Genomic DNA, 52,044 nt, shown 5'->3' on the forward strand with positions numbered 1-52,044 from the left:
AGTTACGGTATTCTGCCTTTGTTTTACTGTCCGTTAAAATGTGTTTAATTACAGTGTAGCCTGTGTCATAAATCTGTCACTTGAAGCACTTCTGACACACACACGATACCTGAATAAAAGTGTGTAGGTATAACAAAATAGTGGTTGTTTTTACTAATAGCGTTTAAGGATGGTTGAGATGGCTTTGAAACGCAGACATCAAGGTCAAGGTAAGAAATTGTGTAACACAAAAGATGCATTAGAGTCTAACAAATTAGATAGATCGCAGTCTGCTTCGTATAGCAAGTCAGCTGTCAAATGAATAGGCTACCAAACTGCTCTATATAAAAAGGCAATTGTAAATCATCCAAAATAAATGCAATGGTCACTAGATTTTATACAGGTGTTATTATAATGATTTTGTAAATGGCGATCAGCAACCAATACTGTTAATGTGGAAGTTACCGCCATTTGCCTTGTTGCGACTTCTCACTTTTTGCCGACAATTCAAAGGCAGAGTAACTTCAAAATAGGGGTCAAAAGTCAAGTTTGAGCTCAATGTAGATCATTTTCATTACTAACACATCTAATTGCCAGATTTCCAGTGTCCATAATTCATTTGGCTGGACAACTAAAAATCTTTAAAGTCATTTGTATCAGATCCACGAGTTAAGGACTTTTGCCTTTGTAGGGCAGAATTGTTCATTGTTAAATACATTTTTGTTCATAATACAGTAGTGGCCTAATATAGTAGTAGATTAAAGCAAAATATGATTATAATAAGAAGGAAGAACAATACACTAAGCTTGGCTAAGGTATTTATCTGACACAATTATTTGGCAAAACTACTGGTTTTATTTTACTATGCAAATAAAAATGCATAGAAACAGGAAAAAGCATACGTTGACTACCACATAACCAGTTATTAATGTTTTGTTGGTACTCTCTCAGTTTTGCATGTGTTCATAATTTCTTTGTATGACAGCCTGGCCCAAAGAAAAATTTGCACAATTTGGCATGTCTTATCACAAATAAAACAACTGAATTAAAGCACGATTATGCATATGCTTAAAAAATCTCTAACACATTTTTAATAATATTTGAATAAAGGGTGAATTTTCCTAGGCTGGTCATCCCTTTTGGCCACTACTGTAGATGCACTAATATTAAAAAATGATTAGTGTGTATAAATTAACGTTGTAATTTACACGCTACAACAGTTTTGTTTATTATTTTGTATATGATAGCTTTAGCAATTCCATCACCTAATGTTAACGTATAGAACTTATTGTAAAGTGTTAAAAAATATTGTGCATATGATATTGCATTCCAATCATGCATGTATTTTCAATAAATTTTTCAGTCGCTTATGATTACTAGATAAGGATTTAATCATATTATTCATTTTATCCAGATTGCAATAACACAAAACAATTCCTAGCTGATGAAATATTTCAGAGCCAAGCAGAAAACAGCTGAACTAGAAAAATGTCTTTGCACTACACCAATGTCCATGCCAATGGAAGATTGTATTAATGATTTTTGGCATGGAGGCATGGCAATCAAATTTCTGGATATTTCCATGGAAACCCTGATGATAAGATGCATTTTGCACTTAAAGTAAGATTTAAGAGAGAGGCTTGGTTTCAGACAGGGCTTAGACTAAACCAGGATTAGGCCTTAGTTTATTTAAGACATTTAATTAGCTTTTGTAAATGTGTGTTAGAAAAAAAAACATTACTGGTGTTTATTTTGAGATAAAACAGTGGCACTGACATATTTAAGCTGTTTCTTTTAGTTAAAACAGCTCAAACATGCATTTTAATCTGGGACTAGCTTAAGCCTTGTCTGTGAAACTGGCGGAAAGTTTGGCAACACTTTATTTTACAGTGCACTAAATACATACGTTGCATGTACTTACTGTAGTCATAACAGTAAATTATACATAATTACATGCAACTGACCCTAAACCAAACAATTACAGCTTATTCCTGCAAAAAGTTATTTGGTATTTGGCGCCCCCAAGTGGAATGCGAAAAATCTGTCTAGAACAAAAATCCAGTTTGGCCTGATTATGGAGATTAATGTGTCAATTTGTATGCATCGTTAACACAGAAACAGTTTTTCAAATATTGTACATTTTTTATTACTTCATAACACAGTTTTAAAACTATTGCACTTTGAATTTGTAATGTGTGCGAGCACTATTGCAGATAGAAAGCATAAAAATGTCTTCTGTGAGACAGAATCGTGTATAAGCCTGTTAAGCATTTGACAGAGACTTCCTAAGTCAGGACCCATCCCGTTATATACAGTAATGAGACCTTCCTACAAAGTTTGGTACTTCAGTTTAATATTAACCCTGAAGTAGCCAATCAAAATCTTCCAATTCTATTCAAGCAGAGTTGGAAGTAAACCGCAGGAAGGCAGCACCTCCTGTTGACTACTGAGGCCCCTCCCCTTCTGTATCAGACTCCTCCTCTTCCTCCTGCTGACCCCTCTTCTGTAATGACAGAGGAAGGAAAGAAATACAAGTGTTAAACCAGACATTGGCATTGAGTTCTGAATTTACGCAATTTTCCTAATTTGGTAAACCTACAATAGGTTTTCATGCATTCAAGGTTAAAAAACACTTACATTTTCTCATAATATACACGGCATCACCCTCTTTTCTCACGGTGACTGAAATGGTTTGATAAAGGATGCTTGAGCTTGTTATAGCAGGATGGATTCTGATTGGCTGTTTTTATCATTCATCAGCTGGAAAAAATCGTTCTGAAAGTGATTCCAACAATATCGTTTCTCTGTGCCTTTATCGTTATCGCTGTGGTGTGAACTCTGCTTTTATTTAATATTGAGAACGATTTTTAGAACTATATCTGTATCGCTATCTTTATAATTATCTTTCTTGCCGTCTACGGGCCTTTATTCATAACAGAAGTATGTGTGAATATATCTATACTTAGTGACACGACTGATGACCGCATTCTGCGGCATAAATTAAGCCAGTGTGATATTTCCCTCTCTTTTTCTACAGAGGTCCTTGTTTTTTCCTTATCTCACTCACCAGCTTAAGAAAGTCAATGAGCTTATAGGCATCTTCGCCTGTGGTCAGGTCCATGAAGTCTCGTGGGATTCTGTAGGACAGACATGGGCTGGGCTGCACCGTGACCTCACTGGTGGTGTATCGAAATGCAGGTCCGTCCTAATAAAATACGGTACGCATGCCATTAATGCAGCACATTTGCCTTTTAAAATATTGGCAGTGAAATACATTTCAACAGGGTTTTGATGTACAATGTGTACCATTTTCAAGTATAAACTACCTGCTGCGTTGTGTCCTCTTGAGTCTGATTGGCTGAGAGATTTTGGCCAGATGTTAGCTCCTCCCATGTGAAAAGCAAAGAGTCTGTGACATCACCAAATGGGTTGAAGTCAATCAGCCACACACGTCCCTTTAGAAAAACAAACTTTTTTTTATACACTGGAGTTGAATCATTAAAAAGTCCATATTATGCCCTTTTACAAACTCTTGATTTAGTTTGAGGTCTACTAGAATATGTTTTCATGCTTGAATGTTCAAAAAACATTGTTTCACACACACTATATTGCCAAAAGTATTGGGACACCCCTGCAAATCATTGAATTCAGGTGTTCTGATCACTTCCATGGCCACAGGTGTGTAAAATCAAGCACCTAGGCATGCAGACGCTTCTACAAACATTTGTGAAAGAATGGGTCGCTCTCAGGAGCTCAGTGAATTCAAGCGTGGTACCGTGAAAGGTTGCCACCTGTGCAATAAGTCAATTTGTGAAATTTCTTCACTACTAAATATTCCACGGTCAACTGTTAGTGGTATTATAATGTTAGTGGAAACAATTGGGAACAACAGAAACTCAGCCACAAAGTGATAGGCCACGTAAAGTCACAGAGCGGAGTCAGCACATGCTGAGGTGCACAGTGCACAGAAGTCACCAACTTTCTGCCGAGTCAATAGCTACAGATCTCCAAACTTCGTGTAGCCTTCAGATTAGCTCAAGAACAGTGCGTAGAGAGCTTCATGGAATGGGTTTCCATGGCCGAGCAGCTCATCCAAGCCTTACATCACCAAGTGCAATGCAAAGCGTCAAGTCTGTCTGGCAATCCGATGGACAAGACAGTGCCAATATCAGTGCCTGACCTCACAAATCCACAACTAGAAGAATGGTCAAAAATTCCCATAAACACACTCCTAGACCTTGTGGAAAGCCTTCCCAGAAGAGATGAAGTTGTTATAGCTGCAAAGGGTGGGCCAACTCCATATTAAACCCAACAGATTAAGAATGGGATGTCATTACATTTCATGTGCATGTAAAGGCAGATGTCCCAAAACTTTTGGCAATATAGTGTATTTGATATTGTTGCAGCACCTCTCTTCCCAGTCTGTCAGTAAAGTTCTTAGTTACTGTCTCTATGAAGCTCCTCCTTCCAAAAAGTGTTCTGATTGGTCAGCTGTGTGTTGTGATTGGGAAAGAGCGTGTTCGTGAAATGTCACATCTATGACCATAACCGAGAGTTTCAACACATTAGCATTGCAACTCAACCAGGCCCTGCCCCCTTTATTTTATGTATGCCATGTGCAGGAATTATTTAAATTAGGAATATTGTGACATGTTTGTTCCCAGAAGAAAACTCAAGACTACAATGAAGGCCTTTCAGGGGGTTCAGAAAGAGCGTGAACTGATATATAGAATAACTCCCTTAGGAGTGACTTTCTTCTTTGTAAATTTGCAGATGTTTTTCATGCTCAAACAGCAACATTACACACTAAGGAAAAATGTAAATTACACATTTAAATGTAACATTTGCATTCATAAAAACCTTACTGAGCTGTCTCTGTAAACATCCAGGACAACTGGAGAAAAAAAAAGAGAGTATTGTTAATGAATATATGTAACTTTTAAAAAACAAAAGGACAAATATTTTCTCCTCTACATTGATACACTTACAGTCCTCATCTGGGAACTGGTATTGGATGTGGTCTCTGAAGAATCCCAGTATAGATGAGGAGATGCTGGCCTCTTGTTTGGCGATGTGGTGGTAATGTTGTGTGTAATCTCTCTGACAGATCGCTAAAAAACAAACCGGATTTCAATGAAGATTATCACATGCTACATTATACAATACATTCAATTTAAAACATTACATTTAAAGCAGAATATTCACATATTAGCCTAAAAAAAATGTAGAATGTTTATACCAATTAGTTTATTCTCTTTCACAAAGCAACGGAATTCTCCTCCTGGAATGAGCTCGCTCCATTTTCTCAACACCAACTGCACAAAATGAGACACACAGAGAAAATATGTATTATTTAATGATATTTATTTATTTAAGAGATATTTAAGGGTTATTCATCGGGTTTCATTACTATAATATAATATAATTTTCCAAAGTTTGGGGTTGGTAAGATTTATACGTTGTTGATGAAGTCGCTTATGTATTTATTTGGGAAAATAAAGTAAAAACAGTAATATTGTGAAATATTATTAAACATTTAATATTATACATTTAATATTTTAATATAAATGTATTTCTGTGATTTATAACTGAATTTTCAGCATAAATTCTCCAGTCTTCAGTGTCACCTGATCCTTCAGAAATCTTTCTAATATGCTGATTTGCTGCTCAAGAAAGATTTCTTACTTTCAACAATGTTGAAAATAGTTGTGCTGCTTAATATTTTTGTGGAAACCATGATAATTTTTTTTCAGGATTCTTTCATTAATAGAAATTTTAAAAGAACAATATTTGTTTGAAATAGAAATATTCAGTAATATTATAAATGTCTTTACTATCACCTTTGATCAATTTAACTTTTCCTTGCTGAGGCATTTATTTCTATAAAAAATATATAAAAAATAATTAAAAAAAAACTTACTGGCCCCAAACTTTAAAATTATAATATAATTAGTGCTGTCAAACGATTAATCGCATCCAAAATAAAAGTTTGTTTACACATAATATAGGTGTGTGTACTGTGTATAATTATTATGTATATTTGAATACACAGACATTCATGTATATATTTAAGAAATATTTGCATGTATACACTGTGTGTATATTTATATAATTTATATTATATATAAATATAAATATTTTATATATAAATAAGACATTTTTCACAAACCTTTATTTTGGATGTGATTAATCGTTTGACAGCACTAAATATAATATATAATATAATAATTATATTATATATATAAACATAATATAATATAATATATAATGGTGTGCTATGGGAAAAAATATCTGAATGGTGAAAAAAGTTGCTTTGTGTTTTCTGTACCTCATAATTTATGGTTGGGTCTGGAGAATCATCACTACAATGGAGGAATCTACCAAAATAGGTACACAATTATTACTTCAGCCAACCAGCTTTCTTGAATCTCTTGAGAGGAAAAATCAAATCACATGGAGCTTTATGGGAACCGGGAATATCAGCCTTTCTGAACCTGTGCGAGACACTTACGGCTGTGTGAGGTCATGTGTGATGAAATCTGAACTTTTGAAGAGAAGGAAGATGTCGCTTAGACTCTGACACTGCAAGGAACTGTTCAGGGCAATCCAGTTAGCGTCCTGAGAGGAAGACAAAAAGATGACAGTTATAGCAAGTATTATACATTCATGTGTATGGAATGTAATTGGGAGTAAAATCCTCTCACCCGAGGGGCGCTCCAATTCAGTTTAGGGAAGACGCATCCACCCAGAACATTTATTGCCTCCTGCACCTTTACATTGAACTCTGGGAATTCTGGGGCCTGTGCAAGATACACACAATTTAGTACCTGCACAAATATATCAGATCAGCTCAGCTTTGATTGACTGAGAAGAATGAGACGCACTGTAACTGTTGTTGTAGTTTCATCGTCAGTCCACTGGAAAACAAAAGCATGAGATCAGGATAACAGTTGTATACAGTTGTATAAGAGATATCTAACATGTACTTGTATTTCACACAGCCACACACATACCTGAATATCCTCCTCATCTGAATCACTGTTGTTGGCCTGTGCTTGCAAATTGTTGTTCTCACTAAAAAGAGAGACAATGAGACATCCTATAACCAGACAAGAACAGAAACTGGTGCAATTGTTTGTTAAATACCAAGCCATTGCCGAAATCTCACCTGCCAGAAACCACAAGTGTCCCATCATCTAATAAGTAATCGATTACATTTTGAGGTATAGGTAGTACCAAGCTGGAAAATAGAAAATAACCAGCACTAAATACTTGATTTACAACAGCACATTAACAAAAACATTAGTATACAAACTCAGATACATCATTATTTTAAGCTTTGTTATAGTAAATAATTTACACAAAGAAAGAAAGAAAGAAAGAAAGACTACAGCATAGTACAGTAATGGAATCTACTATATTTTGATAATGATATATATTCATATTCAAATACAATGGTACGTGTAAAAAAACATACTAATATGCATATCTAAAAATATATTTCAAAAACATGGTAGCACCATGGTAACGTAAATGTCCATGGCTGCATCATTACCATAATTTGCTTTGATACATTTTACTACAACGCACGATTTTTTTACTCTTTCTGAATTTCCCCTTGAGCGCCGACCATTATGTATCATTACCTCACTGTGCAAATAACTCTCTTACCTCTTAATAGTTTGTTTCTTGAATAAAGGATACCAAACAGAAAACTGACAGTTTACAATCTGCTCCTTCTTCATGCTGCCTGAAACTACACTGGTAATCTGCGCAACCGCAAAAACATTCCGGTATAACGATAGTACTAGTAACTACAGTTCCGAATTATAACTCTGCTTTGTTTTGTAATGTTTCTGTGTTTTTAAGACTTTAAGGGATGTATGTTCAATTATAAATAGTCTTACTGAATATTAGTGGCCAGGTTGACAATTTATGTATACAACGAGAACATGATGCAATGTACAGGAGGAGGGGAACTGTTTTAGCTGCACACAAGTAGGCAGACGTTCATTGAACACGTGACCACCTGAAAGCAAACTAACTAAACAACATCATCACTTTCTCGGGCTAGATCACTGTGATTTATTTGACACACTCCCGGATTTGTCTGGTACGTACCCCGCTAATTCAAACGACTTAGACATTTCTCTCGTTACCTTTTCGTGTATGAACTCGTTGAAACAGACTGTGTGACAACATCATGCGCCCTGTAACTTCATTTCTGTTGCACGTGCAGTTAACGTTACTGTAGCTGGTCCAGTATTCAGAGATTCAGACAAACATAACTGATCGCCTGCACAAGATGAGCTCTCCAAAGAAAACCACCACCGAACCTCATGTAATCAACGAGGAGGTAAGAGTCTTGTCTTAAACGCATAGTAAACTAAACATGTTACATTTTTTTCATCATGTAAACACCTACATATTGTTACAAAGTGCTCTTTAATACTAAAATATGTGCTCTTGTTAGCTAATAGCAGCTGGAAATTGGGTGAAGCTTGAGAAGACCACATATGTTGATCCCTCTGGAAGCACCAGGTATTGATCTGTGACTGTGTGTGAATGATGTGTGACCTCTGGACTGAGTGGATTGGACATGATAATGCTCTCACTGATTACTTCCAGTCAGATAGGCTGGTACAGTAGGTAGTTGGATAGATAAATCATTGGAATAATTTGGTTTATGAGATATATAGAAATAGATAGATAGATACACAGACATATAGAAATACAGATGAATGATAGACAGAAACATCAGACAGATGGATAGACAAACAGACATACATTTACGGATAGATGGATGGGTGAATGGATGAATTAATTAATAGATATATAAGTAGTGTAAGGCATGCTAAAATCGTTCCAATGGAGGCTAACGATCCATGGGCAAAAGGATTTTATTCCAGTTCATCTTTTATCAGACTCCATTTTATCAGAATCTCGAATTTAGGTTAGAATGCCAATTGGTTATTTGGTCATTTATATTTACATTTACATTTAGTCATTTAGCAGACGCTTTTATCCAAAGCGACTTACAAATGAGAGCAAAAGAAGCAACTAGAACAGTCAAGGGCAACAGTATGCAAGTGCTGTAGCAAATCTCAGTTAATCTAGCTCAGAACACACAGGACAGTTTTTTTTTTAGTTTTTAAAAATAAATTAGACAGACAGAAAATGAATAGAATGATAAGTGCTATTCTTGATTGGTCAGGTGCTGCTGGAAGTTACATCAAATACTCTGAAGTAAAGAAAAAAATATGGATACCTGACTTTCTAAAACTTACATAACGCTGAGCATCTGTTGGAGACACCCAGCATTATGGGCTGAACGATCGAAAAGTTTGCGCCCCGACCCTTCTGACACATCGCTTTAGGTATTCAGACCAAGACAGAAACCTCTTTCAAGTGGAAACGTGTGTTTCTCAACCAGACATTCTGGCATAGCAAGTTTTTCCAGGCTTGCAATAGTTATATATGTACATAGGTGGATGGATGGATAGACTGACAAACAGGATAGATAGATAGATAGATAGATAGACAGACAGACAGACAGACAGACAGACAGACATATTTAGATATACAGATGAATGAAAGACAGAAACATCAGACAGATGGATAGACAAACAGACATACATTTACGGATAGATAGATAGATGGATGGATGGATGGATGGATGGATGGATGGATGGATGGATGGATGGATGGATGGATGGATGGATGGATGGATGGATGGATGAATGAATGAATTTTATCAATCTCGAATTTAGGTTAGAATGCCAGTTGGTTATTTGGTCATTTATATTTAATAGTTAACCACATATTTAATTATTCTGTTTAGCCCTTTGTTGAAATTATACCCGTTCATAATCTACTAGAGATAGTTAATAATAACAGAGTAAGTCAGAATAAATCAAAATGTAACAATTTATTAACAGTCAGGTAAATGTATAATGCCGATTACATAATCAGTTCAAAGATAATCCATACATAACATCAAATACTATGAAGTAAAGAAAAAAATATGGATGGATGGATGGATGGATGGACTGACAAACAGCAACGATAGATAGATAAATAGATAGATAAATAGATGGATGGATAGATGGATGGATGGATGGATAGACTGACAAACAGCAATGATAGATGGATAGATAGATGGATGGATGGATGGACTGACAAACAGCAGATAGATAGATAGATAGATAGATAGATAGATAGATAGATAGATAGATAGATAGATAGATAGATAGATAGATAGATAGATAGATAGATAGATAGATAGATAGATAGATAGATAGATAGATAGATAGATAGATAGATAGATAGATAGATAGATAGATAGATAGATAGATAGATAGATAGATGGGTGGATGGATAGACTGACAAACAGCAATGATGGATGGATGGATGGACTGACAAACAGCAGATAGATAGATAGATAGATGGATGGGTGGATGGATAGACTGACAAACAGTAATGATAGATGGATGGATTGATGGACTGACAAACATCAACGATAGATAGATAAATAGATAGATGGATGGATAGACTGACAAACAAACAGCAATGATAGATGGATAGATAGATGGATGGACTGACAAACAGCAACGATAGATTGATGGATGGATGGATAGACTGACAAACAGCATCGATAGAAAGATACATAGGTGGATGGATGGATGGATGAATGGATGGATAGACTGACAAACAGCATCAATTTATGGATGGATGGACAGAGAATTTTAAGACACTTAACTGGAAAATCTTCTGTGTAACTTTTTCCCCTCAGAACATGGGAAACCGCAAAGAGAACAACGCGAGTAGCCAGCAGTCCAGCTGATGGTGTGTGTGCTTCCAAACACTCTCACACTCTTTCATTTGGCACTTTCTTCATGCTTTAATGCTCTATACATATTATAAGGTGTGGGGATCATAGCCCTTCTGAAGCGGACCCTACATAGAGACTGTGTGGTCATGGTGAAGCAGTTTCGACCACCCTTGGGATGCAACGTACTGGAGTTTCCTGCAGGTCTGATGATGCCAGTCTGCTTTAGGTTTGTACAACATATAATAGTCTATATAAAATAAAATAACCATTGATTATTCGCTCTGTATGAATATTTCAGGTCTGATAGATGACAACGAGAGTGCCGAAGCGGCTGCTTTGAGAGAACTAAAGGAGGAAACTGGTTACAAAGGGGAGGTCGTGGGCACCACCCCAGGTACAACCGCTGTCATGTGTGTGTATACTTGACAGTTTTTATAACTTACATATTTTAATATCTCTTCCGATTTTCGTTCTTATTTTAGTCACATGTTTAGACCCGGGCTTGTCTAACTGCACCACACAGATCGTGATGGTACATATTAACGGAGATGACACTGCAAATATAAACCCCACTCAGCAGCTGGGTGAGTGAAGGGTCATTTGCTATTATTTAAACTGTGTGTGTGTGTGTGTGTGTGTGTGTGTGTGTGTGTGTGTGTGTGTGTGTGTGTGTGTGTGTGTGTGTGTGTGTGTGTGTGTGTGTGTGTGTGTGTGTGTGTGTGTGTGTGTGTGTGTGTGTGTGTGTGTGTGTGTGTGTGTGTGTGTGTGTGTGTGTGTGTGTGTGTGTGTGTGTGTGTGTGTGTGTGTGTGTGTGTGTGTGTGTGTGTGTGTGTGTGTGTGTGTGTGTGTGTGTGTGTGTGTGTGTGTGTGTGTGTGTGTGTGTGTGTGTGTGTGTGTGTGTGTGTGTGTGAAATGAATGCAGAAATATTCATGCTCTTTCTTTTGTTTCCATTGTGCATGTCTAGGTGATGGAGGTATGTATTTGTTTTCCAGTAAAAAAAAAAAAAAGTCACAATTATTGATAATGTTTTGATTAGATTTTTTTCTGAAAATGTATTTTGTCTCTCAGAATTTGTGGAGGTTGTTCTTCTACCTCTGGATGAATTTCAACAAAAAATCGACGGTGAGTGGATTTTCTGCTGATGATAAATACATAAATCTTTTTACTCCATTGGTTATAAATAACTGTATTGCTAAATAAAACATCCATTCTGACACTGGCGATCAGAAGTTTGCAATAATTACGATTTTTTTTATGTTTTTGAAAGAAGTATTTTATGTTCCGTAAGAATACAGTAAAAACAGTAATATTGTGAAATAGTATTACAATTTAAAATAAGTTTTCTATTTAACCCTTGTACGGTCTTCGTTTGGGAATTACACTCAGGGTCTTTGGGGTCTCTACAGAGCCCAGGCAACAAAATGTAATTTTTAGTTTTTAGAGCAAATGTAATTTTACTCTATTAATGTTTTTACTCAACATCTGTGCAGTTTTTGGAGTATTTATAATAATTTTTAAATGTATATAAATAAATACTTTTTTTTTTACCGTTAAAAAAACCAAATTTCTAACTTTCATTCGTGGGGATAACATGAATAATTTGACATGGTTAAGTGTAAGATTTTTGGCCATCTTTTGTAAAATACAGTTTTAAAATAAAAATAAAAATGACTTTTACCAGTATATGGCTGCAGAGCTCCACTATTTGCTATGTGCTATTTGATTGACTGAAAGACATCTGGTATTTTTCAGTTGGATTCATATCTAAATGTTATGAAATCACAATTATAACAATTAAAATGTATTAATTTTGTCAAAGTTTAGCATTTTTTTGTACTGAAAAAATATGTTTTGTCTTTAAAAGTTGGAGTCTTTAGAGTTTATCATTTATTTCAAACATCTGATTTTCTTATAATTCTATAAATTGAATCTACACTTCAGTTACTAACTGTAACAGAACAAAAATTAACAGAAACGAACAGTTATATTTCATATTGAGTAAAAAATACAAAACATGAACATCAAAATGCAATAAACTGAACAGCAATAACGTGTGTGTGTGTGTGTGTGTGTGTGTGTGTGTGTGTGTGTGTGTGTGTGTGTGTGTGTGTGTGTGTGTGTGTGTGTGTGTGTGTGTGTGTGTGTGTGTGTGATCATTTTGCATTGTGGATGTTTTATGCATTGTTGGAAGTGTGCCACTTCATTTCTGTATGCGTGTTCTCTGTTCTTTCTGTTTTTGAGGATGAAATTTGTCCATTTTCTAAGTGGTTCTTACCCCGAAGACCCTGAGTGTGACTTTTTTTGTCACACGAACATTAAAACACATATCAATCCAATGAATTTTTTTATTTGTAGATCTAGAGTGTTGACAACCATACAAAGTCTCATGCCATTTGGACAAAGCAAACGTCCTTTGGGGTCAGAAAAGACCCTGAAGTCCCTAGAAAATAAAATGTATTCCTGTGATGCAAATTCATTTTCAATATCTTTAGTGTCACATGATCCTTCAGAAATAATTTTGTGCTGATTTTCTTTTATTATTTCTATTATTATCAGTGTTGAAAACAGTTGTGCTGCTTAATATTAATATAGTCATACACTACCATTTAAAAAGGTTAAAGGGTTAGTTCACCCAAAAATTTAAATTCTGTCATTAATGACTTACCCTCATGTCGTTCGACACCCGTAAGACCTCCGTTCATCTTCAGAACACAAATGAAGATATTTTAGTTGAAATCTGATGCCTCTGAAAGGCCTCCATTGGCACAATGCACGGTTCACTCTCAAGACCCTTAAAAGGTACTAAAGACGTCGTTACAAAGTCCATCTCACTACAGTGGTTCTACAATAACTTTATGAAGCGACGAGAATAGTTTTTGTGCGCAAAAAAAAACCTAAATAAGGACTTCAATAGTGATGACCGATTTCAAAACACGGCCTCATGAAGCTTCGAAGCGTTATGAATCAGCGAGTCGATTCATGATTCGGATCGCGTGTCAAACCACCAAACTGCTGAAATCACGTGACTTTGGCGATCCAAATCGACTCTGATTCATAACACTTCGAAGCTTCATGATGATGTGTTTTGAAATCGTCATCACTATATAAGTCGTTATTTAGGGATTTTTTTCGCGCAAAAACTATTCTCGTCACTCCATAAAGTTATTGTAGAACCACTGTAGTGAGATGGTCATGAGGGTAAGTAATTAATGACAGAATTTTCATTTTTGGGTGAACTAACCCTTTAATCTTTAAAAAAAAAAAGCATTAAAGAATGCATTAAATTGATCAAAAGTGACAGTAAAGACATTTATAATGTTACATTTATATTTCAAATAAATGCTGTTCTTTTGCCCTTTTATATTCATCAAAGAATCCTGAAAAAATGTACCTCTTTTTCCACAAAAATATTAAGCAGCAAAAACATTGATTTCGACATTGATAATAACAATAAATGTTTCTTGAGCAGCAAATCCGCATGTGAATGATTTCTGAAGTATCATGTGATACTGACATTACAGGAATAAATTACATGTAAAAATATATTCAAATAGAAAACAGTTCATTTTAAAATGTAATAATATTACTATTTTACTGCATTTTTGATCAAATAAATTCAGCCTAGGTGAGTATAAGAGAGTATACAAATCTTATTCCAAACCTTTGACCTCCAGTGTAAATGACCTATTTATTCAGTATTAATTTTGTATGATTTGTTTTACTTGTACTAAACCTTCATTGTTCCTTTTTTATAGAGTTACTGCAAAAAGAGAAAATCATTGTGGACTCCAAGGTGTATATCTATGCTATGGGGATGTCCCAGGCCTTCTTTAAACCCAGAGAGTTGCCTGTGCTGAAGCAGTGAAATCAATTTGTAGTGACCATTGCCTTAGAGTATTACCACGGTTGCCTGAGCATTCCTAATACACTAACGGTACTTTACTTAATTAACAGGTATTCAGTGCACTGGCTTACAAGTCCAGTTTAATTCGATTATTAAATAGGATTTAATTGACCAAAATTTAACTAAAAGTTCTGGCAGCTAGAACTGTTTTTTCAGATCTTAGCATAAATCTCATCAACCTAACCCAAAAAGGTGTGTTTTTCATGTGCTGTAGATGTGTATTCAAGGTCAGAAGCAGAATGTTATGTATTGTGTATCCAATTGTCTACAGACCTGCATTAATTGTGAATCATTCTAAAACATTACCGTTTTTCCTGGAAGAAACATATGCAATGTGTACATGAATAAGTATTGATTTTTATCTAATAAATTTGACCGTTTAGAGTTTGCATGTGTTTTGTTTTATGTGTCTAATTTGTTATACTTTCTTATCATTCTTCATATATATATATATATATATATATATATATATATATATATATATAATATATATATATATATATATATATATATATATATAGTGTGTATGTGCACATATTTACTAAGAGTGTAATTCAAATGAATTGTCAAACCTGACTCTTGCATATTATTTTGATTTTATTACATAATTTATTAGTCAATTGCACATCTTGCACTGGGGTACAACTTGACACTGAATGCCTGTATATTTATATGCATTTATAATATACATGACGAATAAAGGATCCACTCAATATTTTTATGTAAATTACAAATTAACGTTGTAAGGTATTTTAAGTCGAAATTCTACTTTTATAAGTCTATCAGAGCAAAATAGAAATCTTAAATAATTCTTTACCAAGAGCAAAGCTCAATACCAGGCAATCCATTTGTTTCTTTCTTTTTTTCCCTTTCTTTTTTACAAAAACGTTTTGTACAACAGTGATGCTTTTTTTTAAACATTTAATTTGTATTGTTATGAACAGGCACGAAGTTCTGCCGGTAAGTGACGTTGTTCCGGGGTCCTGAATATTAAACATTTTTCGCGCCAACATTGAAACAACAGCAGCCGCTTCTTCTCTTCCAGCAGGGATCTTTCATTTAAACACAAAGCAAGGAAAGGCGATCAAAATCAAAATGTCAGGTATGTCCAGCAGCATATTAGTAGAAATGTTAGACCCGTTTATTACTTGGTTGAATAAACCATAGGCTACTTAAATTAAACGATAAATGTCCCCTCACTTCCCTGTTCCCGTAAGCTCTTGAGCTGTTTTTCACTAACAGTTACTATATAATGTATATTAGGCTATTATGAGTATGTGATAATATAATTGCTACATTTGTTTAATTCGTTGTAAGTACTTTTGTATGCTGTTGTTGTTCTTTTGACGTACAGTTGTGGCCATAGTAACGCTAACGTTATATTCCTGTACTTCATTCGATCATATACTTTTATATGTCGCATTTCAAGAGTATTATACATGAGTCATATTAGTTTTAATCAATGGGTAACACCCTGTTCTAAATAGTATTTATAGATTATATATAGGATAATTAAAACATGTTATATATGTAATAATTGTTGTATTTACTAAATGTACAGTATTATATAGTTCATATATAGTAATTTTTTTTATTTTGTAACTGCTATATTTAATGACTGAGTAATTATACTGTACAATGTAATTATGTTCCATGTGTCTGACATCAGACGAGGAGGAGAATCTGGACATGTTGCTGTCTTTATTTGCGGAGAGTGAGAGCCAGAATCTGGAGACTCCCGCTGCTGCTGGAGAGGGCACTGACAATCTGGACGACCTCTTCGACGAGGATGATGACGGTCACCAATATATTGAGCCGGAGGAGGAGGAAGAAGGGGAAGAAGACGTGGCACCTGGGAAATCCAGCTCGGCTGAAGGGGGCAGTGACTTGAATAAGTCAAAAGAAGATCTGGAGGGTAATGCTCTAGTTATTCTGGGCATGTTTAGATATGATGTTTCATTAACAAAGTTCGGGAGGAGCACGTTCAAATGATCTATCCAATCATAATGTCATTCAAACCAGCTGTCAGCAATCAGTAATCAACATGTCTACCCAATCAGCACAAGTGGAGGATCATATAAATACCCAGTCAACTCAACAAAGTTCCTTGACAGGTTTTCAGCATCCCTCCACCACCCCATCTTCATCACACTCACCTGGTTACTTTCCTAACCAGAGATACGGGGGGAGTACTCTGGGTTTGGGCCAAATACCGAGCTCGGAGCCCTCTCCTCGGACAGCACGCCAAATACGCATACCATTTATTCTATCTGACTTATTTGTAAGTGTGAACTCGTGAAATGCGCAGGTTATACATGAAGGGTCCTATCATACACCCGGCGCAGTGCGATGCCAGGCGCGACGCAAGTGTTTTTTGCTAGTTTCAGCCTGACACAGTTATCATCTTCACGTCCAGCCATGTTTTTTAAACAGCAAATGCACTCGCACCCATCTGTTCGCCCATGGGCGTGCTGGTCTGAAAACAAGGTGTGTTTAGGCGCATTGTTGCCGCGTTGCTATTTTAAGGCAACTGAAAACGACTGCGCCATTGACCAACAAAAACCTGGGCTAAAGTCAATAGGTCAGTATTTTTTGTGTTATTTAAAGGGCTTGTTAGTAATATGCGCATATAGGCGGGTGCACAACGTGTGTACACTCTGCTTATTACACACACAGGGTGTGCAGTAGCACACAAACATTTTTAAATATTAAAAGTAAAAGGATTCTTCTCTTTCTGCTCGCAAATTCCGCCATGTAAATAGTGAATCCGCCATGGTGCAAGCGCAACTGGCTTTTAAAGGGAATGGGAAATGAGACTCTAATTGGTTTATTCCACGTTACGCCCCAAAACACACCCATTACTCATTAAGAGAGTAGGTTTAACCAAAGTTTGGACCATGTGCCTGGCACTCCAACCATTTTTTCCCCTTGTTAAACTAGATAACACGCCCTAAGTGCACCTGCGCCATGCCCACATATCGTTAAAATAAGGCCTGGACTGTTGTGTGGTGATGATGACTTTATTTGTCTTCCAGCCGAACTGAAATCAATGCAGCAGAAGATGCAAAAGCTACAGCAGCAGCTGGAGGCTTCACAGAAACCCACACAGCCTGAAAGCAAAGCCTCCATCCAGAGACAGGCAAGCACCAAACTCTTAACGCCACCTCAGGGGGGTTTGAAAACTACCCCACCAACACGACAGGGCAGCGATGCCTCTCCTCCATCAGGTGCCGCACCAAAACAGAAAAACAAGCAGAGGTCGGCCCACCAACCCAAATCAGGTGACACATTTTGCTTTTAAAAAGTATTATGGAAATGCTTGAAATATATGTATATCATATATGCTTTTTAAAACAATTTTTTTGTAAATTAGCATCCTCAGAAAGGCAGACTACTATTGGCCAGAGTATGAAGAACTGCCAATCTCAGCCAATGATAGACAGCATGTTGAAGTCACCGCCCCCTCTCAAGACTCCTCCCACTGTGCGTCAGGCCACACCTCGCCCATCTGTCAGTCAATCGGTTGCTGTGGAGAAATTCTCTGGTCTCAGACTCCGGTCAGTGGCTTGTTGAAATTATTAAAGCGGTCTTGTGCTTTTTTTTTCACTTTCAACTTTCTTTAGTGTGTAATGTTGCTGTTTGAGCATGAAAAATGTCTGCAAAGTTACAAAACAATTACTCCAAAGGGAGTTATTTTCTATATCAGCGCTCGCTGTTTCTGAACTCCCTAAAACGCCTGTGATTTTTTTTTCACAATATTCCTCATTATAATAATCCTTGCCTTATGGTCCAGATGACCAATCAGAGCGCATTGTGCTTTTCGGAAGGAGGGGCTTCATAAGCCCCGTTTTCACCAAAATTACCCGGAACAATTTGTACCAGGAACTTTTTTTCCCCCAGACCTGCTACTGCCACTGCGGTCTAAGTACCGTGAAGATTAGGCAAATTATTCCAGAGATGTGGGACTGCGTGCGACTGTTCCTCCCAGTCAGCGACGGACAGTAATCACTTTTGTGCGACACTGTCTGCAACAATAACAAGTATGGAGGAGATGCAAGCAGCGCTGCTTTTGCTAGTTATGTATTGGTTTACTAAAGAGGTAATTAACAAAACGGCGGAAAAGAGACGAGCACTGCTACTAAAGCGTATTATAAGACAACCAGTGTTGTGCGTGAACGAGTTCAAAAGAACGCGTTCATTGAACACGCTCATTTTTTCGTGAACGTTGAACTGAACGCAACACATTTTTTAATAAAGAACTTGAACGTGAATTAGTTCACATTATGTGTCATGAACGGCAGACATCACTGTAAATGAACGTTGGAATTTGTTTTCCATTGAAAACTGAGTGACATCTGTTTTCTCTTTTGAAACGCAACGAGAGAAAGTTCCTCCCTCCTGTATTCTCGCTGGTGCCGCTTAAATCATGTATCACCAGACAGAAATGGTTTTGACATTGTGTGCGCAATTCATTGCGGGCAACGTAGTGTCCGGCTGAGAATAGTTGAATAGCATACTGGCTTCCGCACAACGTTACCCGTGATGAATTGCAGCAGAGCGGGGTAGGCATAGCAACGCCGCGTAGCAGGCAACGACGAGAGCGCGGAGGGCTAGAGGAGCGAGAGAGAGAGAGAGAGAGAGAGACAGACAGACCAAAGACGAGAGTGAGAGAAAGCGCTGCAATTTTAAAAAAAATGGCTAGTGGAAGTGATGGCACGGAGACGGACACCGACAATTGCAGTGTCATGAGCAAATGTCTACAATGAGCAGCTTCAAAGAACGTTTAGTGATTTCTAGCTCGTAGTGTGAAAAAAAGTATTTATTTGAATATCTCACGAAAAAAGTAAAATGAACTGAACTTTGAACTAGTTCAGAATTAAAATTGTGAACTTTGAACGTGAACTCTTGAACTAGTTCAGAAAAGCTGTGAACTGGCACAACACTGAAGACAACGCAGAGTCCTGCACGGGTCCGATTTTGAAAACCCGCACCCGCCCGTACCCGCAGTGCTTAAACCCGCATCCGACCCGTTTTCCGACAACAGCACTAATTAAAATCCGCACCCGACCCGACCCGCTTAAAATAGAACCGACACCCGACCCGCACCCGCAATAAAAGCAGTTTAGCATATCACATTATTGACACACTTACAAAAATGTTTATTGCCAGCATACAGAAGTTATTACACGACCATTAACACAAGGACAACTTCTACCGGGAGCTTAACGTGGCTTAATGTACTGTTATTAAGAGACCAAACTCAGTAAACATAATACTAATAACGTATACTATGTACAAAAAATCAGATGAGCCCAGAATATGAACGCAACGCGTATAATTACACGTTAAACGTTTTCCTACCATAGAAAACCATTATAAAAAACACTTAACGTGGCTTATATGTAGGCCTACTAAGACAGTGTTATTAAGAGACCAAACTCAGGAAATATAACACAAATACTGTTCGATAGAACTGCTTGTGCTTGGTTTGTTACCACAGTTATCTGCGTGCTTCCTCAGCGATGAAGTTCCACATTTGCGGCTATCTTTTCTTCAACTCCTCATGATCCATCTTGACGGCTGCAGTGCAGGCAGAGCACGCGCGCGGTTGTGATTCTTCTGTGAGGGCACGCGCGCGCCGCGCGGCCACAGATGAACTGATATGGATTTGAAATTATTTTATCAACTTGGAATACAGGCAAGGCATATTTTTTTTAGGAACACATCTACAATATACATGCATATATTGTTTATATATAGGCCTATATTCGTTTGCACGTGACTGTTTAAAAAACGTGTTTAGACCCGTGTTTCTCCCTTGTCCGACCCGACCCGACCCGCACCCGCATCCGACACAGTAGGATGTTTTTCACCCGTTTCAGCAATATTCGCGGGTCACCCGTCGGGTACCCGCGGGTACCCGCACCCGTGCAGGACTCTGAGACAACGTATGTTATTATCAGCTATTACGGACATTGACCTTGAAATGGCTGAGACGAACGCGCGCCATCGGACAGAAAGAGCAAGACTGATATTTACTGAACGTAGAACGATCCTCGCAAAAGACTTTTAAAAATGCCGGTTGAAATAAAATGTTGCGTGGAGTCAACCAATCAGCATGTTCAACAGCCAAGTCCCACCCCCGAAAGTTCCCGAACTATGAAAAAGTACTACCTCGCGAGCAGGGCTGTTTGGAGGGGGAAATATTTACCCGGAACTTCATTTAGACCCTGGTTACTGCGGTCGAAACACACCGAGTACCACCCCAAAGTCCCTAGTTCCTGGGGAAAGTTCCTGTGGTGGAAACGCGGCTTTAGAGACAGAAACTAAACAGTGTAACTGACTTCCAGGAAGAGGTGCTGCAACAATATAAAATATGTGAAAAATGTGTTTTAAACATTCAAGCATGAAAACCTATTCCAGTAGACCCCTGTTGTGAACTTCTGTTGTTTCTTGAAGTAGAGACCAGGGGCCCGTTCTTCGTACCTCGCTTAATACATCTAAGATGATTTGACAGATCCCAGATCTTTTAATCGTGATAACTGATCTCTGGCTAATTTGGTTCTTCAAACGAATTTGCGTATTGGATTTAAATATCTGCATTAAATGATCTAAGATCACTACGCGTTCTTGTTTTCCCTGAAGAGGGCAGATGCATCGATACTCGAAACCACGATCAGCAATGCAGCGATTGGCTGGCGTCAAGACAGCAACGTAATGACATCATATAATTAAAAAGCCACATGGCAAAAAACTTGACAAATTACACAAAAAAAACCCTCGAATTTCTGAACCTTTATAAAGAAACAGCCAAACGACTAAACCAACATAAAAGTTATAATAGATAAATGATAAATGTTTTTTTTTTTTTTTACATGATTACCAATTATTTATATTCAAGATTTTATACAGTATTTGTACACCTTTTAAATTTTTATTTCAATGTTGTAATTGAATTTTTTATTCAATTTGAAGCAAATTTGTAACGTGAGAGTATTAAAGTTTCTTATGGGAGATCAAATTATCCTCTCTTGCGCTGCATCAAGCCACTCCCATAATATCCGTGATCACTTAATGCACGGCTCAGATTAACTGAACAACATGTGTGTAAACCAACAAAAATAAAATTATATAAAGTAATTATTCCATCACAAATAAATCGCTCAATCAAGTGGCTGTGTCTATATTATTATACACAACATTATACATATACAATATAACATTTTTATATTATTATTTAAAATTATTATTATTGCCCCAGGTTCAGTAATGCAGTCTTGTAATAAAGTAGCAGTGGCTGGGACAGATTTTAAGTATCACCTCAAGATGCAATCTAATCCTGTTTACATGAAATAAGCCTGCTCCCGAGCAGGTTTAAGCTTACGGACCTGTTGCTATGACAGCAAGTCCAGGATGAGCTTCGAAGAACCAAACAATCACAGATCATGCCAAATCGTCAACAATCAAATCCAGCTAACTGAGTTAGCGAGGTACGAAGAACGGGCCCCAGGAGAACTTGTATAGGTTTTTCAGCAGGACTTTATTGAGAAAAACGTGCTGTCTTTCCGCTGAGGTTCCAAGTCTGACTAAAGCCAGTTGAACATTGTATTTTATATACATTTCAAGGGGAGGGATTATACAGCAGGGGAGGAGACACTCTAAGCTATACAATCCTTGATTTAATCAGCATAACAGTGTCAATCACATGCATAGATGCTAATCCAATCACTCAGGCAGTATTGCTCTAAACTTGTCATGGTAAATAGTCAGGAAGTGCATAAAGACAAAAGACTTAATGTCTCAACCACTTACACAGCCTGACGTAATCGCCTTAGAATTTCCTCAAGTTTACTTCAAAATGTAAAACACAAATATAGATAATGTTTTCAATTATATTCTATTACATTGGAACCTAGATATAACAATGTATAAATTTGTAATCCACACCCCAAAAACAAAATCAAGACTTTGAAAAAAGGGCATAATATGGCCTCTTTAATTTAGCTTTAATTGGTTTCATTACATAGAATATTAATTAAAAAAAAGGTTATTTATAGGTCTTATCCTCATTAAATTAACTTGATACCATTTTACCTAACCCATAATTTTAGATAAATGTGTTTCAGATTTTCTCTTTCTTATTATTAAAAGCACAATGTATTTGTTTCTCTGTAGGAAACCACGCCTGTCTTCAATAGATATTGAGCAAAAAATGGCCACCCGCAAACTGATCAAGCTCTCTCAGCTGCCCGATCGACTGGCCAGGGACAATTTAGAGGACAGCGATTGGGTCACTTTTGCAGTGGTGATAAATAAGATTACCCCACAGAGCAAAAACAATGTAAGAGACCGGCATTTCTGAGATCTGAACTCATGTATATGGATTACGTTTTGTATGTTTGATTATACCCTTGTATATTTTGTAGGGGAAAACCTTCAGCATCTGGAAGCTGAACGACCTTCATAATCTGGAAGTGAATGTGTCTCTCTTCCTGTTTGGGTCTGTTCACACGGATCTGTGGAAGACTGACACTGGAACAGTGATTGGCATCCTCAATCCAAACCCAATGAAGAACAAAGACGGTTCCAATGAGGTTTGTGTACATAAAGCCCTCAATATCATATATTTTAAAAACAAACAAACAAACATTATTTTTGTATTAACATACATTATGTGAACGTGACTCTTTGCATCTTTAAAGGGGCTATTTTTAATTTTTTTTGCCAAAGAAACCTAAAAAATGAGACCTTCCCCATCTACCTAGGTTGTCTATGAAAGCCTGTAGTGAAGGACTCAAAAGGATATGGAGTTTTATGCGCGTCCCGAGAGTCTCTCTTCCGTTCTATGACACATGAAACAAATGTTTATACAATAGGATAATGGATAGCAGGATATTTCCGAAAGAGCCATTCTGTACTGTAATCATGTCAACGTGTCCTGCAAAGAAAAGAGAATTTCTCAAACTATAGTCCCACTTAAAAATAGATAATTTCAGACAGAGGGTCAGAATGAACGGTTTTACAACCTTTTTTTGTGAGGAACATATTAAATTAATTAATAAATTCATGCCATGACCCCTTTAAACCTAAATATTGCCTTGGCAAATGACTGAAAGTCGTAAAATTGCTAAAACAGAAATAACTAAAATTAAATTAAAATACCTTAAATAAAGCTAAATATAAAAAGAATAAAAATTAAATGAGCACAAAATTAATAACTTTAGTTTAAATGAAAGTATAAAAATAAATGCTCAATATAAATAATACTATACTATATACTAGGGGTGGGCGATATCTCGATATTTAAAATATATCGAGATATTTTTTAAACACGATATGGATTTTGACATATCGTATATATCGATATATTGTTTATATTTAATTCTGATTCCGCCACTTTGCTTGTTTTGCCTTCTCTGTGCTGTGCTCGCCCCCGCTCGCTCGCCCCTCCCCTCACGTGTTGTCATGGCGGCGTCCGCAACTAGCTCGGAGGCTACAGAACTCGTCTTAAAAACAACTGGCTCCATTATATGGAGATACTTCGGTTTTAAGGCGTCGGACGAACAGCAGACAGATGTCTACTGCCATGAATGGCGACAGTTGGTTCTAAAACACTTGATCCAAGATGCAGTTTACTTAGGCAGCATTACTTTGCGAGACAAGAACTCCCGCGACTGTACACCACGGAGAGAGAGCGGCTTGCTTGCTGGAGAAGGTTACTTACTATGCCCTTGATTTGAGTGGTTTTATTTTTGAATGAAAATTCATTATTTGCATGCGTTTTAAAGCCTTGCGCGTAGGGCACCATGCGCTTTCCAGAGCGCGCGCACTAAAAGCCTGTCAAACAAGTGATTACTGGACTAAATCTTACTGCGCTAATACTGTCAAATACACACAAGGTTAACATAAACACAGTCGGTTATGTCTAAAGTGAAGGTAAAATCGCCGCGTGTCTGTATATTAGATGCGTGAAAGTCTTAAATTGACAGCAGGGCAGCCTAGTGAACACGCTGCCGCTTGTCCTTAAAGGGACAGTTCACTCTAAAATGATGTCATTATTTACTCACTCTAATGTTGTTCCAAACCTGTATTAATTTCTTCTGTTGAACACAGACAGCTGATGGTAGCGATTGACATCCATATTATTATTTCCGACAATGGGGACCAGCAACTGTTTGGTTTCCAATATTCTTCAAAATATATGTTATGTCCAACAGAAGAAAGAACTTTATTCAGGTTTAAAACAACTTGAGCGCGAGTAATCAATGACAGAATTTTCATTTTTGAGTGAACTATTCCTTTAGTGGTTAATAAAATAACAAAAGACAAAGACAAAATCACTCACGGCTCTTGACTGAAAAACTAATACAGTAGCTTTAATAAGAATCAATGTATATTTTATAGGGAAGTCTATAGTGTTTTATTTTTACATTTATTAATTCAATTTCATACTTAAATGCTGCTGTACAGCTCTGAGCTGCCAGTGTAAATCTTTATAAATATATATTTATTTTATATTATACAGTACACTAGGAATGTGTACAAGGTTTTTTAAAAGTAAAGTTTTAAGTTTAAGTAAGGTTTTTCAAGTTTTTTAAGTAAAATAAAGAAAGAGTATTGCAATAAAAAAATAGTATTTTTTCCTCCTGAAGCTCTTGCTGTTCGGCTAAGAATAGAATAGCAAAAATCTGATGCGACTAGCCATCAGAACCGAACCGAACCGAACCGAAAACCGTGGTTAAAAAAAACAGAGGTATGTATTGAACTGTGGACTTGCTGTATTGTTGCATCCCTACTTTGTTCCTGCATGAGCTGCCTACCTCTTAGCACTTCAATAAAAAAAAAAGACTTTGTGGTATTTGGCATATTTGCTTTTGCAGTAGTTTTTGGGGGGTTATTTTTCCTTTAAAGATATCGAGATATATATCGTATATCGAGATATATTTTTTGCTCCATATCGCCCAGCCCTACTATATACTACATAAATACTAAAATAACGCTTTTGTACATAACCCCTTTTTATTATGTAAAAAAAGTCTGATTCTGGAAGTAAAACGTTGTGAACAATGTTTAATGTTAATTTTAATGAGTCATGTGGTATGTGTCTCTCTCTCCAGGTCAGCCTGACAGTGGACCACCCACAGAAGGTCCTTATAGTGGGAGAAGCCATGGACTTCGGCACCTGCAAGGCTAAAAAAAAGAACGGGGACTCTTGCACTCAGCTAGTCAACTTGGCAAGTCTCCATGTTCAAGCATCAACCTTTTCTGAAATATTTCACGATCAACCAACTCATTACTCCTGTTTGCTTTAACAGTACGAATGCCAGTACTGCCAATACCACGTTAAAGCCCAGTACAAGAAAATGAGCTCGAAGAGGGCGGAGCTTCAGTCCAGCTTCACAGGCTCCGCCCCTGGTAAAGGAAAGGGTCAGGGAAGTTTGAAGGAGCGCCTGTGCCAATCTAACTTTCACTACGGGGGCATGTCCTCACTCGCCTGTGCGCCCTCGACGTGAGTTCACTGCCTCTTTTTATGACCGTCACCTCCTTTCTAAATCCACACAAACCGTAAAATTATCATATGAATCTTTTATTTTGACAGGTCTGCCCCACAGCCAAAGAAACAACCCACAATGCAGTCTATTTTGGCATCCATCCCAACTAAGAAACTTGGTAAACTTTCTGTTATACACCTTTTTTCTCTTTTTGGGCTTGTTCATGATTTCTAATCAAGTGTTCCTCCGATAGCTCTGGATTCGGGCAAGGTGTTGGGCTGTTCAGATGACTTCAAAGGCCTGATGTCTATGCCGACGCCTGGAGCACTAAATATAAAGAGACATTTAGGACAGGCCAAGAGTTCAGGTAATTTAAAAGGATCGTTCACCCAAAACTTCTATGAGCATTTACTCACTCTCATGTCATTCCAAATCCATAAGATGTGTGTGGAACAGACTAAAATAACTCTCAAATCTCATTTACGCTTGTGCGTATTCAAACCACGCATCTCAAGGGCCACCATGCCAGATTCGACATCAAACACTGTTGGTTTTCATTCGTTTGAAGCGATTTGAGAGCCACTAGTTGACAGTTAAGAATAATTCTGAATGTTCTCTGATGCTGCAGTACTGTTTTGGGCCAGCAGATGTCTGCTGAATGCCACCCCGCAATTGAGATGCAATGAAACAAACCAAAAGCAGCACATTTGTCACTGGGATACCATGCAAATGTCATCTCTTGCTTTATTTTTTTATTTGCCTCTGTTTTAGCGGTGACTGGATCTTCAGTTGAGTCTATATCTGCATCTGACCTTCTCAAACAGCAGAAAGAAGAGCACCAGCAGAGAATGCTTGCCCGAAAGAAAAGGGCAGAAGAGATTCAAAACAGGTGAGATGTGTTTTTTTCATATTTTTAGTTACTGTTGCTTTTACTACTCATTGTATTTGTTTTGCATTACATTTAAAATCTGATACATTTAGTGTTTCCATTTTGAGTATTTGGAGTGGTTGTGTTCTTAATCAAGACCCTTAAACTGTCCTTATAGTAAGATGTGCTATAACTATATTTTTTTCACCTTTACCCAGGGTCCTGGGTCAGAATAGTAGGGGTCCTGTTGCTCCCTCCCGACCCAGTGTAAGCAGGGGTCCTCTGCTCTCCCCAAAAGCAGCCTCGGAAGTTCCGAAAGGGTCTTCTGGCCCTACGTCCCGTCTCTCAGGTCCTCCTGTTCCAACGCTGGGCCGTGGCTTTTCAGAAGGAGAGGACATCCTTTTTGATCTGTCTCCACCTTCATCAAAGAGCCTCTCGGCCACAAAGGTACGGGCCTGGGAAAATGCTCCATCATTTGTTAAAGGATTTTTTTAAATACCAGAATGTAGGGCTGGGCGATAAAACAATAACGATATGTATCGCGATAGACACGTAATCGATATCAATAAAAAATGCGTTCAATATATATATTTTAGTTTTTTCTTCGCCGGAAGAAACCAGAGGTTGCGAAGCAAGTTTGGTTGCATGAACAAAGGCACTCGCCCTCTAGTAACCAAGCAATGTAGGGAGTGACAGGCTAACAGCCAATCATGTAACTGTATCATGTTTGGTTGCGCCATATAGTTGTCTCGTGTTGGATTAATTCTTCAGTAAACAGAACCAGCGTGGAGTGATAAGTGGAAAATGAGTGCTGCAGCGGGCGAGGAAATTGATGATAAAAAGCTTGCTAGTATGGCAGTTTTTTGGATTTTATAAGTCTGACCGTAGTCAGACAGCAAATTATGTCGTCCCCACCAAGACTGGTAACACCACACACTTGTTTTACCAGCCTTGTTTATACTTTCGTCTGGCTCCGCAGCGCGAGCCTTCGCTGACACCGCGCGCCTCGTTCATTTGGGGACGTGTTTATACTCGACGCGCTCGCCGTTGTGCTATTCTTGCTTTGGCTGAATCCGAAATCGCCCCCTAAACCCTCAATCACTATTCCCTACTTTTGTCCACTAATACAGTTCACTTGAGTGAGTGAATGAAAACAAGTGAGAGAATTCGGACAGCCGCTGTGTGTACATCAGCTGTACATTTGTCATTGCAGTGTATTGTGGGATTGAATGAGTGCACTCAATAACGTCCACTATCGTTTTGGACACCACTACAAATGGCTGTCCCTTCAATTAGCGATTATAGGGGCGATTTCGGATTCAGCCTTTGAATGTACATGAAGAGGTACTCTGCATCAGTGCCTTATGAGAAAGCATCTAAACGGTAACCGTTACAAAGAAATAACGGCGGCACTGCACTTTAACATTAAGAGATAATTGTTTAGGGTTCATTGTGATTTTAGACTTGTGTTTATATTTAAATTATTTGAGTGTTTTCCATGGTTGTGTTGACATTTCTGCCTTTATAACTGAGGGGATTATAATCAGAGGAAGGTTACGTTTAAAATAAAAATGTTTAAATGTATAATATTTTTCTCCTGGTCCTTATTTTAAATGGGTCATAAAAAATATCAATAATTATCGATATCGACCGATATGAAACCCTTGTATCGTGATACAGTTTTCAGCCATATCGCCCAGCCCTACCAGAATGTTGCTTTAACTAATTTAATTGTCATAACTAATAATACTATATTATAAATACAAATGAAAAGATATGAAATAAATAATTATAAATATAAATGCCTTCATATAAGGTACCTTTTAATATAAATAAATTCAATACCTTACCTCTTTCCCCACCATTGACAGAATTTTCCAGCAGTTCATGGGTACATAAAATTGAGTACATTGAAAAATCGGGTACATATACAAACTTACCCACATTCAAGTGTTGACTAAAAAAGAATGCATGAATAAAATCTTGAAAAGCTAGAATAAAATGTTTTTGTTGTTGTTTAAAAGCAGAGGCTCTGTTATTTCTTTTGATATATTATATGTTCAGATAGTCATACAACAATTTTTTTATTGGGGCCATGAAAGTTTTGTGAAAATGATCCAATGCTGGCATTACATATTTGTAAATGTATTTCTTATTTTTTGTTTATTGATACAAGTTTACAAAAAGTATGCTCTAATGCAGTGGTTTTCAAACCAGTCGTGGAGCACCTCCAGCCCTGCACATTTTGTCCCTGTGTGCCAAAGGGCACCCTTCATGTGCACTTTTGGTCTTTTGAGACCTGAAATGGATGGGTCAATGTGCAGTGGTGGGGGGTCCCAGGACAGGGTTGAGAACCACTGCTTTAATGCATCTTTTTATTTTGATTAAAAACTAAAGCAGTCGATAGATTAAAATAATCTCATTAATCTTATGATTTCCATCCTCAAAGCAGTAATTCTGTAACATTTAAGTTAATTTATTTTTACTCTCCCAAATTTTCCAAGCAGCTCCCTCTGAAAACCCTTGATGCTTTCGGGATGATTTTCCATCTGCTTTAAATGAGTTTATAATAGCTGTTTTTGTTTCTTTTTGTTTATTAGTTGGCGGCAATGAGGAAACTCCAAGCCAAAGGTTCAGTTATTGTTAAAGACGACCCAAATGCTGTAAAACGCAAGCGAGCCAATAGCGATGACATCGCAGATCGAGTAGAGCGCAATCTCTCCACACCTAAAGGTACAGACATTCATGAGTTTTGTGATTGACTGTTTGCTTGTTTGCTTTTCTCGAAGGCGCTTATTCTTCTACAAATCTATCTGCAGTAACGGATGAGAATTCAATTGGTGAGGAGGAGGAGCCAGCTCAGAAAAAGAGGCGGGAACAGCTGGAGTACATCCAATCGGAGGAGTTTCAGCGTATCCTCAACGCCAAGTCTTCAAACTCGTGGATGATGGGAGAGGTGTGTATCTTGGCTGAACGGCGTGTGTAGGTGTTGATGTCATTATTGGTGGGCGGAGCTTGCGGTTGATTTGAAAGCAGGATACGGCACAGCAAGTGTTCGGCATGAACTGGCTTGATTTACTTTGGATGCTGTAGTGTTTTGGGTTTTTTTCACCACATGTGTGATATGAAATGATTGTTCAAGTCATACCCCGGTGGAATTTTCATGCATGTCCGACTAAATGTTATACGTCTAGATTGAGGAGCAGGCCATGCAGGAGTATTTTGAGCCGCTGGTGCAAAAAGAGATGATGGAGGAGAAGATGAAGAGCATCAGGGAGATGAAGTGTCGGGCCATCACCTGCAAAACTGTAAGTCAACCAACTTGCAACTAAAGAGACACAGCATCTGTCCTATATGCGGAGTAAGCCATACATTACATAACTCTGTTTTTCCAGTGAAAAATGAGGGTCAAAAAAGTGGTCCACTTTAAAATCCCAGTGGAATAACACATTTATTAATGTCTCTTATTCAGGTCCTTCCAAAAAAAATAAAAAAAAGAGCGCTTTCTCCTGCATCATTAGTAGCAAATTGGTATTTATTCACAGCAAGTCTTAATGACGAACCAATCTTGTGACATAATCCCTCTATAAATGTTCAAGAGGAACCCAAAACCAAACCTCTTTAAGATGCTAATTAGACAATTATGTGGTTTCGGACTGATTACACCTTTTAAATCACAGATCGTTTATGCGGTTAAGTTCATGAGCCCCTCTCGCCCGCAGTGTAAATACACCCACTTTAAACCAGCCGACCGCTGTGTGGAAGAGAAGCATGACTATCTGTGGCACGACGCCGTCAAGCGCTTCTTCAAATGCCCCTGCGGGCAGAGGAAGATCTGCCTGGCGCGGATGCCACACGGAGCCTGCAGGTGGGTGACGCAGCAGGGCTTTCGGTATTCATGGGTTACATTTTATAGTAGACATTTGATAAGATACTGACATTTTAATACTTAATTGTCAGTTGATAAGTTGCTGTAATAACTTAAATTTCACTTTTCCATTTTAGCCATTGTGGCCTCTTCAAGTGGGAGAGAGACGGCATGTTAAAGGTACAGTTTCAATTCTTTACTACTATTATATCATTTTTTTTATTCTGATTGCTTGACACAAGTTACAACAGAATATATAAATTGCATTTAATTTTCTATAAATGCACCGCTGTGCAGTGTTATTTTACTATTATTTATATACTGTTAAATATAGTATTATAGAGGGTAACCATTGATGTCACTTTCCATTGAAAACACTTTGATGATAATCGAAAATAAGTGAGTTTTTGTCAAAGTTTACAATTTTTTGTTGTTGTTTGAGGTCTTATTGCAATAATGCCACAAGTTGCCAGTACAAGAAAAGACTTGATTGTAACTCAGATATTATTTATTTCAATAATCCAAATGTATAAAATAATTAACTTTAGAAATAAGAAATCAATTTTTAAAAAGTAAATTAAACCAACAATAAGCAGATAGGAACATGAGTGAAGCGTGTGATCATGTTCGTTTCACATTGCTTTTGTGCTCTAGTACTAGGCCTTCATTTATGTGTGAAACTTTTAGATTTATTCAGGAATTATTGATTTTATTTGCAAATTTCTTTAAAAATGCTCTATCGCAGTCACCCTCTCTCTCTGTGTGTGTGTGTGCATGTGTGTGCACGTGTTTGTGTAATCATGTTCATTCCACATTGCATTTGTGATCTAGTACCAGGCCTTTATGTGTGAATTTTCAGATTTATGATGGAATTATTGATTTTATTTGCACATTTCTATAAAAATGCTCTCTATTGCAGTCGTGTGTGTGTATATATATATATAATATAATATAATATAATATATATATATATATATATATTTTCTGCATTTCCCATTCATTTTCAATGTGGGGTCATATTGACCCCAAAGACCAGATTTGTAAAAAAATAAAAATTATAATGATGTTTACATAGCTTCAGAACAACCAAACCAAGCCCAGTTTTTTTTGTGTGTGTGTATAGATTGATGTAGGAAAATTCACAAAATCTTATTCCACTGAGATGAAGGAAACCATTATTTCTACTAAGGAAAAGTCGATCAATCCATTTGCTTTTCTTTTCTGTAGCTTTTGACAGTCTGTAAAAATATACCTCAGATTTCTTGTCAAATCTATTTGTAACGTCAATCTCAAAGCTCTTTTCTTTGTTTTGTGTGTTTTTTTGTGGCATTCACGCTGAAAACCAATGCTTCCGTCCTGTCTTTTTGCCACTCAGTGGGCGTAACTGCAGACACTGTGACGTCACGTGGATACGCTCCATATATAAAGAATTAGAATTGGGTGGCATTTTTCAGTGGCACTTTAGCAATTTAATTATATAAGTGTGTAACCCGCTCTTTATTTCACTTCCACAGGAGAAAAAGGGACCCAAAATCGGAGGGGAGCTACTGTTGCCACGCGGAGAGGAACAGCCCAAATTCCTCAGCAGTTTAAAGTAGAGTCAGCTGTCCTGTGTGCGGTCTCCATCCAGCTTCATCTGAGGAGTCTAAACACACAGACGAGGAGGCTTTGGATCATGTCTTTATACACGGAAAGTGCGACTTGTGTGGTTTTTGTGAATATTTTAATTTTTTTTTAGTAGCATTTACGTCTGTTGTCTATATATTTGTTATTTTAAGATAAGCTGTCAAGCCTTTTTAAATGTAAATATGTACTATTATTTTAATTTTGAACTTTTACATCAACTGTGATTTAACGATACTAAGTGAACTTGTGACCGTTCTCATGTTAATTTGACTGGAGGGGATAGCACACATGCTAAATCTTGTTCGTCTCACAGCATGCCGTGATATTTTAAAGCTTTATTACCCCTCTGTGCTCTTCCTTAAGCAGTAGGAGTGGCAGTGTGTCGTTCTCCTGTCAGTCAGGTGCACATGAGATTTGGGTAATGGCACAGAGGCTCAGGAATCTCAATAAATCTGTCTTTCTACTTGTTTCCTTCTCCCTCTTTTTCCCATCTGTCTAAGCTCTCAACACTGGAATGTCATTCTATTGCCAACAAATATTGCCTTGGAATTATTGTTCCATCTGTAGATGCACAAATCAGATCTTTTTTTTTTTTTACTTCACTATATATATATATATATATATATATATATATATATATATATATATATATATATATATATATATATATATATATATATATATATATTACCATATTTATGACATTTCAAGACTTTTAAATAAAGACAAAACTCCTTTTTACATTTTACTTTTATTGGCTGTTACTTTCCCTTTTTTTATCTTTCTGGTTGTTGCGTTTGATATAAAATCCTCACTAATGTGGAAAATGAAAGGAAAAGGGAGGTCAGATGATGGCTGAATGTAATTACTGAAGAAGGAAATGAGCAGTTGTTCTTGAGGGGAAAAAACTTAAAACCACATGCTAATCATGAATGCTTAAGGAGTCCAGTAAAGAGAATTTTAGATTCAAGATGAGTGATTTATAACACACACAAACACAAACACCTTCCATACACATAAACCCTTTTATTATACATGTATTATACAGAGCCCCTAGCATGGTACTGGAAAAAATATGCGATGTGAGGAGAAAAAAAATGAATGATAAGTTTGATAATATTGATTTATAATTAAAGTTTTGCATTCCACTGAGAAGCTTTGGAAGAGAACACAAAAGCATTAACATTATATAAAAAAAACATTTCAAAGCTTTTGTGTTTGCTCGCAAAACTTGTGTGTTCCCCCAAGAAACTTTGCATTCGCTCATAAAAATGTTGCGTTCCCTTGCAAAACTTTTTTTGCATAAACGTATAAAGCCCCCCCCCCCCCCCCCCCCCCAAAAACTTTGCATTTGATCGCACAAAAAAATAAACCTTGGTGAACGCAAACATTTTGCGAACGAACGCAAAGTTTATTGGGGGAACGCAGATATTTTGCAGGCAAATGCAAAGTTTCCCCCGTGAATGCAAAAATTTGTGAACGTATGCAAAGTTTCTCCGTGAACACAAAGATTTTGTGAGCGAACGCAATGTTTATTGGTGGAACGCAAACATTTTGTGAGCAAACGCAATGTTTCCCCGGTAAAAACGCAAACATTTGTGAACGTATACAAATTTTCTCCGGTGAACGTAAACATTTTGCGAGCATACACAAATTTTATTGGGGAAACGCAAACATTTTGCAAGCGAACGTAAAGTTTATTGGTGGGACGCAAGCATTTTGTGAGCGAACTCAACGTTTCCCCGTTGAATGAAGACATTGCGAGCAAATGCAACGTTTCCCCGTTAAACGCAAACATTTGAGGACGTACTCAAAGTTTCTCCAGTGAACGCAAACATTTTGCGAGCATACGCAAATTTTATTGGGGGAACGCAAACATTTTGCGAGCGAACGTACATTTTATTTGTGGGACAAACTAATTTTGTGAGCGAACTCAACGTTTCCCCTGTGAATGCAGACATATTGCAAGCAAACGCACATTTCATTGGGGGAACGCAAACATTTTGCAAGCAAACAAAGTTTATTGGTGGCTGGTGGGACAAACATTTTGTGAGCAAACTCAACGTTTCCCCGTTGAACACAAAAATTTGTGAAAGTACGCAAAGTTTCTCCAGTGAACGCAAACATTTTGCGAGCATACACAAATTTTATTGGGGGAACGCAAACATTTTGCGAGCATACACACATTTTATTGGGGGAACGCAAACATTTTGCGAGCATACACAAATTTTATTGGGGGAACGCAAACATTTTGCGAGCATACACACATTTTATTGGGGGAACGCAAACATTTTGCGAGCATACACAAATTTTAATGGGGGAACGCAAACATTTTGCGAGCGAACGTAAAGTTTATTTGTAGGACACAAACAAAAATTTTGTGAGCGAACTCAACGTTTCCCCTGTGAATGCAGACATATTGCAAGCAAACGCAACATTTCTCTGTTAGAAAACGCAAACATTTGTGAACATGCGCAAAGTTTCTCCGTGAAAGCAAACATTTTGTGAGCATACACACATTTCATTGGGGGAACGCAAATATTTTGCGAGCAAACGTAAAGTTTATTTGTGGGACAAACTAAATTTTTTTGAGCGAACTCAACGTTTCCCCTGTGAATGCAGACATATTGCAAGCAAACGCAACGTTTCCCCTTTAAAAAACGCAAACATTTGTGAACATGCGCAAAGTTTCTCCGTGAACGCAAACATTTTGCAAGCATACACGCATTTCATTGGGGGAACGCAAACATTTTGCGAGCAAACGTAAAGTTTATTGGTGGCTGGTGGGACAAACATTTTGTGAGCAAACTCAACGCTTCCCCGGTGAAAGTACACAAAGTTAAATTTTACTTTATTGGGTAATGCAGACATTTTGCGAACAAATGTAAAGTTTATTGGTGGGACACAAACATTTTGTGATCATACTCAACGTTTCCCCGTTAAACGCAAACTTATCGAAAACGAACACAAAGTTTCTTGGGGGAACGCAGACATTTTGCGAGCAAACGCAAAGTGTCTTTGGAGGAATGCAAAACAGTTGCAAGAGACTGCAAAAGCATTATCATTTTTCCTCCCATCTCATATTTTTTCCTCCCATCTCATCGTTAAGGGGCTCCGTAGTACTAAGAGGTTTAAATCTATAAGTGCTTATATGTTTTGGATAATAGTTACATAATGTCATGAAAGTATCCCTCAACCGAAGATCCGCTTTCGAGGCACTGCGTGTGCTCATATGTGCTCAGACGTACCGGCGGTGGTGAGGGTATCGTGGGTATTGCCCATCATAGTTGAATTCTCTCCACTGTTCGTTCTTCTCTCTGGTCCTCTCATTCTGTTCTGTTGATGCAAAGACACAGCAGCTACAACTGGATCCTGAGACCCTTTCTCAAAGACAATCCATATATTGAATAATAAAAGGTAACAATTGACTAAGTCTAAAATAAATGTAGTCTTTTTACTGCAGTAACATGGTATTTAGCCATCCAAAAGAAATAAAAATATTCACATTATGTAGAAACAATAACTGTGGTATTGTTTGGAACTAGGGTTTCCATGGAATTTATAACTCCAATCTCTAATCTGTTCTTAATCCGTGTCCTTGGAACGTTCAAATTTTCAATTTAAATGTCGTCTGCTGTGCCAAATTTCAGCTCCAAATCAGTGCAGGAATCTAATGTCACCAATCTAGTGTTCTGGATTATAATTCTGGTGTCTGAGAGGCTCCGAGCCACTGCTGTCATCAGACTCTTATTAGTCTGGCAGGCCTGTCTGCTATCTTTATCCCGTATAGGTTTTGCTCAGCGTGTTTCTTTTTTCTGGCAGCCAAGATAATCAAACAGTCTCACCATCGCGCTCCTCCTCTAAATAGTTCTCGTATTCGTTGTTTTGTTCCTCATAGTGCTCGCTCCTTCGCTCGTTCGCAGCCATCTTCATCCTTTGCTCCGCTAAAAGCGATTGAAAAGACACATTTCAGCATAGAAATCAGTGCATTGCAACATTTGGTAGTGCGTGAGCAGTTAAGTGTCCGTCCTTGCAAGCCTGCAAAAACATTTTTTCCTGCTCTCATCTCTAGAGGTGGTCTCAGAGTACTCAAAAACCCTAGACTGTTCAACATAAACAGGTTTAAGGGTAACACACACACACATTCCCATAAACCAGCTGACAGCAGTTCACAGATATTAGCAAATTGGGTGCCAACAATAATCAAGGTTTCGCGCTCTCTCTCCATTAGTGAGGGAGGTTAGTTTAGCTCATGTCTGCACATTCCACTCTCGGGCCCCAACTGCTTTAACTCCACCAACCTGCAGTGTATGCTCCTGCACCATCACACACACACTGCTGACAACTTGAAATACACTTCAGTAAAACTTTTCCATGCCTTCATTGCTGCAATCGTAGGCTGGCAGGCAAAGGGACGGCCTGGTGGCGTTTGGGCGAGTGTCAGTATGTGTATGTGTGGGAGGGAGAGAGAGAGAGAGAACAGCTCCATATTGTCCAGTTGGTCCTTCTAGCCCAGTGCTTCTTAAAGCTTTTGACTCAAGGCCTCCAGTTGTCCAAGATATTATTATTTTTGCTAGGTGAATAAATACAAATCGTCCACAATTAATTTTGTGACTCCAGAAGTTTGTTCTTCAATAAAAAATAAGTTTAAATAAGTCGGCTTTAGAAGTATTTTTTAGCATTTTATTTGTTCGTTTTTATTTTATTTTACTACATATTAGTTCTTTTTTTTAGTCCTGTCACACGTGCATATTGTATTGTGTTAGGAAATGTTGGGGAAAGTTACTTTTAAAAGTAATGCGTCATTCCCTTAGAAAGTAACTAATTGTGTTATTCGGTTACTTTTTATGGAAAGTAATGTTACACTACTTTTGCATTACTTTTTATCACCTGGGCCGGGCAAGCTTGTTTGCTTTTTAATAAAGAAAAATTATATTTTTGGCAAATTTTAAAAGCCCTTTCACACCAAAAGTAAAATGAATAAGCCTCAGGCTGATAGAAATGCAAATTCACACCTGTACAGAAGTCAATAAATGGTAACACAAAGTAACTTAAAAGATATTTTGTTGTAAAAGTAATGTGTTACTTTACTCATTGCTTTAAAAAGTAATCCGATTACTTAGCTCGTGCATTACCCCCAACCAGTGTTGCCACAGTTTCTTTGAAAAAGTAATCTGATTACTGATTACTCCTTTAAAAAGTAACTTAGTTACTTTTAAAATCAAGTAACCTGTAAAGTAACTAAGTTAGATTACAAGTTACTATATTAGTTACATTCGGCAGCTCCCGACAACACCCCTGCCGCCTCAACATAAAAATGGCAACCATTTTTGCCAACAATCACTTTATTGGAAGTGCATTTTTTACAATGTATCTCCTGACATTTTAAATTGAAATTAAAAAAATATTTCCTAAATAAAAAACATGTTTTAATAAAAAATGTAAAAGACAGTCTTTCTTGACTTCACTTAACATAAATACTCTCCCCGAGACGCAAGAAGAAAGCAAAAATACATATTTTTACTAAGGAAAATAGTAACACACAGTGACTTGGATAAATTACTTTAATCTGATTACTGGTTTGGTAATAGTAACGCGTTAGATTACTCGTTACTGGAAAAAGTAGTCAGATTAGAGTAACGCGTTACTGGCATCACTGCCCCCAACAGTGGTGAAATGCTTATTGGCACTTTAATCTGCATATTTAATTAAGTAGACTCGGGTACAGAATAGAAGACTATGAGGAATGGTAATAATTTGGTAATAAATGTTATATTTACGGTTCTGGTTAGTTTTATGTATGTTGTTATCTATTATGTTAAACTGTGGTGTTTTATTTGAAATCCCCATCATAGTGTTTAAAGTGTAAAGGTTCCAAAAGGGAAAACTTCCAAAACTACAGATCACAAGAGTAATTTTATCTTTGTTATTATGAAAAAAGCAGAACTGACTGCACTTACCATAATACTCTTCATACGTTTTTGGGGATCTGCGACCGCGGCGTTTGAAGAAGTTTGAGGCATCGGATGCTGGCATGAAAACTCGTTTAGATGCGCCTGCAAAAGCAATGGAGTAAGAGGAGAGAGCGTGTGTGTGTGTGTGTCTGTGTGTGTTTGTTTGTGAGACCAAATGGGGTTTTTTTTTAAGTAGTTTTCTGTGAGGGTTGTGTTTAGAGGATAGAATATACAGCTTGCACTGTATAAAAAATTATTGTCTATAGAAAGTCCCCACATTATGTGTGTGTGTGTGTGTGTGTGTGTGTGTGTGTGTTGAGATCACCTTGAGCTTCACTGTCTTTTCCATCTTTAACGGCTGCACTTTCAACCCCTGCCAGCACTAAAGAGAGAGAGAGAGTTTTCTTTTCACAGTTTTTCTGATCAGGTTTTTAAGTAAAGTCTTCTGATATGAAATATTTGCTAACACTTCCTCCAATGTGTTTTAAAAGACATTAAAGCAGTCTTTGAATACACTAAAAAAAATTCCATGCTAATACAATATTTCTTTAAATATGGTTCCTTATGACATTTTGTATATGTACTGCAGTACATTTTGTCCTAAATAACCTAAAATAACATGTAAAAACAATGGGATATGAATATGGTAATCATGATATAGCAAAGCACCATGGGACAGTATCTAAAATCTTCACTGTACCATTTGGTAAAAGTAAGTATGATTGTGAAGAAACATTTCAAATCAGATTATCCATTTAATTTTAATCATACATTTAAAAAAAATAAATGATCTAAATGAGGACTTCTCATATGGTTTTAATGTATTTATAAATACTACTCACTTGCACTAAGCCTACCCTAAAAGAAAACAAAGTTACTCACCAATTAAAATGAGGACTGTGGGCAGCAGTGTGAGCAGGACAGTATGACTCCAGGCCATCCTTAAGAAGATGAGCGTGTCCTACTCTGGTATCAGAACCACAGCAGAGAGTCCTGAGACCTGAGAGAGAGCATGTGTATGTGAGAAAAAGAGAAAAGAGGGAAGGCAAGGAAAGGAGGGGGAGCTGGAATTTCACTCGCAGGAGGGGCGAGAGAGGGAGACACGAACCCCAGCTCACACCCACTGATCAGACCCTCTGTGTGCATAAGAGCCCCTATCATCATTGACTTCTGCTGTCCAAACTTCTGGATCTGGCAGATTTACAGTTTAGCATCAGGTTTCCTTTCTAGTGAAACAAATGAACAACAGATCAAGTGTATGTGATGGAGTTCTCTAGCAGCTTCTCATCAGGATTAAGCGATTAACTCAATATCAGCAAGATCACCTGTCATAAATAATTCTCCCTGCATTCCCCTGGATCAGACTCTACCTATCCATCCGTCCATCGTTTATCTATCTGTCTCTCTATCTGTCCGTCCATCCATCGTTTATCTATCTATCTATCTATTGGCAGTTTGTTTGTTTATTCACTCATTCTTTCAATCCATCCATTATTTATCTATGTCTATCTATCGTTCCATCTATTCCATCCATCCATTCCATTTATAATTTATTGGTTTGTTCTTTCTATCTATCCATCCATCGTTTATCCATCCATCTATCGCTCATTCTATCTATTGTTTGTTTGTTCTTTCCATTCATCGTTTATCTGTCTATATTTAAAAATAAAAATATTTACCTATTTTTGTTCGTTCATTAGTTCCATCTATCTATCTATTGGTATTTGTTTGTTTGTTTGTTTATTCATTCGTTCTTTCCATCCATCCATCCATTATTTATCTGTCCATCAGCTTGTCTGTCCATCCGTCTGTCTGTCTGTCATATCCATCTATCTATCGTTCTGTCTATCTGTCGTTCCATCTATCGTTCATTCCATCCATCTATATATCTGTCTGTCTGTCTATTTTATCTATCTAATCTACACTACATCACCAAAAGTTTTGGGAAGCCTGCCTTTACATCCACATGAACTTTAATGAGTTGGCCCACCCTTTGCAGCTATAACAGCTTCAACTCTTCTGGGAAGGCTTTCCACAAGGTTTAGGAGTGTGTTTATGGGAATCTTTGACCATTTTTCTAGAAGCACATTTGTGAGGTCAGGCACTGATGTTGGACGAGAAGGCCTGGCTCGCAGTCTCTGCTCTAATTCATTCCAAAAGTGTTCTATCAGGTTGAGGTCAGGACTCTGTGCAGGACAGTCAAGTTCCTCCACGCCAAACTCGCTCATCCATGTCTTTATGGACCTTGCTTTGTGCACTGGTGCGCAGTCATGCTGGAACAGGAAGGGGCCATCCCCAAACTATTCCCACAAAGTTGGGAGCATGAAATTGTCCAAAATGTCTTGGTATGCTGAAGCATTAAGAGTTCCTTTCACTGGAACTAAGGGGCCATGCCCAACCCCTGAAAAACAACCCTACACCACAATCCCCCCTCCAACCAACTTTACACTTGGCACAATGCAGTCAGGCAAGTACCGTTCTCCTGGCAACCGCCAAACCCAGACTCGTCCATAGGATTGCCAGACAGAGAAGCGTGATTGGTCACTCCAGAGAACACGTCTCCATTGCTCTAGAGTCCAGCATGCGCTGACCCCGCGCTGTGATTTTACGTGGCCTATCACTTCGTGGCTGAGTTGCTGCTGTTCCCAATTGCTCCCACTTTGTTATAATACCACTAATAGTTGACCGTGGAATATTTAATAGTGAGGAAATTTCACGACTGGATTTATTGCACAGGTGGCAACCTATCAGGATTGCACACTTGAATTCACTGAGCTCCTGAGAGCGACACATTCTGTCACAAATGTTTGTAGAAGCGTCTGCATGCCTAGTGCTTGATTTTATACACCTGTGGCCATTGAAGTGATAGGAACACCTGAATTCAATGATTTGGAGGGGTGTCCCAATGTAATAATAACCAGGTCATTGATTTATGTGTGACTGTATGCCACACATGACATTCTTTACCAAGTGTCAGAAATTACTTTCTTGCTCCAAAGCCAGTGGGAGTTTTGTTGGAGACACCATTTATTTTAAAGTCATACAAATTCTGTCACAAAATATGTATTCTTCATCACTAAATAGAAACATTTCACAGAATGTCATACGGCTGATGTGATATTTATACTATCTGCATACCTAAAGAACGTACTTGAACATAGCATAGTCGTATAGCTGGAGCCGGGCTATGTCTTGATATTATTATACACAAGAATGATCAGTAAGTCTCCATCTTGTCTGTATCTAAAAATGAAACCGACAGAAAGAGAGAGAATTAGAGTAACAACCAGCAGACAGAAAATGTCAGGAAATGAGAAACAGACATCCTGATTTTTTAAAGGAAAAGATTATAGTGATGCTATACATTACTCCATCTCTCAATGCTTATTAAAAATATATCAATGTCCATAAGGAAAACCTGCATATTGTATCAATGATTTGTCTTTTCTGGGTTGGTTTGGCTATAGGGTGTGCATGTGCATTTACGAGGCATTTTTCCATGCTGTGTAAATGGATTCCTGGATTTCTGGATACCATCCAGGTATTTTCTCCAGTTCCAAGTCTCCACAAGGCAGACACCCCAGGAAACAGTAGCAACCCATTCTCCATTCCCCATAATACACACAGACATAGGCAGCATGTGAAATACTATTCCAGGCATGAGTTTTTCACAAAGGTTCCTCCATTAAAAACAGCCTCTCTGCTCTGGAGAATCACTTTTTTCCATAAGACACCCATTGAGTATATAAGTGAGTATATGAGTGTGCAAGTCATTCCAAATCCATACTGTCTTCTGTGGAACACGAAAGAAGAATGGAATGCTACACACTAAAGAAATGCTGGGTTAAAAACAACCCAAGTTTGGTTGAAAATGGACTAATCCAGCAATTGGGTTGTTTTAAGCAAACATTTAACCCAACCGCTGGGTTAAAACGACCCATTCACTGGGTTAAAACAACCCAATTGTTGGGTTAAAGGGATAGTTCACCCAAAAATGAAAATTAGCCCATGATTTACTCACCCTCAAGTCATCCGAGGTGTATATGACATTCTTCTTTCAGACGAATAAAATCTGCGTTACACTCTAAAAAAAAGGTTCTATATGGCACCAAAAATGCTCGTAATCATAGGGGAACCTTTTTAAGTGCTATATAGCACCAATTTTGGTGCTTCCGTGTATCTTCAGGGGTTCTTCAGAGGTTCTTCACCGGTTCTTTGACTAAGGTGCTATATAGCACCACTAACTAAGGTGCTATATAGCACCGCTACCATATACAGAACATGTTAAGATGTGGTGCTATATAGCACCAAAAGTGGTTCCGCTATGATTACGACGAAGAACCATTTTTGGTGCCATATATAACCTTTTTTTTTTTGAGTGTATATTAAAAATGTTCTGGCTAATCCAAGCATTATAACAGCAGTAATAGTTGCTCTGTTTTTGAAGTCCATTAAAAATGCATCTGTCCGTCAAATAACGTGCTCCACGCGGCTACAGGGGGTTAATAAAGGCCTTCTGAAGCGAATCGATGCGTTTGTGTAAGAAAAATATCCATATTTAAAAATGTATTTCATTTTTTTCTATGGCTCTGCATCAGCCGTCCCCGCGCCATCACTTCCGGCAAATAAGGTCAAAATACATGCAAAATACCAGTGCGATCATAGATATATACATAGATTCCTCATTAGTGCCTGTGCCATCTCCTCATATATGTTCCTCATATATATCTTTGATCACGCAAGTATTTTGACCTTATTCGCCGGAAGTTATGGCGCTGGGAATACTAGATGACATTCGTCTGATAAGAGGTTAAAAAAATAACATAAATACTGTTCGGTTTCTCGCAGAAACTGATCGTTTCGTGTCTTAAGACATCAATGCGTCGCCACGAGCCGCATGGTTTAATAAGGATTCGTATGTCTCTGTGTTTTTACTCTCATTGCTCTCATACTCTAAATATCCCCATTGACATGCATTATACGACTATCACATTGTAACAGTTGGAGTTAAAAATCTTAATTTGTGTTCTACTGAAAAAACAAAGACACCTACATCTTGGATGCCCTGGGGGTAAGCAGATAAACATAAAAATTTCGTTTTTGGGTGAACTATCCTTTTAAAACAACCCATTCACTGGGTTAAAACAACCCAAATGCTGGGTTTGTCCATTTTCAACCCAACTTGGGTTGTTTTTAACCCAGCATTTTTTAGAGTGTAGTAACACTCAAATCTCTTTTGCACTAGTGTACTTTCAAATGTGGTTTGTTTTGGGCCACTTGATATCATATTATGGATCACTTTTGTCATTCTTTTTTGGAGTTTGAAGCCCATTTCTTTTAAATATATGGAAAACAGCAGCATGAAGATTCTGCCAAATGTCTTCATACAAGTTTAGAATGAGATGAGGGTGAATAAACAATGACTATCCCTTTAAGCTCAATCTAGTAACTCAGCCAGGGCTAAGCATGGTAAGCCTAAGTAGATCGTAGAACCACTGGCACCAACTGCTCCATCCTTACTGGTGGTTTCTAAGGTAGGTTGTTGATAGGGTGGAGTTTGAATTGGTCTGAAGGAGTTTGTACCATGGACCTCTTTTAATAGCCACTTGCACTGAGTGCACTTACCTAAAAGCAATTTAATTTCAATGGAGACTGCAGTCTGGGCAAGTATGGTATTTATTATGTGTGTGTGTATGCAGAGAGAAACAAACAAGCATTCATGGCTGCTCTTAAAATGCCCACTTATTCTGCTTTTAATCAGCATGATCAAAGATTTGGACTGCAGTTAGCTGGTAAATATATAAATAGATTGTGTATTTTGCTCACATCTGCTAAATCGAGGTCGGAAAACCACTAGTGCCTGATATCAAGTCAAAGGTGGTTGCTATTGGTCTGTGTGCACACAAAACACTTCCGCATGAAAAAACTAGAACATTTCTATTTAAAATATTCGTCTGCTCACGCATTACCATTCATCTATAGGCCTAGCTTCCCTTCTGCATGCAATTTTTGCTTCTCGAAAATATTCTCTTGCATAGGTGAAAGTCTTAATGGTGTTTTTTAGTGCAAATGTCACTTTTAGCACGGTAAAATAATTAATACACATTAAAGTTCAGTAGCTTATTAAATGCTTATTTATTGTAGAACATTGGCATTCAAAAATAAACATTTATTTATAAGCAAAATGATGGTAGAAACGTATTTTCCCTGTCTAAAAGCTGTTATTAAGGAAATGTTTCTATTATTGTAGTGTCACAGTTTAATAGGTATGTTTAGACCTGATCTATTGTTGATCAAACATATTAATCCCTTTAATATTTCAGAATTAATAGTAAAAATATACGCTTTGCCTCTGATTCTTCCAAAACCATAATTTTCCAAAAAGATGAATCTCATCCTTATTCCTTCCCAAGTACCTGCTGTGAAGTCGAATTCTGATCAAAGTACTACTAATAAGCAACAACCTCGCTAATAATTACTTGCAGGAAACACTCTCACAAACACCTGCGGTATTAATCCAAGACAATGAATTCCCGATGTTCTTACATCGCTTAGAGGAAAAGCCACACGAAGATCCGTTGAGGCTAATATTACAATGTCTGGCTTTCATTATTATTAGATCGTATCAGGACTGATCGTCCCAGGCACAGATGGCAATTCCGTGTATGTGATCCATGATTTACTCCCTACAGTGCCACCTGACGGTGAAAGCTGTACTTGTAGTTTTATGGAAATTGTCAAATTAACAAACAGCTGTGTGTTAATCCAGTTGTGGAGCCGTCCTCTCTCTAAGCCAGACTGGCAGCACTGGCAAGTCACATCGATGTCCTGTCTCCTTGGACCAGACGTCCCCGAACAGCCCAAGTGTCCTGCATATAGAGCAAACGCATGCATGTTGAACCCGACTGAAAAGGAAAGCCACATGTGCATGAAGAAACTTTGAAGCTGGAAACACACCTGAAAGGAGACGGTATCATCAACTCCATACTTCTTGGCTGCAAGTTCCTTCACTTCTTTGCTGATGTTTTCCTGAGTTGTTCCTTTCACATCAATGTAATAGCAGTCAGAGCTGGCGTAGTGACACGAGATGGCCTGAAATAAATGAACACAGATTCAAATTTGCATCTAATAGTCTTGGATTGTGTGACTACATACACACTACATCTCTTTTCTCTTAGAAATAAGTACCGGTAATTAATTACTAGCTACTCATTATAACTTTACCAATGTAATTAGATTACTGTACTAATTACTCTCTCTAAAAAGTATTTATTATTATAAATAATATTTTTTTATTTCTAATTACTTTCTAAATCCCATATCAACCTGTTGAACAATATAAGGATAGATGTGAAACTGCTATTTTAATTCTTTATAATAAATAATATACAATTGCATAAATTATTCTTGGTTCTTGATAATAATTCTTGAATTGACCAAAGTATTTAACAAAAGCTTACATAAAAAAAAAAACCATACATTTTAACATCAGACATTAAGGGCCCTATTTTATCGATCTGAGCGCATGGTCTGAAGCGCATGATGGAGCAGCACTTAAAGGATTAGTTCACTTTTAAATAAACTTTTGCTGATAATTTACTCACCCCCATGTCATCCAAGATGTCCATGTCTTTCTTTCTGCAGTCGAAAAGAAATTAAGGTTTTGGATGAAAACAGTCCAGGGTTTTTCTCCATATAATGGACTTCAATGGGCCCCAAACGGTTCAAGGTCCAAATGACAGTTTCAGTGCAGCTTCAAATGGCTTTAAATGATACCAGACGATGAATATGGGTCTTATCTAGCGAAACGATCAGTTTCTGCGAGAAACCGAGCAGTATTTATGTTATTATTTTACCTCTTTTCAGACGAGCGTGATCATCTCTGAGCTCAGCCATAACTTCCGGAAAGTGAGGTCAAATTAGATCGTGGTCATAGAGTATAAGTAGATGCCTCATTAGGGACTGCACGGATCAGTAGAATGAGGCATCTACTATCGATATATCTATGACCACGATCTAATTTGACCTCACTTGCCTGAAGTTATGGCTCAGAGCTCAGAGATGAGCTCAGAGATGATCACGTCCGTCTGATAAGAGGTAAAATAATAGCATAAATACTGCTCGGTTTCTTCGCTAGATAAGACCCTTATTCGTCGTTTGGTATCATTTAAAGCCCTTTGAAGCTGTACTGGACCTTGAACCATTTGGGGCCCATTGAAGTCCATTATATGGAGAAAAACCCTGGACTGTTTTCATCCAAAACCTTAATTTCTTTTCGACTGCAGAAAGAAAGACATGGACATCTTGGATGACATGGGGGTGAGTAAATTATCAGAAAAAGTTTATTTAAAAGTGAACTAATCCTTTAAGGCATGTCCGAATCCACTTTTGCTAGTTTAATGGCATATGGTCCAAAAGGGTTGTACCTAGTCTCTTAATGAGTAACGGGTGTGGGTTTTGGGTGCAATACACCAATCAGAGTCTCATCTCCCATTCCCTTTAAAAGCTAGTTGCGCTTGCACCATGGCGCTATTCGCTATTTACATGGCGGAATTTGCAAGTGAAACGACTGAACGTTTCTCCAGAGAGGAATCCTTTTATTTTTAATATTTGGCATGTTTGTGTGCTGCTGCGCATCCCTGTGTGTGAAATAAAGCAGAGTGTACACGCGTTGTGCACCCACCTATAGGCGCATATTACTAACACGCCCTTTAAATAACACAAAAATTACTGCGCCATTGACTTTAGACCAGGTTTTTGTTGGTCAATGGCGCAGGCGTTCTCAGTTGCCTCAAAATAGCAACACGCCAACAATGCCCCTGAACACACCTAGTTTTCAGACCAGCACGCCATTGGGCAAACAGATGGGCGTGAGTGCATTTGCTATTTAAACAACGTGGTGCTGGACGTGAAAATGATAAGTGCGTCAGGCTGAAACTAGATTTATTGAATGAAATTACATCAGAAGTAACTGTAGTTAAATTACAGAAAAATTAAGAGTAATCCCTTACTTTATTTTTTCAGTGCATTGTTGCTGTTGTGCATGTATTTGAACACTTTTCCAAATTTCAGATTAGACAATGGTTTTATTTTGAAGTCATACAGATTTGATATTAAAACATAAATAACATAGTAACATGATAGTAGCTATGTTTCCGTTCAAAGTTGCCAATTTAACGTATGCGCAGAGCATACTTGTACCTCAGAGAGTGCAGACGAAGGGCAATACACATATTATCATGTTATCTTGCGTTCGGATGGTGTTTTTGATGACAGACTTTGGCTCAGGCCTTTCAGAAAGATCAACATTTGAGATGCTGTGAAATAAAACTGGTCAGCTGGTTAGTCCAGTTATCCAATTTACAGCTGAGGCAAAGAGTTTTTTGGTTTGGGAACAAAAAGGTGTTTCCATCATAGTTTATATGCATATCCTCTTCTTATTAGATAATAAAAACGTTTTAATTGCGCACATACGTTTTCTCTTTTTAGATTTATGCAAGTTTCCGTCCAGCATTTTTTATGAAATATCCCAAAATGGTGGATGGAAACATAGCTAGTGTTAACACTACCAATGCAATATGGCCCCATGCATCCCTGACTCCCTCTGAATGTGTTTTGAGGTTGAGAAAATGGCATTGGTCCCCATTTAAACGTCTCTGTCAACTTTGTCTTGATGTTACTACCAGCCCAGGGAGGGTAATGTCTTAAATACTAGAGTAAAAGCTCAATTTTTATGCATGCAAGTACCACCTACCTTCCGAAATCCCTTGGTTTGGTTCATTCCTGAGCCGTGGATCAGCAATGGATGGAAAAACACTGTATCTCCTTTCTCCATCTCTAAATGCACTCTGGGATGTCCTGGGTCGTAGTTACGCACCCCGTGGTACATCTTATTTATTCCTCCCTGGAAGGAAACAAAGAGACAAAGTGAGGCTGACGGATGTAGACCATCTGCGTAATCATCCTCACTTCCTGCTTCTCTCTCACCTCCCATTCTGGGTAGTCATGTTCCTGCAGAGTGCCATGGTGTGAGCCGGGCAGGACGACCAGGCAGCCGTTTTGCCGGTGCACTTTCTCCATGGCGGTCCATGAACACACAATGCGATCTGCAGGTCGGAAGGGGAAGTAGTGTAGATCCTGGTGCATGGGATGGCGAGAGGTCTTCTTACCTAGGAAGTATGAAACAAGATGCGTATTTAGATGCAAACCTCCGCATCACAGATTTTATGCTTTGGACATTTTATAACCTGGATGTTTTAGATGTCATGAATCTACATGGACATAAAGGACCCACTTTATATTAGGTGGCCTTAACTATTATGTACTAACATTTTAATCAATCATTTGATACAATGCACTTGTTGTGTACATACATGTTTTTACATTGTACTTACATTTTTAAAAATACCTTCATGTAATTACATCTGTAATTAATTTCTATAGTTACATTTATAATTACACTGTTGACACTTCCCTTACACCTAACCCTACCCTTAAACTTACCCATACCACCACACCTGTCCCTAACTTTACCTGTATCCCACCTCAATATTAGCAACAGTGTGTGCAATACAATATGAACACAATAAGTGCATTGTACTTATTTTTTGATGCAAGTAAATAGTAGTTAAGGCCACCTAATATAAAGTGGGACCGACATGAAAAAGCACAGTGGGTGTTTTCACACTTGGTACTTTTCAGGGGTCTGAGCTCAATTCGCATGATTTTTGGCCCCTGTGTAAACACTCCAAATGATCTCAGACCCCATAAAAGCGAACCAAACCGAGACCATCTCAAGAGGTGTTCTGAGTACGGTTTGCTTTCAGCTAACGGTACGGTTTGCTCAAAATGTCCATTGTGAACACAAATTAGTCCGGGCTCAAGGTTTTACGAGCACACACACCTAAGTGCATCCACAGAAAACCAGCCATCACAGCCTGTGTACTAAACTGAATTATCTTTGACGTGTTTAAAACACATTCACATAAACAGTTGGTTTTATCTTAAGTGAATGTAAACATCTGGGAAAGAAATCGTGTATGTGTATCAGACAGTATATTGTATCCATGCATTACTGTAGTTCTTAAAGTGACAGCAGCCTAAAGGCCTGTTCACACCGGGACGATTTTCGCACGCGTTTATCGCCGACGTTTAACGCCTCGGGACTAAACAATGGGCGCCAATGTGAGTGTTCACACCGACGCGCAAAACGGCAGGTGTAAAAGCGTCATTTTTAAAAAACGCCTCGGGTTCGTTTTTTTTATTTTGACGCGGCGCGTAAAAAACTGTCCGACCAATGAGATCGGCACTTTTGTTCACGTGCCTGGAGCTGCTGAAGTGACAGTAAAACACGACTTGGTGGCGCTCAAGCACAAAACGGTCTTGCCGAGCACACATTGATACGACGAAGAAGTAGTAAGTAGACAAAGAAGAAGATGAACTGCTAATGCTGCTTGCCAGTTAGCAAAAAGTGTGTGAATGGTTTTGTCCATATACATAATATGTCTATGGTTTTGGCAAGCACGTAAATACTGTCTCTCTTCTCCTTCTGTGTGACAAGCGAGTGTCAGAGGCTTAAAGTGCCGCAGCACCATCTTGTGTACCGGGAGCGCATCTACTGAATGTGCACGTTCACTCGGCGCAGCGCCAGTGAAAATCGCTTGGGTGTGAACACTCAAGACGCGCCGAAAAACGGCACGAAAAACGCTGGCGATAAGCGCGTGCGATATTCGTCCCGGTGTGTACAGGCCTTAATATGTTTATTTTCTGAATGCTGAATTTTCTGAATGCTGTTTTTAGGTATACCTATTATACCTGGAACATGTAAAGCAGTTTATTTCATTTGAACACAAAGAGGTCTGAGACTACATTCCTATTTAAGTGGACCAAAATATGATCTGAGTCCTCTTTCAGGGACAGTGTGAACGTAAAGAGAACTGGGTACTCTTTACTTGGTTCACCTCTTGGTCCACTTAAAGGAGTCTGAGTTTGGTTCTTTTAAAGAGGACTCAAGTGTGAAAACACCCTTAATCCAGATATTAAGACATTCAGCTTAATCCGATCACCAGGCTACCAGTTTACACCTGTGCAAGCTTTGAAGCGTTATGAATCAGCTAGTCGAATCATGATTCGGATCGCGTGTCAAACCGCCAAACTGCTGAAATCGCGTGACTTTGGCGATCCAAACCGCTGAATCAACTCTCTGATTCATAACGCTTCGAAGCTTCATGATGCCGTGTTTTGAAATCGGTCATCACTATATAAGTCGTTATTTCGGGTTTTGCGCACAAAAACTATTCTCGTCACTTTATAAAGTTATTGTAGACCCACTGTAGTGAGATGGACTTTGTAACGACGTCTTTAGTACCTTTTATGGGTCTTGAGAGTGTAAAGTACACTGTGCCAATGGAGGCCTTTCTGAGCCATCGGATTTCAACTAAAATTAATTTGTGTTCCGAAGATGAACGGAGGTCTTACGGGTGTCGAACGACATGAGGGGAAGTAATTAATGACAGAATTTTCATTTTTGGGTGAACTAAACCTTTAAGTGTATCTATACCTGTGTCAGGTGGTTTGTTGATGAGCATGGTGTGCATGGCCATGATGTTGGGTCCGGTGAAACACTTCACATACTTCAGGATCTGAGAAACAAGCATTCAAATTATATTCAAAATAGATTTTGTTGATGTTTTAGAGCAGGGGTTGGCAACCTATGGCAGGCGTGCCAACACTGGCACGCAGAGGGGTAATCTCCGGTGCGTGAGCAAAAGCAAGAGAGGTGTATTTCATTTAGATAGAGTGCCTCATACCTGCATACAGATCTACATTTTGAGGTAACCATTCCTTATAGTAACACGGCTTGTTTAAAGGGATAGTTCACCCAAAAATGAAATTTGTGTCATCATTTACTCACCCTCAGGTTGTTCCTAACCTGTATGAGTTTCTTTGTTCTGCTGAACACAAAAGAAGATATTTAGAAGAATGTTTGTAGCAAAGCAGAGAGAGCAACCATTGACTACCATAGTATTTTTTCCCTGCTATGGTAGTCAATGGTTGCTCTATCTGCTTGGTTACAAACATTCTTCTAAATATCTTGTTTTGTGTTCCGCAGAACAAAGAAACTCATACACGTTTGAAACAACTTAAGGGTGAGTAAATTATGACAGAATTTTCATTTTTGGGTGAACTATACCTTTAAGCAGGTTATAAATAATATTAAACTGTGCAAGTCAATGAAAGTGCGCGGCTCTGATAACTATTAGCACGCTCATGCGCACCCGGTCACTTCATGTGTGTTCTCTGATCGGATAGCTGTCCAATCGTGAAAATTTTTTCGCATTCCTGATGAAACTGGGCAAAATGCATCTGGTTGTTGGGGCTTGTGGGACAGTGATTAACTCAGGAATTAAAAATGGCACTTCATGACAAAAAAGTTGCCGACCCCTGCTTTAGAGAGTGTATTTTTTGCATACTACTCTGCTTGCGTCTACCTGGGGTAAAGTGCAGTAGCGGAAAAGTTCT

General features: G+C 38.0%; 5 protein-coding genes across 5 annotated transcripts in view; 2 read left to right on the plus strand and 3 right to left on the minus strand.

The window, feature by feature from the left end:
- Positions 1-817: 817 nt before the first annotated feature.
- Positions 818-7,754, minus strand: cdc123 (cell division cycle 123 homolog). The gene is made up of 13 exons (XM_079818147.1): positions 7,651-7,754; positions 7,148-7,219; positions 6,993-7,053; positions 6,864-6,896; positions 6,684-6,779; positions 6,491-6,597; positions 6,308-6,356; positions 5,219-5,294; positions 4,968-5,090; positions 4,845-4,873; positions 3,306-3,434; positions 3,047-3,184; positions 818-2,482 (listed from the first exon to the last, which is right to left on the minus strand). The coding sequence occupies exons 1-13, from the start codon at positions 7,722-7,724 to the stop codon at positions 2,423-2,425; spliced, it is 1,047 nt and encodes a 348-aa protein (XP_079674273.1). The 5' UTR covers positions 7,725-7,754; the 3' UTR covers positions 818-2,422.
- Positions 7,755-7,969: 215 nt separating this feature from the next.
- nudt5 (nudix (nucleoside diphosphate linked moiety X)-type motif 5) lies at positions 7,970-15,102 on the plus strand. The gene is made up of 9 exons (XM_079818148.1): positions 7,970-8,092; positions 8,219-8,335; positions 8,453-8,520; positions 10,772-10,824; positions 10,904-11,011; positions 11,109-11,204; positions 11,293-11,398; positions 11,848-11,933; positions 14,567-15,102. Exons 2-9 carry the CDS (start codon positions 8,285-8,287, stop codon positions 14,674-14,676), a joined length of 678 nt encoding a protein of 225 aa, XP_079674274.1. The 5' UTR covers positions 7,970-8,092; positions 8,219-8,284; the 3' UTR covers positions 14,677-15,102.
- Positions 15,103-15,725: 623 nt separating this feature from the next.
- mcm10 (minichromosome maintenance 10 replication initiation factor) lies at positions 15,726-33,037 on the plus strand. The gene is made up of 18 exons (XM_079817944.1): positions 15,726-15,817; positions 16,385-16,630; positions 17,751-17,996; positions 18,089-18,272; positions 22,891-23,056; positions 23,142-23,309; positions 25,833-25,949; positions 26,031-26,224; positions 26,315-26,385; positions 26,461-26,574; positions 26,979-27,096; positions 27,294-27,522; positions 29,676-29,808; positions 29,895-30,031; positions 30,270-30,383; positions 30,798-30,943; positions 31,081-31,123; positions 32,458-33,037. Exons 1-18 carry the CDS (start codon positions 15,811-15,813, stop codon positions 32,539-32,541), a joined length of 2,517 nt encoding a protein of 838 aa, XP_079674070.1. The 5' UTR covers positions 15,726-15,810; the 3' UTR covers positions 32,542-33,037.
- Positions 33,038-33,309: 272 nt separating this feature from the next.
- Positions 33,310-39,545, minus strand: ucmaa (upper zone of growth plate and cartilage matrix associated a). Its single transcript, XM_079816974.1, has 5 exons — positions 39,406-39,545; positions 38,849-38,905; positions 38,530-38,625; positions 36,415-36,513; positions 33,310-35,905 (listed from the first exon to the last, which is right to left on the minus strand). The coding sequence occupies exons 1-5, from the start codon at positions 39,461-39,463 to the stop codon at positions 35,808-35,810; spliced, it is 408 nt and encodes a 135-aa protein (XP_079673100.1). The 5' UTR covers positions 39,464-39,545; the 3' UTR covers positions 33,310-35,807.
- Positions 39,546-44,639: 5,094 nt separating this feature from the next.
- Positions 44,640-52,044, minus strand: part of phyh (phytanoyl-CoA 2-hydroxylase) — a 9,282-nt gene continuing 1,877 nt past the window's right edge. Inside the window, exons 4-9 of the mRNA XM_079817935.1 lie at positions 52,014-52,044; positions 51,083-51,164; positions 48,511-48,692; positions 48,278-48,427; positions 45,481-45,615; positions 44,640-45,392 (exon numbers count right to left, since the gene is read on the minus strand). The exon at positions 52,014-52,044 is cut by the window's right edge and continues 138 nt beyond it. Of these exons, the coding sequence (XP_079674061.1) occupies positions 45,339-45,392; positions 45,481-45,615; positions 48,278-48,427; positions 48,511-48,692; positions 51,083-51,164; positions 52,014-52,044 (634 nt within the window). The 3' untranslated portion in view covers positions 44,640-45,338. The remainder of the gene's footprint in view (positions 45,393-45,480; positions 45,616-48,277; positions 48,428-48,510; positions 48,693-51,082; positions 51,165-52,013) is intronic.

This window comes from Gobio gobio, assembly GCF_949357685.1.
Source record: "Gobio gobio genome assembly, chromosome: 5".
Classification (NCBI taxonomy): domain Eukaryota; kingdom Metazoa; phylum Chordata; class Actinopteri; order Cypriniformes; family Gobionidae; genus Gobio; species Gobio gobio.

Bases quoted from the DNA above. Each gene is read 5' to 3' on its own strand.
- mcm10 (XM_079817944.1), top strand. The intron at 27,523-29,675 runs GTACGGGCCTGG...TTTGTTTATTAG, and splicing joins AGAGCCTCTCGGCCACAAAG to TTGGCGGCAATGAGGAAACT. The intron at 29,809-29,894 runs GTACAGACATTC...ATCTATCTGCAG, and splicing joins CAATCTCTCCACACCTAAAG to TAACGGATGAGAATTCAATT.
- cdc123 (XM_079818147.1), bottom strand. From the start codon at position 7,724: ATGAAGAAGGAGCAGATTGTAAACTGTCAGTTTTCTGTTTGGTATCCT. The intron at 7,054-7,147 runs GTGAGATTTCGG...CTCTCTTTTTAG, and splicing joins ACACTTGTGGTTTCTGGCAG to TGAGAACAACAATTTGCAAG. The intron at 6,357-6,490 runs GTAAGTGTCTCG...CTATTTTGGTAG, and splicing joins ACACATGACCTCACACAGCC to ATTCCTCCATTGTAGTGATG.
- nudt5 (XM_079818148.1), top strand. From the start codon at position 8,285: ATGAGCTCTCCAAAGAAAACCACCACCGAACCTCATGTAATCAACGAG. The intron at 8,336-8,452 runs GTAAGAGTCTTG...TGCTCTTGTTAG, and splicing joins CTCATGTAATCAACGAGGAG to CTAATAGCAGCTGGAAATTG. The intron at 8,521-10,771 runs GTATTGATCTGT...TTTTCCCCTCAG, and splicing joins GATCCCTCTGGAAGCACCAG to AACATGGGAAACCGCAAAGA.
- ucmaa (XM_079816974.1), bottom strand. From the start codon at position 39,463: ATGGCCTGGAGTCATACTGTCCTGCTCACACTGCTGCCCACAGTCCTC. The intron at 38,626-38,848 runs GTGATCTCAACA...TTGCTTTTGCAG, and splicing joins AAAAGACAGTGAAGCTCAAG to GCGCATCTAAACGAGTTTTC. The intron at 35,906-36,414 runs GTGAGACTGTTT...TTGCATCAACAG, and splicing joins TTTAGAGGAGGAGCGCGATG to AACAGAATGAGAGGACCAGA.